Source organism: Lynx rufus, unplaced genomic scaffold (assembly GCF_022079265.1).
Source record: "Lynx rufus isolate CCGP_SWC_20201006 ecotype Redwood Valley unplaced genomic scaffold, mLynRuf1.p SCAF_7, whole genome shotgun sequence".
Classification (NCBI taxonomy): domain Eukaryota; kingdom Metazoa; phylum Chordata; class Mammalia; order Carnivora; family Felidae; genus Lynx; species Lynx rufus.
This window is the reverse complement of record NW_025814889.1, coordinates 135464502-135529084: the sequence shown is the minus strand read 5'-3', so window position 1 is coordinate 135529084 and position 64583 is coordinate 135464502. Positions and strand designations below refer to the sequence as shown.

Below are 64583 nucleotides of genomic sequence, written 5' to 3'. Positions count from 1 at the left end.
GATTCTGGGTCTCCCAATCTTCTCTGCCCCTCCCTCCTTCTCAAAAATAAGTAAACATTGGGGTGCCTGGGTGGCGCAGTCGGTTAAGCGTCCGACTTCAGCCAGGTCACGATCTTGCGGTCCGTGAGTTCGAGCCCCGCGTCGGGCTCTGGGCTGATGGCTCAGAGCCTGGAGCCTGTTTCTGATTCTGTGTCTCCCTCTCTCTCTGCCCCTCCCCCGTTCATGCTCTGTCTCTCTCTGTCCCAAAAATAAATAAACGTTGAAAAAAAAAATTAAAAAAAAAAATAAGTAAACATTTTTAAAAATAAAAAAATACAAAGGATTTCTTTAAAAATGTTCAAGTAACCCACCGGAAGGCAGAAAAAAAATAAAATGGGAGATTACATAGATCACTAAGATCACTAAGTACCGTGTATCACATGTAAATGGTCTAAATATATCTATTGAAAGGTTGGCGAAGTGGATGAAAGAACATGACCTAACTATATGCTTCCGCAAGAGACTCACTTCAAATAGGACGATATAAGGTTGAAAGTAAAAGGATTGAAAAGTATATATCATACAAGTAGTCCCCCAAAAGCAATTATATAAGCATCAGATATATTAGACTTCAGAGCAAAGAAAGTTACCAGAGACGGGAACATTATATGGTGAGAAAAAGAGTCAACCCACCAAGAAGATATAATCTGAAATATGTATTTACCAAATAACAGAGCTGCAAAACGTGTGATGCTAATTTGGTAGTATTGAAAAAATAGCAAGTCCACACTTGAAGACTTGAACACCCCTTGCGACAACAGAACAACTAGACAGAATCAGCAAGGATGTAGAACTTAACACCATCAACCAACAGGATCCAATCAATAAAGACTATTCCACCCAATAGCAGAAGACACACTCTTTTCAAATACCATGGGGTATATACCAAGGTAGACCATATCCTGGCCCATAAAACAAATCTCAACAGATGGAGAAGAATTGAGATCATACAGTGTGTTCTTTGGTCACAATGGAACCCATAATCCCTGGGTTAAAAATTGAAAGTGTTTCCTCTAAGACCAGAGACAAGACAAGGGTGTCTGCTTTTACCCCTTCTTTTTTGTGGTTGTTTTGGGGTGTTTTTTTTTTGTTTGTTTGTTTGCTTGTTTATTTGTTTTGGGTTTTTTTTTTTGCTTTTACCAGTTCAGTTTAACACTGCACTAGAGGTTCTAGCCAGGGAGTTTGGGGGTCGGTGGGGGGGGGGGAGGAGTGGGGGAGTTCCAGAGGAAAGCGTGCAGATTGGAAAGACAAAAGTAAAATGATCTCTCTTGGTAGATGACGTGGTCTTTATTTTTTTTTTTTAATGTTTATTTATTTTTGAGACAGAGAGAGACAGAGCATGAAGGGGGGAGGGGCAGAGAGAGAAGGAGACACAGAATCGGAAGCAGGCTCCAGGCTCTGAGCCATCAGCCCAGAGCCTGACGCGGGGCTCGAACTCACGGACCGCAAGATCGTGACCTGAGCTGAAGTCGGCCGCTTAACCGACTGCGCCACCCAGGCGCCCCGATGACGTGGTCTTTATACAGAAAATGCTAAGGAATCCATTGAAAGACTACTACAACTAACAAACGTAGCAATGTTGCAGAATACGAGATCAATCAATATACTTACAATGAAAAATCTTAAAATCACATTAAGGGGCACTTGGGTGGCTCAGTCGGTTAAGGGTCTGACTCTTGATTTTGGCTCAGGTCATGATCTCACAATTCGTAGGATCAAACCCTGCATTGGGCTCTGCCCTGACAGCATGGAGCCTGCTTGGGATTCTCTCTCTTTCTCTGTGCCCCTCCCCTGTGCACGCACACACACTCTCTCTCTCTCTCAAAATAAATAAACTTAAAATTTTTAAATGAGTGAGTAAATAATCTTATTAACATGGGGTGGGAGTGTCTGGGTGGCTCCGTTGGTTAAGCATCCAACTCTTGATTTCAGCTCAGGTCATGATCTCAGAGTCTTGAGATCAAGCTCCTCATTGGGCTCTTCACTGAGTGTGGCACCTGCTTAAGATTCTCTCTCTCCCTTTCCCTCGACCCTTCCCCCACCTAAGCACAAGCTCTCTCTCTCTCTCTCTCTCAGATAAATAAATAAATAAATAAAATCACACAGAGATACCATTTTAAAAAATCATATTAAGAAAAATAATTCCACTTAGCATTGAATCAAACAATAAAATAGGATAAATTTAACAAAATAAGCGTAAAACATATTCTGAAAACTCCAAGGCATTGTTGAAAGAATTTAGAGGGATTCTGAGTAGCTAAAACAGTCTTGAAAAAGAGGAGAGTTGAAGAACTCACACTTCCTGATTTCAAAATTTAACTATAAAGCTACAGTAATCAAGACACTATGATACTAGCATAAGGATAGACATACAGACCAATGGAATAGAATGGAGAGTCAAAATTAAAGCCTCATATATCTGTCCATTAAATTTTCAACAAGGGTGCCAGACAATTCAGTCAGGGAAAGAACAGTCTTTTTAACAAATGGTGAAGACAACGGATACTCTCAAAAAAAAGTTTAACTTCATCGAAGTTAAAATCTTTCATGCTGTAAGGAATACCTTTAAGAAAGTGAAAAGATAACCCACAGAATAGGAGAGAATCTTTGCAATTCATATATTTTATGAGGTAATTGCATCCAGGAGAGATAAAGAACTCTTACAATGCAACAATGGAAGTACAAATAACCCAATAAAACATGAGCAAAGACTTTGAGTAGACATTTCTCAAAGTAAAAAAAGATATACAAATGGCCAATGAACACGTGAAAAGGTGCTTAACATCATTAATCATTTGGGAAATTCAAGTCAAAACCCAATGAGAGGGGTGCCTGGGTGGCTTGGTTAAGCATCTCACTCTTGATTTCTGCTCAGGTCAGTCAGGATCTCACATTTTGTGAGTTCGAGCCCCAAGTCAGGCTCTATGCTGACAGCGTGGAGCCTGCTTAGGATTCTCTGGCTCCCTCTCTCTCTCTGTGCCTCCCCTGCTCGCTCTTTCTCTCTCTCTCTCTCTCTCTCTCTCTCTCTCTCAAAAATAAACATTAAAAAAAAAAAACACCAATAAGATGTCACTCTACATCCCCTAGAATGGCTATGATCAAAATATAGGCATAACAAATAATAGTGAGGATGTGGAGAATCTGGAAACCTCATGCTCCGCTGGTGAGATTTTAAAATGATGCAGCCTTTGGAAAACAGTCTGGAAGTTCCTCAAAAAGTTAAACATAGAGTTACCATACGATCAAGAAATTCTACTCCTAGATATATATCCGAGAGAAATTAAAATATGTCTGCACGAAGTTGTATAGAACATTTCACAGCAACATTATTCACAATAGTCAAAAGTAGAAAAAACCAAATGTCCGTAGACAGATGGATAAGCAAAATATGATCTATACGTACAATGAAATATTATTCAGCCTTAAAAAGGAAGGAAATTCTGAGACATGCCACTACGTGGATTAATCAAGAAAACATGCTAAGTGAAATAAGCCAGACACAAAAGGACACATATTGTATGATTCCATTTATATGAGGTACCTAGCTAGAATAGTCGAGTTCATAGAAACAGAAAGTAGAGGGGCGCCTGGGTGGCTCAGTCGGTGAAGCGTCCGACTTCCGCTCAGGTCGTGATCTCACGGTCCGTGAGTTCGAGCCCCACGTCGGGCTCTGTGCTGACAGCTCAGAGCCTGGAGCCTGTTTCAGATTCTGTGTCTCCCTCTCTCTCTGGCCCTCCCCCGTTCATGCTCTGTCTCTCTCTGTCTCAAAAATAAATAAACATTAACTTAAAAAAAAAACAACCCAGAAAATAGAGGGGGTGGTTACCAGGGGCTGGGGGAAGGAGGACACAGGTAGAGTTTCAGTTTGGGAGGATCAAAAATTCTGGAGATGGATATTGAACACGGTTTGCACAATAATGAGAACGTATTTAATGCCACTGAATTGTACGCTTAAAAAATGGTTAGTTAAAACGGTCAACTTCAATGGGGCCTCCTTTGCCATTTCTGGAATGGATGGATGGTGGCGTTCCATCCTCATCCGGACCTTTACTCGCACGTTTACGTGCTGACTTTACTCAGAGCAAACAAAGGTTGCGCCCTCAAGGTACTACTAGGGCGGGAAGGCGGGCCTGGAGCCAAGGGGGCGGGCCCGCACGCGGCGCCGTCGTCATGGAAACGGTCGGGGTGGAGCGCCAAACTGCAACTCCCAGCGGCCCCCGCAGCTTCCGGTTGGCAAGATGGTGGCGCGCAGGAGGAAGCGTGGGGCGCAGGGCTCCGAGCACGGGATTCCGAGCCCGCCCGGGTATTCAGGTGAGGAGCTGCGGGTCCGGGGATGGCCAGGCTTCTCCGGGAGTTGGCTCGGGAGGCGGCGGTGGCAAGGGGACCCGGGAGCGGCCGCGCTGTTGGGTGTGAGTCCCGGAGGCCCCGAGGTCCGCGAGCTCGATGCTGCGCCCTGCTTGCGTCTGGCGGCGTTCTCCAGGGATGAGCCCATTTGGGGCAACGCTTCCCTTAGGTAAACAAACCCATGTCTGTCCACACTCTTCCCCAGGACAAACCCGTGTCCGTCTTCACACCTCCACCTCCCCCGCCCCGCAGGTGAGCCCAGCCACTTCCTATCATCTCTTTGCGATTCCTAGTCTGGCCCCTGTCAGCCCTCACCTGGCTGTGCCCTCCTAATCGGTTCTCATGCTTCTGTTCTTGCCCCTGCGTACCGTTCGCCCAGGTGCCAGAATGTTCTTTCTAAAGTCAGACAGAAGTAGTATTTTGCCTCACAGGCTTACTTGTGTTTCCATACCCACAGAACTCACTCCAGTGGTTTTACGAGTCGGCACCTAAAACAAAATCCAGACTTCTTACCGTTGATTTGTGTGGACCCCCCACCCCCACGTTCTGGCTCGGCTGACCTAAAGCTTGTTCTGTTCCTCTGAGACAACAAAGTCTTTACATCCTCAGGGTTTGTGCACCTGCTGTGCCCTCCTCTGCCTCACACAGCTGTGCCTTCTGGCTTTAATGTCAGTTCCTCAAGGAGGCCGTTCTGATGGCCTGTCTAAAGGCCTCTGCCACCCGACCACCCTGCACTGTTTTCCCCTTTCTTTCATATTTGATAGAATCTTGTTATGTGCTTTCTTGTTGATTGCCATCTCCCGCTCCCATGGGAGCTTCCTGAGCACAGGTACTGTGCTCTGAAGGAGGTGGTGAGAAGAACAGAACACAGTCCCTAGCATTACAGGAATGTCAGCGATTATCCAAATGATCACACAGATGGAGGCTTAGAGACCATGAGAGGTGTTGGCAGGGCACAGAGCAGGTGGTTCTAACTTGGCATGAAAGGCTCTCCATGGAAGTTAAAGCCTGAAGGATAGGGGATGCCAGGGTGGCTCAGTTGGTTAAGTGTCTGACTTCAGCTCAGGTCATGATCTCACAGTTTGTAAGTTAGAACCCCGCATTGGGATCTCTGCTGTCAACACAGAGCGTGCTTCAGATCCTCTGTTTCCTTCTCTCTCTGTCTCTCCCCCATTCGTTCTCTCTCTCTCTCTCTCTCTCTCTCTCTCTCTCTTTCTCTTTCTTTCTCTCTCTCAAAGTAAATAAACGTAAGGGGTGCCTGGGTGGCTCAGTTGGTTAAGCATCTGACTTTGGTTCAGGTCATGATCTCACGGTCTGTGAGTTAGAGCCCCGTGTCGGGCTGTCAAGCTCAGAGCTGGGAGCCTGCTTCAGATTCTGTGTCTCCTTCTCTCTCTGCCCCTCCCCCGCTCGTGCTTTCTCTCTTAAGAATAAATAAACATTTTGAGGGCGCCTGGGTGCTTGGTCAGTTAAGCGTCCGACTTCGGCTCAGGTCATGATCTCACGGTCCATGAGTTCGAGCCCCGCGTCGGGCTCTGTGCTGACCGCTCAGAGCCTGGAGCCTGTTTCAGATTCTGTGTCTCCCTCTCTCTCTGCCCCTCCCCTGTTCATGCTCTGTCTCTTTCTGTCTCAAAAATAAATAAACGTTAAAAAAAATAAAAAAAAGAATAAACATTTTTTTAAATCTTAAAAATAAGTAAACTTAAAAGAAAACCTGAAGCACGGGTGGAGGGAGGAGAGTTGATGTTTCAGGTAAAGGGAAATGTGTGAGCACAGGTGAAGTCTGGGCTTCCTTGAGGAATAGGGAGAAGGTGGAGTGGCGGGCCCACACAGTGGTTGGGGAAAGAGGGGATGGAAAGAGGTGAAAGGTGGTCAGGATCTGGCAAGGGCTCCAGCCATTGTCGGGATTTTAGTATTGACCCCCAAGAGCAGCGGGGTTTGAACTCCCCTCTCATTTCGCTCCCCACCTGTAATAATTGCCCGTTTACATTCTCTCCCCCACCAGCTTGGGAGCCCCTCCTGGGCAGGTTCTCTGTTCGTTCACTCTCCTAGCTTGCACAATTCCTGCACAGGCCTTGCCTAGGGGAAGGGCTCAGTGATGGAATGGATAGACAGAACTAGAAAGGGACAGCCTGAACTTGATTTTCACGCCATCCACCCCTGCCTCCATTTCCCGTCCAGCCATCCCGATCAAGTTCTCGGAAAAGCAGCAGGCTTCTCACTACCTCTATGTGAGAGAGCACAGAGTTCGCGAAGGCACCAAGTCTTCCTGGCCTCAGAAGCGGACCCTTTTTGTCCTCAATGTGCCCCCATACTGCACAGAGGTGAGTGGGTGCCTGGGAGGGAACCTGTAGGGCTGGCCAGGAGTCCCAGGCAGGGCTGGGCTCCCACTGGCCTTCACCAAGTCCTTAGTGGTGAGTTGGAAGCATCTAACTGAAGCCCCAAGGGAGAATCTAGAGGTCTGCCTCTGTCTCTTGATAGGGAGTGGCTTTAAAAAAAAATTTTTTTTTTTTTTTGGGGGCGCCTGGGTGGCGCAGTCGGTTAAGCGTCCGACTTCAGCCAGGTCACGATCTCGCGGTCCGTGGGTTCGAGCCCCGCGTCGGGCTCTGGGCTGATGGCTCAGAGCCTGGAGCCTGTTTCCGATTCTGTGTCTCCCTCTCTCTCTGCCCCTCCCCCGTTCATGCTCTGTCTCTCTCTGTCCCAAAAATAAAAAAATAAAAAAAAAAAAAAAAAAAAAAAAAACGTTGAAAAAAATTTTTTTTTAAGGAATCCCTACACCCAACATGGGTCTTAAAAACTTACCACCCTGAGATCAAGAGTCACACACTCTGGACCGAGCCAGCCAGGTGCCCCGGAAATGGCTTTTTAAAGCTGTGTTTTATGGGGCACCTGAGTGGCTCAGTAGGTTGAGCTTCTGACTCTGAGTTTTGGCTCAGGTCTCATGATCTCGTGGTGCATGGGTTCAAGCCCCACATCAGGCTCCACGCTGGCAGTGTGGAGCCTGCTTGTGATTCTCTCTCCCTCCCTCCCTCCCTCTGTCCCTCACCCCCCAAATAAATAAATAAACTTAAAAAAAAAATAAAAACTAAAGTTCTGAGGAGCTCAAAGCTTCTTATTATTACCCAGAATTGTTTGAATTACATGTTTTTCCCTGATTATAAAAGTGATACATCTCCATAAGAAAAAATACAAGAAGATAAAAGTACTTCTCAATCTATCCAGACATTAACTTTCTTTCACAAAAAGCAGTGAAGTTTTGCCTTCCATAACTTTATAGAAGAGAAACTAAGGGAATTGCTGGATTTTAGATGAATTGGGATTCAAAAAAGAAATACTGATTTCTAAAAGATTGTTCTAGAGAAAGAAGCAGAGGAGAGGGCGTCATTTTTTACCTTTTCCTGAACCGTATTGTGTATACAGAGAAGGGCCTGGGCCCTAGCGCACAGCTCGCTCCATTTCACAGACGGAACACCCCGTGTACTCAGCACCCAGAAACCGAACATGACCTGAGCCCAAGAAATCCCTTCATGCCCCTCCCCGCCCCCCACGAGGGTCACCACCAGCCTGAGTCCAGCAACTACAACATTGATTTAACTTCAGTTTTAAATGGCTGCTGCGGGGAGGAAAAGTGAGCTGGTTGTCTCCTAAAATCAGAATGTTCCGCATAACCCCCAAAACGTCCTCACCTATTCTTGTAATAGAACCTGGTCCTACTTTGGGGATCACTCACCCAGAGAAATTGATAGGGAAGGACTGATCTTTCAGCGAGATGGCCTTTCAAAGTGAGGAAGCCCTTTCAGGGACAAACCAAACCCGTCCTGGGCATGTGCTTCCAGCAAAGCCCCAAAAGGCTTATACCTGGATTCTGTCTCGCACTCTGCCTCCTCCCTCCCACGTCCCCTGGCCAGCAGTGCTGTGGTTTTCTGCTCAGAGTTTTGAACATGAAAATTCACAAGATTGACGTCTTGGGCCACGGGAGGCAGGATTGGGACGGTGCCGAGGAGGATATGGTTTGCCCGGGCCTGTGTGTGCGCCCCCCTCGTTGGGCAGACATGGACTCTGAGACCCCGCCCCCAGTGGTGCTGCCCTGGGCAGAGGGGGTTCCAGAAGGCCCTGCTGCCTCTCATGCCGAGCTTCCCCCCTCCCCAACCCCCTGCCCCCGCTTCGGCAGGAGTGCCTGGCCCGCCTCCTCTCTCCCTGCGGCCCCGTCCAGTCTGTGGAGTTACAGGAGAAGCCGGACCTTGCTGACCGCTCAGAGGAACCAAAGTCCAAGTTTTTTCACCCCACGCCCGTTCGGGTAGGCATTCAAGTTCTGCGGTCTGCTCGCATGGGGCGCGAGGTGGGGCTGGGACAGCGTCCGCGGTGTGCGTGGGGCGGTGGTGGCAGGGTGACAGCAGGGCGGCTGAGCGGTCCCCGTGGTCCTAGGCCAGTCCTCGCTTGTGTGGTTGAGGATGCCTGTTGGGCAGACGGCGCCCTGCTCCTTTCCCTGCATCTGCCACATCCCTTAGCTTCTTGCCTAGCTCTTCCCAGCATCCTGGGGGAAAGCCTCTCTGAGCTCCCGAAGTCCGCCGAAGTCCATTCCTCCCTAGGCCCCATGGCCTGGTCTCGTTTCCCCTTGAGGAAACGTGAGGCACCTGCTCCGGGCATAGCGCGTGTGAACTGGTGTCCGCCCGTGGTGCTTGGTGAGCTCGCTTTTCACCGAGTCCCTCCCATAACTGGGAGGAAGGTCCCGAGTGTCTCACCTCGCCTGGGTCGCTTCTAGCACCAGTGGGAAGATCAGGAGCGTGGCTGTCCCTCCCCAGGATTACAGATCACTTTCTGGTCATCTTCGTGGCAGAACAGCCCAGCACACATCCCCTGGTCCAGCAGCAAGTCAAGCTGAGGGCAGGTGGCATCCCTGGTGCTGGGTGACTGGGAGGACGGGAAGGGCCCTGGCATTCTGACCTCTCTCCTTCTTCCCCCAGGGGTTCCAGGTAGCCTACGTGGTGTTCCAGAAGCCAGGTGGGGTGTCGGCTGCCTTAGCCCTGAAGGGCCCTTTGCTGGTCTCGACAGACACTCACCCTGTGAAGAGCGGCGTTCACAGTCAGTACCGCGGCGATGTCGGGCACCTCCGTCCTGGGCCCTGGGTTGGTGGGGAGGTGCTGTGGGGGCCGTGCCTGCTGCGTGTGCCTGGGAGGCCTGGGCCTGGCACTCAGGGTGGCCGGAGGTGAGGGCCCAGCTCGCCGCCACTAGACTCTTCTTAGCACCTGAAGCTTGGGCCACACGTCGCCATCCTCGTGGCCTGTGGAAGAAGATCCTGACTGGGGGGCGCCCGGGTGGCTCAGCGGGTTAAGCGTCCGGCTCTTGATCTCGGCTCAGGTCTTGATCTCAGTGTTGTGAGTTCAAGCCCCATGCTGGGTATGAAGCCCACTTAAAAAAAAAAAAAAAAAAAGATCCTGACTGGCTGGCCCTGAGGGATCGGGCTGAGGAGGCCCCATCCCTCACTCCTTTCTCCCTCAGAGTGGGTCAGCAACTACACAGACTCGGTGCCGGACCCTGAGGCCTTGAGGGTCGAAGTGGACACGTTCATGGAGGCGTATGACAAGAGGATAGCTGAGGTGGGGCTTCGGGAGGGGCGGCTGCGTGGCCACAGGGAAGGAGGTGTCATGGGTGTTGTGCGCGGCTCCCGAGGAGGAGGTGCGGTGGCAGCCTGTCCCGGTTACTCCTCTTTTCCCTTCTGAGTCCTGGGTCACCTAGCTGGGTGACCTCTAGTCTCCAAGTGGTGTGTGGAAAACAGTCTGAGGCAGGAGGCAGCGTTGGCACCCCTGTGCTCCCCCGTCCCCCCGTACTTAGCTACTGGGAGGGAGAGGGCGCAGCACGTGCTGATGTGTGCCCGGGGAGGTTCCGGGCGCAGGAGGGAGACAGCCACGAGAGGAGGGCGGGTCCCAGGCGCCTGCCCATCACGGGGTCTGTTCCTTGCAGGAGGAGGCCAAGGCCAAGGAGGAGGAAGGGATTCCGGACGAGGAGGGCTGGGTGAAGGTGACGCGCCGGGGCCGGCGGCCGGTGCTACCCCGGACGGAGGCGGCGAGCCTGCGGGTGCTGGAGAGGGAGAGACGGAAGCGCGCCCGCAAAGAGCTGCTCAACTTTTACGCCTGGCAGCACCGAGAGACCAAGATGGAGCGTAAGGAGCGCCCCAGGCCCCTGTGCTTCAGCCCCGCTTCCCTCGGGGCCCGGCCCGGCCCGTGGCCACTGCTGCCAGCCGCGGCCGGAACTCAGAGATCTGGAGGGCGGCCAGACCTGGGTGCGGGGTGGGGGTGTCCTTGGGCACAGACTTCCCGATAGGCTCTGGAGTCGGGGGTCCCAGCCTGCGGCATCCCCCGTGGTGGTTCCCTCGTGGTCCCCAGCGGCAGCTGTGGGGGCCCTTGGGTTGCTTAGAGGCTGCAGAGCCCTGAGCAGTTGGTGCCGGAACCTGTCAGCCTCCAGCAAGGGGCCACGTGGCAGAGGGTGGATCTCAAGTGCTCACTGGGTGCAGAGAGGGCCGCTGCTGGACGTGATTTGGGGGCGGCGGGGGGGGGGGGGTCTCAAGTGAGCACCGTGCGTGTGTGTGAGTGAGAGAGAGAGAAAGAGTGTGCATGGGTGCCATGTGTGGGCCGGGGGGGGGGGCCCACAAGGAGAGTGTTGGGGTGAGCGATCGCCTGTGGTTGACTCATGGCCATGATGATGCTGAGCTCGCTGCCGCGGCCCCCGATTCCCCTGCTTGCGGGGCAGCTGCCCGGGGGCCCGGGGAGAGGGTGCTGGCCCTGGCCCCGGCCTCGGCAGGGGGACGAGCTCTGCAGCAGGTGGTAACCTGCCACCCGGCACACCATGCCCTCCCCGGCCTCACTGCTGCTCCCCACTGTGTCCTGCAGCCCCGCTCCTGCCCTTTTGTCTAGATTCACCGACGGCGGGCCTCTGCCAGCCCCCGCTCCGGGCTCCTTGGCTGCTCACCTGGTGACAGACCTGCCATCTGGGTTCCGTGGCACTCTCAGGGCGGAGTCCCTTTACTTCCCGACCTCGTCCCCAGTCTGACTGCTGCAGCGGGGAGGGTTTGGGAGAGGTGCCCCGGGGGCTCCTGACACCCCCAAAGCCACCTGCCTTCACCTTGGGTCTGTGGGGTAGGGGCGGGAAGGGAGCAGGTGCCTTGCTTTCTCCGTGCTTTTTCTTTTCACTGAGGAGGTTCCTCTGAAACCTCAGGTGTGCTGCCCTGTCTTCAGCTTCCACCCTCTGACTGGGCCTGCATGCTAGTCAGTCTCCATGCAAGGTCCCAACCGTTTCTCAGAGCAGAGGCCAGCAGGCTTGGGGGCCACGCGGCACAGCCCCACCCCCACCCCCCCACGGGCCACACTGACCGATACGGCCCCATTTCCCCTTGTGCTTCTCGCCCTAGATCTAGCCCAGCTGCGCAAGAAGTTTGAGGAGGACAAGCAGAGGATTGAACTGATGCGGGCCCAGCGCAAATTCCGACCCTACTGAGCTGAGTTGGCCCACGGGCCCCACCGAGCAGAACGGTGAACGGTGACGGTGCGCGGTTGGTGAGGACGCAGAGGTCTGGAACGCTCGTCCCAGGCTGCCCAGGCCGAGGGGCTACCGTGTCAGCCAGCCCCTGAGGCCGGAGTCCCCACGGGTGGGGTGAACGACAGCTCCTCCCTGGGCCCTGGTGCTTCTGCAGTCTCGGGACCCCATGCTGGCGGGGCCCGCCCGGTGTGAGGGCTTGTCAGGACGCCACCAGCCTGGGGAGCGCTTGCTCCCTTCTCATCTCTGTTCCCGGCTGTTCCTGGACTCTCCTCTCAGGCTAAGTGTCTGCTGTGTTCTCCCCTTCCCCCATTGGAAGGGCCCCCGCTGGCAGCGAAACGGCCTTGGAAACAGTGCGAATACAGAACATTTTATTTTTCATCCAGTTGGGCAGAACCTGGCCCTTCCTTCCTCCATCCGCTACCCACTCACTGCCGATTATCAGCCACAAAACGGACAACCCTCCAGGTCCAAACAGTGTCTCCCCCTTGAAGTCTCAGATACCAAAAGTCAGAATCTTGGCCCCATCCCTCCAAACCCTGCCCCAGGTTTCTCTGCCTCAGCCCCTGCTGGTCTCCAAGACCCGCGAGGCCTGTCCCCACCGCACCTGGCCTGGCAGTGGGGATTGGGAGCAGGGAGTCTGGGGGGTGAGTGGGGGGAGCGGGGCAAAGCCCCAGGCCCAGGCTACAGCTGGTTCGGGGTACTGCTCTTCAAAAAGGAGCCGATGATCCCGGCCACACGCTGGGGTTGGTTCATGTGGACGTAGTGATTGCCCGGGACTTCTGTGTACTGGAACCACTGGAGAGGGAGGGATGCGTGGTGAGGTGAGGCCTGGATGCGGGGGCTCCGTGGGCCCCTCTTCCCAGGGCCTGCTGCCTCCCCGTGTCTCAGGAGGGTCCCTCACAGTGACCCTCGGGGCAGTGACTGACCTGCAGCCCCAGGGGCACCCTCTGGTTAAGTCAGGGCTCAGAGCCAGCAAGAAAGGCCTGTTTGGGGGGGTAAGTGTCCAAACCCTGGGCTTCTGGACCGTTCTGAGCGGTGAGGTTGTAGAGCGAGGCTGGGGAGGGACCCGGGGTGCTGTTCATTCTGCCACTTTAAGGTTGGCTTGAAAAATGAGCAGCCTTTCAAACTTGATCCTCCTTGGGAGGCAGGAAGGCACTGCCCGCTGACCAGCCGGCCACTCCGGTGACGATGCTGAGATGTTAGCAGAGGCCCCCGGGGTCAGGTGTTTATGGTGGGTGATGGTCGGAAAGTGTCAGGTGCTCCCAGGGACAAAGCATGAGTCTCAGCTCCCCAACTGGGAGACCCACCCTCACCTGCAGCCATCACCCACTGATGTAACTGGTCACCTGCTCACCCTAGAAATTGTGGGATGGCCTCTGGCCCAGTTGGGCTCGGCCTACAGGATATGTGAGGACAATAAAACTGGGAAATTCTGCCAATTAAATGTGTTTCCTGTGCCGAGTCACATGTGTCTCCAGGGACTGGCCACAGTGGGGATTGAGGCCTGGTAGTTCCTGGCAGTCACCCATTAGACCTGGGGCCAGACCAGAGCCTGGGTGAGGACCCTGCTGACCCCCAGCCTGGCTGAGCCCCGCACACCTACCTCCTTTAGGACAGATTTCAGTATGTCCTTCACCAAATTTAGGGCCTCCTTGTCAGCGTCGTTCTGTCTTCTCACGTTATAAAACCCTTGCATTGCTCTGGAAAGCCAAAGAAAAATCAGGGCTCACCTTAGGGCCACCTTGCGGTGCCTCACCCCTGCCCTGGGTTCCAGGCCGAGAGGAGACAGGCCCGGGCTTGCCTCCGAGTTTCCCACAGAGCCCAGGTGTAAATCGGGGTCGAGGCACTGGGCACCTGCGGGCACTCGGGGCTCACTGGCCAACGTGAGCCAAGTGCTGTGGGTTCAACTCCGTCGGGTTGCAGGACCTGCCTGTGGCCACAGCCTCTGAATGGCAGGGCCAGGAGGTGATGACAGGCTCTTAAGTCGATGCTTTCTCTCCCGACATCTTTACTGAGAGAACTTCACCCATTTAACATGTACCATTCCATGTTTGTTAGTATATTTGAGTTGTACAACCATCACTACGGTCAGTTTTAGGACGTTGTTATTGTCTCAAAACAAACATCCCAAACCTGTAGTTTTCTTTCTTTCTCTCTCTCTCTCTCTCTCTCTCTCACACACACACACACACACACACACACACACACACACACAGTGCCCAGTCTGTCTTCTGCAACCACCGATCAACCCTCTCTAGACCTTCCTCTCTGGACTTGCATGTGAAGCAAATCCTACGTGGGTACGTGGGTTTGTGTGGCTGGCTTCCACTTTACATAATGTTCCCAAGGCTCGCCCGTGTGGCCCGTACAAGTCCGTTCCCCTTTGTGGCTAAAACATAGCCCACTGTATGCAGGTACCGTACTTGGCTCATCTGCTCGCCGGCTGACCGACGTCTCTACCTCTGGGCCGTTGGGAACAACACTGCTCCGAGCCATCACGTGCGAGCTGTCGTGTGGTCCTGTGTGGGGCACACAGATGCCCAGGGAGTGCGGTTGCTGGGTCCTGTGGTAACACTGGCTTGAGAAATTGCCAGACTGCTTTCCAAGTGGCTGCTCCGTGTTACAGCCCCCCAGCACGAGGGTCCTGGTGTCTCACGTCCTTGCCGACACCGGTTATCTTTTAGTCTGGCTGTCCTAATGAGGACGTGCTGCGTATTTCCCTGTGGTGTGGATTTGCCTCCTAAACCCCCGTGCTCAGCACCAGAGACACACGTGTCCCCAGAAGTCGGGGTTCCTGCCTCGGGCGTGCCACAGTCTAGGCTGGCCGCCGCAGAGCGGAAAGTGGCATCCAAGCCACACGGAAGGCTGTTCACTGTGGGGCTGCTTCCGGCCGGGCGCCGGCAGTGGGGAGGAAGGCAGGTGAGCAGCCCAGATCTGGGGCCATAAGGGGTCTGGTGTGGCTGGAGAATTTGGTAGAGCGAGCATCCCACTGTCAGGCCCGCTGGCCCCTGCCTCGCAGACCCCTGTTGAGAGGTGCCTTCGAATCCGCCCCACCCGCTGCCCGAGCCCTCCCCTTGCTTTGCCTTCCACTGCTTGGGGCAGTGGGAGCAGCCACCCATGAAAAATGACAGCCAGGTCTCGCTGGTAGAACTGGGAACCTCCCCCTAGAGCCGCGGAGATTCCTGACAGTCGAGCCTCTCGGGCACATGGCTCCAACTTACTTGATGAGCAGGACGTGGGCCTGCAGCTTCCTGATGAAATGCACAAGCAGGTCCCTGCTGACGAAATCGATGCTGTGCTCTGGCTGCAGAGACAAAACCACAGTGAGTCCTCCCACGGGTTAGCGGGTGCTGCTGTGGGTGCGAAGCCCATCTCTCTTGGGGGCAGCGGGGGCCTCGTGGGGCCACCATGGCCATCTGCCCCAGTACCCAAACGCATCACCTCAACAGAGGCCTCTCTAAACCCCACGGGTCAGACTGGTTTTCCCCCTAAATCTGTTCTCCCTCTTTCTGGGCTCACCGCTGCCCAGCCAGACGTGTCCAAATCCCTTTACCTCCTGGTGTGCTTGTGCGACTAAATGCAGAGAAGTGACCCGGGCTGCTTCTGGGCCTAGATTTGAGGACTAGGTGTGGCCCCTCGCCCCGAAACCCCTTTCCCCATCCACAGGCCGCCCTGTAGTGCTGCCCGGCCAGGCAGCGGCCCGCGTGCCCGCACCAGCCATTTCCACGAGAAAGAAATCTGCTTAAGCCACAGGTCAGAATGAATATACCTCGATGTCCCCACCGCCCCTGCAGGCCTCCATCATAGCCCGGACCACCCTGTCTTATGACCATCGAAGGCGTCAGATCTGTGCTGTCCCACAAGGGACACATACGTGGCTAGGAGTGCTCGAAATGGGCCTAGTCCAAGCTGAGATGCGCTGTAGGTGGAAACTGGACAGAGGATTTCAAAGACAGCATGAAAAAAGGCCCAATATCTGAAATGTTTATATTGACTACATCTCGGATACATGGAGTTAAAAAATGCGAAAGTTGGTCTCACCTGTTTCTTTTTACTCTAATGTGGCTACTCCGAGACGTGAAATTACGTGAGGCTCACGTTATGCTTGTACCGGACTGTGCTGCCCCAGCCCCAGAACTCGAGATGTGCCATAGGAGGAGCTCGATACAGGGGTGCTGAGCGGATGAATTCCACAAAGCTCCCACGAGGACTGACTGCGTCAAGTGCCCGACACTCCTCCACCCCCTTGACGGGTGTGAAATCCTCATGAGAGCACACATGTGCACACAAGCACGCCTCCCTGGTCACAGCCACGAGAGCACACTGCCCTTGTTCTGCGCCGACCTCCCAGCTAGTTCCCCTCCTCGGGCGAAAATGACCTTGGGTGCTCTTCAGAAACAGGCGTTCCCAGATGAACGGTCTACAAGGACCCGGTCATGCTGCACCCTCTCCTCCAGGCAGAGCGCCCAGCTCAAGGAAAAGCACCAAGGTGGCTCCTGCCCACAGAGGGGCTCCCCGGGACCCGTGCTGATGGGCATATGAAAACGGTGCTTTGGTGGAGGATCACACGGGCTAAAGATGCATGAGAGCAAACAGGAGATGGCACCAGGACTCGGCTCAGGTGTCTGCCCCCAGCCCCCATCCTCTTCGCCTTGCTTCCATAGGCTTCTCTGGCCGAACTGGGGCTCTCCGGCTTGTGGGCTCAGGCCCTCGACTCAATTCTATGTTGGTCCCCAAGGCAGAGACTGAGGGATATTCCCTCCACACACGTCTCCAGGTGTGAAAGCGCAACACAAGGCTGGGGTTTTGCAGTGGTTTCTTCCAAGGCCAAGATAGGAGGATATTTCTCCAAGAAAGTCTTTAAGAGCAAAGGCTATTGGGTGTGCTTTTTTTTTTTTTTTTTTTTTTGGTTGTCTCTGCGTCTACATCCCCCTCCTCTTACCTTCTTTCCCTAGCCCACTTTCACTTCCCAATGTATATTTTTCTTTTGTAAAAATTTTTTTGACTTTTTTTGTTTGTTTTTGAGAGCGAGTACGTGAGCTGGAGAGGGGCAGAGAGAGGGAGACGGATCCAAAGCAGGCTCCAGGCTCTGAGCAAATCCGTGAACCGTGAGACCGTGACCTAAGCTGAAATCAAGTCGCCCAACCAGCTGAGCCACCAAGGCACCCCACGTTTTCTCTTGTAGTTCAAGTGTAACTTACGGCAAAGTCCCCAGATCTATGTGTCGGTTCATGATGGCCCTTCACAATAAATGCTCCATGTGACCCAGATGGAAGCCTGGAACATCACCGGCACCCAGCAGGTTCCCCCCCGGAGTATTCTCCAAGGACGTCCCTATTCGGACCTCTAGCCCCAGAGATCAATTTGCCTCTGCTTGAGCTTCGGGTAAATGGAATCACACAGAGTGCTCTCTTCTTCCTGGCTTCTTTTGCTCTGTGAGTGTGTTGGTTTTCTCATTCCTGTGTGGTGCTCCGGCGTCTGAATATATAACAACTTATGCATTCTGTCGTTCAAAGACATGTAGGTGAGTTCCAGCTTGGGACTGTTTCGAATGAAGCTGTTAGGAGCATCCTCACACGTGTCTTTTGTGCGCACGGCACGTATTTTTTGCTAGGTTTACACCTAGGAGGGGAATTGCGGGCTCACAGGATTTGCCTATATTTTGCTTTAGCAGTTCTGCAACAATTTTCCAAATGGTTGCATCAATTTGTATTTCCTCCTGCAGTGTAGGTGAATTCTGGTTGCTCCATGCCCCGAGGAAGACTTGGTGTTGTCAGGGGGCGCCTGGGTGGCTCAGTCCGTGTCTGACTCTTGATTTCAGCTCAGGTCATGATCTCACGGTCAGTGAGTTCAAGCCCCACACCGGACTCTCCGCTGACAGTGCAGAGCCTGCTTGGGATTCTCTCTCTCTCTCTCTCTGCCCCTCCACTGCTCGCTCTCTCTCAAAAACTAAACTTAAAAAAAAAAAAAAAAGACTTAGTGATGTCAGGCCTTTTGATTTTGGCTATTCCAGTGACGTAGAGGTGTCTCATTGGTCTTTTGATTTGCATTGCCCTAATTAACGATGATGAGCACCTTTCATGTGTTGATTGGCCACTTGGATAGCCTTTTTCTTGAAGTGCCTGTTAAAATCTTTTGCCTGTTTTTAAAAATGAGGTTGTTAGTTTTTACCTTATTGATTTGTCAGAGCTCTTTATATATTCTGTGTATGAGTCCTCTAGTAGACCTATGCATTTAAATATCTTCTTTTAGTCTGTGGCTTGACTTTTCACTCTCTTAAGTTGTCTTTTGATGAACAGAAAGTATTGTTATTATTTTTTTCTTTTTGAGGGAGAAAGAGAGTGTGCATGAGCACAAGTGGGGGGAAGGAGCAGAGGGAGGGAGAGAGAATCTCCACTCAGCATGGAGCCAAATGCATGGCTCAGTCCCACAACCCTGGGATCATGACCTGAGCCAAAGTCAAGAGTCAGACACTCAACCCACTGAGCCACCCAGGTGCCCCCATGATGAACAGAAATTCTAAATTTTAATAAAGACCTGTTTGTCAATATTTTTATTGATTCACATGTGTATGTTGTTTTATTTAAAATATATTGTCTATGTCAAGGTCATGAAGGTATTCCCTGTTTTCTTTAGAACGCTTACTGTTTTAGCTCTCATGTTATGATCTGTGATCCATCTGGAATTATTTTTGTGTGTAGTGTGAGGCAATGATCTAGGATCGTACTTTTTCATATGGATAACCCGTTGCCTGAAAGCCACTAAATTGAGGTGGTGCCTTTATTATGAATAAGTGATACCCATTCATCATTTTAACAGTAACTAAATTCCCAAAGTATTCTACAAACTCAGTATTATCCCAATATAATCTTTTTTTAAGTAAGCTTTATGCCCAACATGGGGTTTGAACTCACGACCTCAAGATCAAGAGCTGCATGTTCTACCAACTGAGCCAGCCACGTGCCCCATCCCAATATAATTTTTAGCAGAAGATGACCGTTCCAAACTTCATTTGGGAGTGAAAATATGCAATAAAAGCCAAGGAAATGTGTAAAAGAAGAACAAGGAGAGAGCACTGGTTCTACTAACTATCAAAACAATTAGAAGGAAATAGGAATTAAAATAGAATGGTATTTCTCAGATGGTGACAAGATCAATGGAACAAAAAATGGAATTCTAAAATGAAATTTTAGAATTTGTATCTTTTGTAATTCAGTTTATGTTCCAAACGTAAACTTCAAATCGGTGGGCACTCTTCCCATTTTGGGCACTGTGACTGACCATGACCCCGCTGCAGAACAGCTGTGTGCTCCTAGGAGGGGGAAGGGGTGTTTTCAAATGCCACAAAAAGTAACCAACCCAACCCGCACCGTGGAGCAATGTAGAGTTGGGGCCCTGCCCTGCTGCCTAGAGGGTCGCCTGGCTCAGGTCAGGGGTCCAGCCAGGATCACTCTTTCTGGAGGGAAGCTTTCCAACAGGGGCCTCCAGGACCCCACTGGTTAGAATCTGGCAATTAGCTCCCAGCCTGAGGACCGGCACACAGAAGACAAAACACGGTGAGTGAGTCTTAGTGGTTAGGAGGACCCCCAATAACTGGTAATGGGCCAACTGGCTATTCATCTGGGGGGAAAATGAAAATGGATCCCTACCTCACACCATATTGAGAACAGATCCCAGTTGGATCAAAACCAAAAGTCAAACATTCTCATCCCTTTGGCTAATGCCCTGGTCCTGGCCTCATGTCCACATCTGGGCCTGGGTGATGACTCTCAGTGGTCTCCCTGAGACCACCTGAGGCCAGAGGTTCCCACCTCTAATGACAGCATCTCACATGTGCAAAACAAGTTACTCTCTTAAACAATCTCATTAAGAGCACCGTCTGTGAGCACCTAAAGCAATGTGCTAGAGCACTCAACACGCAGGCCTTAACTAGTCTACACAGCAACCCCACAAAGGTGGGCATAGGGGCTGGTACCTCCTAGCTTTTCATTAACCAGCTGCATGGATGAATAAACGAATGAATGCACTTCCTTTTTGCACACAAGACAGGTTCGGAGGGGGTAAGTGGCTTGCCCAAGGTCACACAGCCTCTGTGGTGGAGTTTCTGCAAATGCCCCTGTCGCACAGCTCCAGGCTGGCTGCTGGCTTCCAGGCCTCGTGTTATGCAGCCCCTCTCTCCCCTTCTGGTCTTCACACCCTCCATCAGGAACCCCATCTCAACACATGCGCTAAGCCTATTCTAAGCCCCTATCTACACGGTAAGCAGGTACCTGGAAAGTCTTCCCCTTCTTACCCAGGTCGATCCCACCACTCTGGACCTGGCTCACGTCCCACTTCCTCCAGGAAACTCCTCTGACCGCCCCCTCCGCCCCCCCCCCCCCCAGTGTGCCTTTCCTGAACTCCCGCTGCCCTTCCAGTTAATCCACATCCACGGAAGCATTTGCAACCACTTATGTGAAAGCCTAAACGAACAGCAAAAACAAAGAGCCCTAAAATAGGTCGGCGTCTACGTTCATAGTCACGAAAACACAGATGGGGCTACAAAGTCTGCCCTCAACGTGGCCAACGGTGGGCCTTGACATTCGCGTTTTGCTCTGTGGGCACCTGTGTGTCAGTAATGGTTTTTCAGTCGTTCGTGGGTGTGCAGCCCCCACCGACGGTGCTGCTTGACCGCAGGCAAGTCGTCAGGCTGCCTTCGTGTCCTCGCCTGCGGGGGCCGACAGGTCCCTCCTCTGGGGCTGCAGTGAGGACTACCCGGGCACACGTGCAAGGCGCCTGGAAGGACCAGGAGCGGCCGCTGCACCGTGGCCACCTCCCGCCTGCGTCCCTCCACGTCTCCCAGGTGCAGGGCAAACCCCGGTGCGGCCCCGACTCGTGCCGGCCCCCCCGGGGATCCCTCTCCACCTCAGCCCTTGCCACAAAGAGACCAACGATTCGAAAGAGGCTGTGCACCACCTCACACCCGCCAGGACGGCTGAAAATTTTTTGAAAAGGAAAGTAACGCGTGCTGGTGGGGTGGCGCAGAAATTGGAACCCTTGCCCGTGGCTGGTGGGGACGAAGACGGTCGCCGCTGCGCAAAACAGTTTGGCGGTTTTTCAAAAAGGTGAAACACGGGATCGTCATGGGACCCAGCAATTCCACTCCTAGGTGTAGATCCAAAAAAAATTGAAAGATGGGGCGCCTGGGTGGCGCAGTCGGTTAAGCGTCCGACTTCAGCCAGGTCACGATCTCGCGGTCCGTGAGTTCGAGCCCCGCGTCAGGCTCTGGGCTGATGGCTCGGAGCCTGGAGCCTGTTTCCGATTCTGTGTCTCCCTCTCTCTCTGCCCCTCCCCCGTTCATGCTCTGTCTCTCTCTGTCCCAAAAATAAATAAACGTTGAAAAAAAAATTAAAAAAAAAAAATTGAAAGCAAGGGCTCGAACCGATATTCATAAGCCGTGTTCACAGCAGCATGGTTCATAGTCACCGAAAGGGGGACACAAGTGTCGATCGACGGATGCGTGGATCGCTCCAAACGGAATATTACTCAGTCACGGGAGGGATGAAATTCCATCACCTGCCACAACACGGATGAGCTTTGGAAACAGTAAGAGAAATAAGCCGGACACAGGAGGCCACGTTTTGCATGATTCCACTTAGATGAGGTCCCTAGACCAGCCAAGTTCAGACGGAGAAAACAGAACGGTGGCCACCAGGGACGGGGGGAGGGTGGAGAACCGGTGTTCGGTGGGGACAGAGTTTTTCTGGGGGCAACGATGGTCGTATGACATTGTGAATGTATTTAGTGCCACTGAACTGGACACTTACGAGTGATTTTAAAACGGTGACTATTGTGCCACGCATGTTGGACGGCGATAACAAAAGAGAAAGAGAGACGGCCGCACTCACCAAAGAGATCCTCCGGTCTCTGCTCAGCACCAGACCTGGAACGGAAGCACAAAGACGGGGGCCTCAGTGCTGCCTGTCCGGGTGAGGGACTCGGCGCGGCTTCCCTGGGGACCCGGGGCCCTTCCAGCCGGGGTGCACTTCCTCAGCCTGCACTCGTGTCCTCTTGGGACCGAGCCAGGGCAGCAGAGCTTGGCCACAGCCACCCGGACACGGGCCAGTGTGGCCCACCCGGGCACGTCCCTCGGGCCACCCCAGAGAGCGGTGCAGGACGGTGATGGATGGTGGCTGTCATCTCTGAGAACCTTAAGGTGATCGCGTGATCTTTAAACCCCAGGAAGTACCCAGTGGCTAAGCATCAGTGCCATCAAGTGTCAAAGAGAAAAGAAGGTTGGCAGGGTTGGGAGACCCGTGGTCCCACCTGCTGGCCAAGCCTCGGTTCTCTGCCGCAGCCTGACGGTGGACTGGAAGGATACGAGCACGCTTAAAAAGCGGGTTATCCTGGGGGGTGAGCTGAGCCACAAGGATGGGAAAGGGGTAAGACACGGCGAGACACGCAGAGCTGTTTACGGTACATTGTGTTTCAAACTACGTCATGTAGCACCTGTTCGAAAAAGTAATATTCACGTAAAAAGCAAAACCAAAATGGCGACTAGGTTGGCATCCGTGCCCAGCCCTTTGTTGTTTTTTTTTTTTAAATTTTTTTTTTAACGTTTATTTATTTTTGAGACAGAGAGAGACAAAGCATGAACGGGGGAGGGTCAGAGAGAGGGAGACACAGAATCTGAAACAGGCTCCAGGCTCTGAGCTGTCAGCACAGAGCCCGACGCAGGGCTCGAACTCACGGACCGCGAGATCATGGGCCGAAGTCGGCCGCTTAACCGACTGAGCCACCCAGGCGCCCCTGTGCCCAGCCCTTTGTACACCCCATCAGCTCTGGAGGAAGGGGTACTTGGGCAGGACGCAGGGGTGGGGGGTCCACCAGGGGAAGGGCGTGAGGTCTCCCTGCTGGAAAACTGATGTTTGAATACAAAATGGCTTTCCGAGAAACAATTATGGGAACATTAAGGAGAGCTCTTTTCCATAATTATTAGGTTTCCCCCTCTAATTAGAGATTATGGAACTTTTAGACATAGTTTTAAATATAGACGATTAACTGTTGTTAGAGGTTCTTAGGCATTTGGAACTCAAAATACTTGGGAGGACCGTGTAATCATCTCGGCCTAATGAAACCAAGGCTGAGGCCTCTGGGTGACCTTCGGCTCTGGCCGTGACCTCCCTGCACTGACAATCAGCCCCCGCTGCCCGTGCAGGACCACAGGCAACCCCGGGGGCCCCCACCTGGGCTCGCTGCCTCCTCCTTCCTCCAGGCCTGGGCTCCAGCTGCTCAGAGGATGTGAAACAACTTTGAAAGGGGGTTACCTTAAGGGTGGGGTGACCCCCAAGGTACCTGGGGGTTCCTACCGAGCTGTTTTCTCTGCCCTGGGCCGCGGCTTCTCTCCTCTTTGGCCACATCCTCCTCCTATTCCAAGACTCGCTTCCACTGGGCACATCCTAAACAGGCCCCAGCAGGCCCACAGCCTGGCTGCTTTTCTGTTGCTCCCCCCCGCCCCCCACGAGACAGTGAGACTTTCGAAGGCCAGAAATGTGTTTCTCAGACCAGCAGGCCAGCACAGATATCCCTTAGAGGAGTTCCACGAACAGATCCAAGAGCAAGCAGCCCTAGCTTTCTTGGAAGGCTGCTTGGTCCTCTTCTCAGACTCAGGTCCCACGACATCAGGGCCAGCAGCTGCTCAGCGGGGCTTTGCACTGACTTAACTCCCTTAACAACCTGTTTCATTGGTTAGGAACTGAGAGGGATGAGGCCAGTGTGAGCCCCGGAAAGAGGAGAGACTGGGCTCGGCCTGCCCAGAGCCTGCTGGGGCCTCTCGGGCTAGCCGGGCCAGCGACTCGTGAGCCGACACCTCCTCCAAGACTGTTGGAATCCCTAACAAGTCGCGGGAAACATACAATTCATAAGAAAATACTTTCGAATGCAGAAGATATGATCAGAACCCTAGACCGCCTCCCACCCGTCTCCTGCCACAGCCAATAAAGACTGTGCTGTTGTGATATAATAGGAAGTAGATATTTTAGTCTGCAGGCCCGGCTCCTGGCCAGAGCTCCTAAAGCCTGTGTAATCTAAGTAATAAAGGTGCTAGGAGCATCTTTTGTTCTAATATCTGGCCTTTGAGGCCAGGTCCTGACACAGAGCTTCAGAATCCCTTGCAATTTCCTAGGTGATAGGAGCATCTTTGGTCCTAATGAGGGGGCTCTTGGTGGGCTCTAGATAGCCTCAGGGTCAACCTGTGATTAGAAGCCTGAAATTTTACGTCTACCTCCCCATCCTCTGGGAAGGGGAGAGGGGCCAGAAACTGTGATGATGGATCATGTCTACACGGCGAAGCCTCCATTAAAAAAATCCCTCAACTAGGGGGTTCAGGGAGCTTCCCAGGCTGGTGAACACATTGGTGCTGGGAGGACGGTGCACCCAGGGGACGCGTGGACGCTCCGCACCCCTCCCTCACACGCTGCCTTCTGGATCTCTCCCGTCTGGCTGTTCCTCAGGTGTATCCTTTATAATGAACTGTATCCTAGGGAGTAAATGGGTTTCCCAAGTTCTGTAAGCCTCTGAAACTGAGGAGTGGGTGGAAGGAACCCCAGATTTTTTTGTTTGTTTTTAAAAAAAATTTTTTTTAAATTTACATCCAAATTAGTTAGCATATGGCGCAACAATGATTTCAGGAGTAGATTCCTTAGTGCCCCTTCCCCATTTAGCCCCTCCCCCCTCCCACAACCCCTCCAGTAACCCTCAGTTTGTTTTCCATATGTATGAGTCTCTTACGTTTTGTCCCCCTCCCTGTTTTTATATTATTTTTGTTTCCCTTCCCTTACGTTCATCTGTTTTGTCTCTTAAAGTCCTCATAGGAGTGAAGTCATATGATTTTTGTCTTTCTCTGACTGACTAATTTCGCTTAGCATAAGCCCTAAGACTAAGAAACCGGAAACCAGGAAGCTGTTTGGGTCGATCAGGGAAGCCTCCAACTTTTGGGGAAAAACCAGCGCTAACAGAAGCACCCTGGGCTTCATTTGGTTTGTTGTTGCAGGTTCTGGTAACTTGGCACAAACCTGGCCGTGATCTAATTGGAAATGACTAATTCCTAGACCCATAAACTATAGGGCTGTCTTACAATTAGATTTGTTTTAGTAAAAGGGGGATAGTTGGAAATTGGGTCTTTATTTTATTTTAATTTATTTTTTTTTATGTTTATTTATTTTTGAGAGAGAGACAGAGTGAGAGCAGGGGAGGGGCAGAGAGAGAGGGAGACCCGGAATCCGAAGCGGGCTCCAGGCTCTGAGCTGTCAGCACAGAGCCTGACGCGAGGCTCGAACCCATGAACCGCGAGATCGTGACCTGAACCGAAGTCGGACGCTTAACCGACTGAGCCCCCCCCGCCGGTGCGCCTTCTTTTTTTTCCACTCCCAACGTGGGGTGGCACTCACGACCCTGAGATCAAGAGTCACATGCTCTACTGACTGAGCCTGCCAGGCACCCTGTCCGCTTGTCCATTTTGAAAAACCTCTTTTGAGTCACGCTGCCTCAAACCCCAGCCTCGGACACCAGCACCCGCCACACGGGCCAGCACAGCATGGCTGGAACATTCCCCAACGTTCAGTCCGAAGACACCTGACGACTCTCAGCTGCCTGAGCTGGCGTGAGTCACTTGGCCTTTCCAAGCCTCAGTTTCTCCGGCTCTGGAGGGGGTGAGTATAGGGCAGCAGGGGGGTTCCGTGAGATACTGTTTGCTGAGCACTTAGCGTGATGCCAGGTCCGGAGCAAGCGGCCCTGGAGCTTAGCTATCGCTCCTCAATAAGAACAGTGCCAGTAAGCGACGGTCTCGGAGGGTGACAGTCCCTACCTGTGGCCACCTGGGTGGTTCCTCTCTGCAGGAGGAGCCGTGCGCATTCCTCACCCACGTGACTGTTGTTCTTCAGGAACCTGGGGAAGACAGAGGGACGCTCAACGTCTTGGGGCAGGGGAGGTCAGATGGAAAGGAGAGGAGGGCCGCCCCACGGAGGACACAGGCACGTGTCGGTGGGGATGTCCGCATCAGCAGGGTGCGTATGTGAGTGTGCGTAGGTGTGTGTATTTTCACCCCTTTAGACCACAAATATTTATAGATCCCTGACTACCAGCGACACTTCCAGCGCCGGAGGGACAAAGGCAACCCGCCAGCGGCCACCGCCACAGATCTTCAGTTGCCTACAGGGCAACTGGACCTGGCAGAGTCAGAGTCCCAGCGGAAGAGGCAGCCAGCCGAGGCCGGAAGGAGGAGTGGGGAAGTTAGCAAGGTGCCTGCAGAGAGGACCAGGGAGGAATTACAGGGCGAAGAAGCGGGGCAGAGGACGTGTGGAGAGGGGTCCTGGTACACGAAGGGCGTGGCTATAGAGCGGGGAGGATAAGAGGCAGATCAAGTCCCGGCTGGGGTGTCTGCAGAGAGCCAGGCAGCCTGGTGCCCAGGGGGAGCACAGAGAGAAACAGGCTTGCTGTGCATCTGCGAGGAGACAGATGCCCCCTCTGTGCCCCAGAGATGTCCTCCCTTGGTATCCCATAGCTCCTCCAGCTCCGCCACAGCCCCGTCTCACCGGATTGCACTCACCCCTGCAGCATCTCCTCCGGGCTGAGCACTCGCTGGGGCTTCTGGGAGGCCTCTATCTGTAGCACGTGCTCTATCATTCTTCGCTTATAGGTCAGCAAGTTCTCCGATTCCTGGGGGGGTTGCAGGTTCTGCTGGGTGGGCAGGACTCCGGGCTGCAGACAAAGGGGCCAGCTCCTCCCCCGCCCCCCATGCGCCCCCTTTAGCCGGGAGTCCTTCTGACCCAGTGAGGGGGTGGGGCACAGGATCAGCCGCTGCTAGTTAGTCTGTGATCAGGGCAAGTTGTCTGCCTCGGTCACAGCCAGGCCAGCCCCGCCTGGGGTCGGACAGCCGCAGGGATCAGGTTGGAGGAGGATGGAAGAGAAAGGAAACCTCGGTCAACTGCCAGAGCTTTGCAAAGGTGCAGCGGTAGGCCCGGAAGTCAAGCACCACCCAGGGTCGGCAAGTTCATCTGGTTTAATTAATGCTCTCACTCCAAATGGTGGAGAGGCGACTGCCGAGCGGGGCACTTGGGGCTTCCAGCCCCCCCTTCGAGTGTAGCCATTCCCAACCCAGCTCCCTCTGAGAACAGCCCAGCCCTGCCCACGGTCGGCTCCGTGAGCAGCAGTGGGAAGTGACGCTCCCATCCAACCCCCTGAGAACGCAGGACAAAGAGGACCAGATACCCAGACCCCCGGGAGGAAAATCCTGGGGCACCGTGTTTGGTAACTCAGATAAGGAAGGAAGAGCAGCCCAAGTCTCACTGGATCCTCACGTTAACCCACAGGCCATCTACTCATGAAACCAGCACCTACTGAGCGCTTACTGTATGCTGGGATTGGGCATGTGGTAATAAAAAGACAGCGTGGTTCATGCCCTTTTGGCATCTGTGGCCATTTTACAGATAAGAAACTGGAATTGGTGACAAAGCTGTGTCCTCACCGAGAGACTGAGCCCTCGGGAAGCAGGATGACCGAATGTGGGGGGGGGGGCAGACACCTCTGAGGTCATCTAGCCCAACCATCTCATTTTGGTCCGGATAGGCCCAGTCGCTTGCCCAGGGTCACCCAGCAGGTCAATGGCAGAGCCAGGACCCAGATGCAGGGACGGCACTGTTTGTTGTCACTGGTGGCGGTGGCGAGATGCAGGGATCGGCACTTTCCCATTGGTCTGCACTCAGGGCTGCCGTGTGCGGTTGTCCAGTGTGTGCACAGCGCAAAAGCATGCAACTGAGCGTGAGTGCGGGTGGCCTCGCCAAGCTGTGTGCCCCCAGAGCTTCCTCAATCCACCGTTCCTACCCTCTCCGTCCCCTGCCACTTCGTGACTGACCTGGCATTCTGTAGCCATGCCACATACAGGGTTTCCAAGGACCACAAAGACCCCTGCAACCCCTTTCTCTGCCCACTCCTTGGGGGTATAGGCTGCACAACCCTGTCCAATGCGGGGATCCTCTCTGATCCCCCCTTGCCTACCCTCTGCCACCTTCTCCCACCTCCCTGGTACCCACCAAAGAGACAGCGCTGAGGACACTACCGGGGGGCCTGGGTCTCCCCCATGACAGTACGCATGAAAGCCTTTGTTCTTACTTTATAGTCCAGGGCACACGGCAACGTGTCCAGCAAGATAAGTTTATCCACCGTCTCGGGGAAGGTACAGGAATACTTGATGGGACCCAAAAAGGAAACAATGAGTAGGAGAGGAAGAAGGCAATGAGACTCCAGCTTTTCCCTGGGGACACTGGTATTTCCAGTGTCTTTCTTCCCTTCAGGGTAGCCTCCTCTCCCCTCCCCCCAAGGTCCACACTCAGACCAAGGTCCACCTCCTGCTAGATTGCAGGGCTCCCTGGGGATGAAGAATGTGGAAACTCTGAACTCCATCAGGAATCTCCAGTTTCACCAACCTCCCCACAAGAATGATTACTGCCAGTGACAGAGCAAACTGACACTAGGTCATAAAATGCTGGCTTCAAATTTGTGACAGGAGGACACACTTCCTTTCCTGGCGCCTTCCCCTTCTTTCTCCCGCTCTCCCCCCGCAACCACCACCCGCCCCCCGCCCCCCGCCACCTGTCAGAGCGCCCAAGGTGGCCAGAGGTGGTCACTGCAAAGCCATCTACTCACCATTCCGCCCACAATACCGCCTGGGGAGGGGGCAAAAGAAGAGTGGGCTGGTATCCTCCCAGCTCTTGAAGTCCTACGAAAACTTCCTCCCAAGGGCTGCCCCACCCCAGGCTAGGGGCCTGGCTCCTCTCTCCCCCTGGGGCTCTTCATTCACTGTCAAACTTGGGGTTCCCTCCCTGGGGCCATATGGCCCCTCCGTCAGACCTAACCACTCAAAAGGCCACATTTCTCTTGTCACGTTGGAAGACAGCCACCTCTGGGGCCGTATGTCCCTTGGGGGAGTTGCCTCAGGCCAAAGGGCAGAGCGCCCATAGTGCCCGCACACCCCTTCCCCTCTCCTTGCAGTGCCCAGAAGTGCAGGGTACTGGTGTACCGATTTTCTCCCTCCCTCGCAGCCCCCCAGCCCAGTCAGCCCCCCGCCCGCCCAAGTGTAACGTGTACTCACCAAAACTGTGGCCCATGATGGAAAAACGATTCCATTTCAAAGCTGAAAACATACGGAGCCAGCTTTGGATGGGCCCAGCCTCCCGCAAACCTCTGTCCTGCAGTCCCTGAGGTCACGACATCCGTCCCCAGCATCTGGGGTGCCCCACTCAGGAAACTAGCTCAGAGGGACCCCAGCTTCCCTGCGGGAGCAGAACCCACAGGAGGAATAGAGCTCTTCTTTGGCCCGTCCTCTCCAGCTCTCCGAGTCACCCATGAATTCGTGGCAGGACTAGGGCCAGACCCCAGGTCACTCCCAGGCCGGGATCGCTACCTGGTTACCACACCCCACTCCAGAGAGGACAGGGGATGTCCCCAGTGCACCCCTACACACACACACACACACACACACACACACACACACACAAACACACACTCGGCCTCTTATTTACCTGCTACAACTCTCTGGACCTCAATCACAAAGTTTTGCTGGTAATACGGGAGACCTGGGCTGTAATGCGATGAGAGCCCATGTCCCCCGAAATCCATGGCAACGTAATGAAAGTCTGAGACGAGAGACAGGGGTTAAGAGAAGGCACCTAGGTCAGACGTCTCCCCCCACCTCTCACCTGCAGTCTATGCCCTGCTGCCCCTCGCTTCCCTTCAGCCCTACCTTTTGGGAGAAGAGGGATGAGTCTGTCAAAGGAGTTGGCATTGTCCAGCCAGCCGTGCAGGCAAAGAACCGGGGGGCCCTGCTGGGAGCCCCAGAGTTTGGCAGCGATGTGTCCCCAGGGCACAGCCAGCTTCATCTCTGATGTCAGACCTAGAAGACAGCCATCCACCCGCTCATCCATGAAGCCGGCACTTTCTGAGCCCCTCGTCAGTGTCCCAACGTGTCGGGGGCACCAGCACAGCCCAGGGAGGCTCAGATTCCCACACTGCCCTCTGGGGCTTACCAGGAGAGAGCGTGAGGTGGGTTGGGGCATACCCAGAGGAAGGAAAGGTAAACTGGGTCCCCTGAATGAAGAAAACCGACAGAACTTCATGGAACTGGCTGGGGAAATTGGCTAGACCCCGGCTCTGCCACCTGCTGGCTGTGGCAGGTGGGCCAGTTAGTAAAAAAAACTTCCTGAGCCCCAGGTTTCTTTTCCGTAAAGCTGGCGTCAACAGAGTACCAACAACATACTCTAAACTTTCAGAAGGGCAGATGGGATGGCCCCTCTCCTTCGCTTCCTCATAGTAAATCTGATCATGATCACATTCCCTTTGCAAACCGGTAAACCGAGGCACGGGGAGGTGCGGTTCATGCCCAAGGTCACCAGGGAGACTGAAGCAGGGCCAGGATCTGGCGCAGGCGGCACACCCCCAGGACCCCAGTCCCGACCACCCAGCCCCACGCTGTCTCTGTTCTGCTCTGGGCCGGGCTGCCTTCTCCACCGCCTGGTGCTGACCTTTACACCCTGCTAGCCCACCCGCCGGGCTGGAGACCCGTGGACTCCCCGCGCCCCCGCGCTTATTTCTTGGGCTCCCAGACCCCTGAGAGGCGACGTGTAGCCCTGTCCTGCCCCCCCCCCCCTCCCGCGGGTAGGTCCAGCCTGCTCCCACTTCCGCTCCGGGGTCGAGGGTGCCAATGGTGGAGTCGCGACACCCGGGAAAGCGGCGTGGTCAGTCGTAAGTAGCTGGGGCAGGTGGAAGGGCACGCGTGGCCTCCCCCATCCCACTCCGGCATAAGGGGCCCGGGGCGCGGCGTCTTCACCCATTACAGTCGTCCTGCGGAGCGCACGAGGCCGTCACTCCGCCACGAGGTCGCCAGCGATAGTCAGAACGGCTGAGCTTCAGACCCCGCCCCCGCGGGCCGGCCCCGGCCTGGCCCCGCCCCTCTGCCCAGGCCCCGCCCCCGACCGCCTGCAAGGGCCCTGCTGGCGCCGCCTGCCAGAGCTCCCGATCCGCCTGGCTCCTTCCAGAGGCCCTGAGAGCCCGGAGACTCACCCACCCGGCAGAGGCTGTGAGCAGAGCGGCTAGGGAGGCCTGGGGAGGTGGCCAAACCTCCTCCAAACTTTTGGGCTACACCCGGGATGATGTCGAGGAGAGTGAAGTCTCTGCTTGACACGTGGGTGCCAGACCCTGACCCTGGGCAGTCACCACGGCTGGCCTCGCTCCCGTGCGGGGCCAGGAGCGGGCGGAGGCCCAGGGAGCAGTCACAGCGAGCGGGGCTGCCAGGTGGGTCCTCCCTGGCTCGCTCCGTCGGACTAAAGGTGGAGTGATTCTTTAATGGTTAAATGTTTGCCTGGAAGGCAAGGCTGCCTCCAGCATGTTCTCACTGTGTCCTGGGGTCACCAGTAGTGCCTGGCACGAACCAGCCTTAATATTTGTTGCACAAATGGATGAATATGTAAATTGGGGACGTGGAGAACCTCCCCGGGCTTGGAAGGACAGTAACATTGAGCTTGGGAAGGATTGAGATCCCTAACTCATGAAGGGGATGTTTGGGGTACTAAATGCTATAATAAAGTCACTGAAGTCCATCCTCTGAGTCAGAGGCAAGTCCAGGACAAATGAGGGAAAGTGCCTCCTGAACATCCACCACCGTTTGCTAATTGGAAGGTCTGACCCCTCAGAGGTCACAGTCCAGCAGAGTCCCTAAATGGTCAACTATAATCCAGCACATGGGGGCTGGAGAGTGAATTCTCCCTGGGAAATGATAGGAGATCCAGGCCCTGAAGGGGGGCAGGCGGGGGTGTGCCACAAAGCAGGGAACGTTGTTGGTGGCTGGAAAATGTGGGGAAGGGGGGCACTGGGGCTCTGTGCGGCCCTAAGGAATTTGCACCTTATTGAATGGTGGGAGTCTGGGGGAGGGGCTTGGAGCTGGGAGTGATGAGTCCGTTTCTATAATGGGTACATGCACAGTGGTGCCTCAGTTCCGGAAATGCTTTGGCTTCCTTGACACGTTATGCTGGGGGTCCGAGATCGTGGGGTGACAGAAGCAACGACTACTGCCACCAACCTCCCTCCCCCACCAACAGCACCGTGGCAGCTCTGGTCTTGCTTCCTCGGGGAATCACACAGAGAAGTCACTATTCTACACAAATGTACACCTGGTCACAGGGGCCCTGGCAAAGGGTGACCTGCATTGACTCAGCCTCCGGACAGTCCCCCTTGTCCCCCGCCCCACCGCTAGACTGGACCGGGCTCCAGGCAAATGCCCTGCACGCTGGGCGCGAGGGAGCCAGTGAGTGCAGTGCACTCCTGAGGCTTCAGGACGGGGCAGACCCTCCTTTGCTGGGGCACAGATTCAGGAATGCTGCTGGTGAGTTAGGGGACTGGGTGCGGCCAGAGCACTGAAACGGTGACCGGGTGGTGGCCCAGCCTACCATGGCGGAGGGGCCGGTGAGCTGGGCATCTCAGCAGCCCGAGGGTGCAGAGGGGGCTTCAATGCCTGCCAGCGGGGATGGGCAGAAATGCCGGGTCATTGTGGTGTGCCTCGTCCTGGTGCGAGTGGCTTCAGAGTGAGCGCCATCCTCCAGGGAAGCTTGGCAGTCGGGAGCTGGTAAAAACTCTTTGCCGGCACGAAGTCCTGGCGTGCAGTCCTGGAGCCGGTAACTCAGGCTTTGACGCCCCTGCTCTACTGTCCGCAGGCTAAACTGACTGCTGGCCTGCCAGCCCGCCCTGTGCCAGTAGGCCTCACCAGGCACGGTGGCTGAAGTGTCCTTTGCGAGGTCAGCTGTTCCCTCCGCCCCTTCCCTTCATGCCCTTCCCTGACCTGTTTCCTTAGAGCCCTAAGGGGACTGATATGGGAGAGGGAGATGACTCTATATCTCTTTTAAACAAACAAACAAACAAACAAAGCAAAGCAAATAGCCTGTCCTGAGAATACCCACAGCTTCTCCTTTTTCTCTTCTTTGGTCCAGAGACAGTGGGTTTTCAGTTGATTTCATTTAGGGCTTAAAAGTCACAAAATAGAGGGGCACCTGGGTGGCTCAGTCGGTTGAGCGTCTGACTTCAGCTCAGGTCATGGTCTCACCACTTGTGGGTTCAAGCCCCGCGTCGGGCTCTGTGCTGTCAGCTCAGAGCCTGGAGCCTGCTTCGGATTCTGTGTCTCCCTCTCTCTCTGTCCCTCCCCTGCTCATGCTTTGTCTCTCTCTGTCTCAAAAATAAATTAATAAAAACATTTAAAAAATTTTTTTAAAGAGTCACAAAATAGGGTTCACTCAAACCGACGGATCTTGACTCAGTGAAACCCTCTCCCCCTGCAAACTCACCCTTCTGGAGTGATAGTCAAAATGTGGGGTGCCCGGGGGGCTCAGTCACTCAAGCGTCCAACTGTTGATTTCGGCTTGGGTCATGGTCTCACAGTTTGTGGGTTTGAGCCCCATGTGGGGCTCTGTGCTGACAGCGTGGAGCCTGCTTGGGGTTCTCTGTCTCTCCATACCTCCCCTGCTGGCTCGCTCTGTCTCTCTCAAAAGAAATAAATAAGCATCAAACCAACAACAACAACAACAACAACAACAAAAAACACAACAAAAAAACGTGCAACCACCTACCAGACTAGAGGGTTCTAGCCCCTTGTGGCCAGGGAGGTCCGCAGGGAGTCCCTGGGAGGAGCACGGAGAGACCCTGTGCCATCAGGTATGAGCACATTTCAGGAGTTCAGCAGCTGGTACAGCCACGCTGTCAGCCCAGCCACCCTGTCCTCCTGTTGCCTCGGGTTAGAAAGGGAAGCCACTTTCTCTCTCCCTCCCTTTTTTTTTTTTTTAAGATTTTATTTTTAAGTAATCTCTACACCCAGTGTGGGGCTTGAACTTACAACCCTGAGGTCAACAATGGCATGCTGAACTGACTGAGCCAGCCAGGTACCCCGCCACTCGAGGAGGATCTTAGGGTTCATCTTGTCCCCACACCGTTATGTTTGTTTTCAGGTTCATTAAAGAAACATTTCCTGAGCAGGCAGTTTGCATAAGATCACGTGCTGGGAGCTAGACTAGAGAAGCATGTCTGGTGTCGGTCAGGGTTATGTGACAGGAAGGAGAAGAGGCACTGAAGAGGAAGGGGGAGTCTGGAAGAGGAGGGTGACTGCCAGGATTCTGACCCTGGGTGACTGGTGGGTACTGGTGTGTGCCCTCAAGATGAGGACAACAGAAGAAATGGCTAGGAGGCTAAAGGTAAAATTCATTGAGCCGCAGGCTACAAAGAGGTGCTCTGGGGAGCCCCCTTCCCCAGCAGCTTGTGTCAGAGGATGTATCAGTCTTCCTCCCTTTTGTTGCTGTAGCCCCAGGAACTGTGTTGACTTCCTGCGATTACGAGTCCTGCAGTCTTTCTTAGTGTGCTCTCCCTTCCGTGCCAACGTCGCCCTGAGCCCTTATTTCATTTCCACTATTAAATTCTTCCTGTTGAAAAGCCTCTGCTCACTTACTTAGACACCGACTGATACCTTTACGTACCTGCCAGATGGGCGAAAGAGAAAAAGTCTGACGACATCAAGCACTGGGTAAGGTACAGAGCGGTTGAAACCGCCGGTGGGAGGTCTAACTTGAGGCCCCCTGAGAAACAGTTTGGCTTCAACTGTTGAAGTTGAAGGTTGACACGCTGTGACCCAGCGGTTCCACGCGTAGGTGTAGAACCTGAAGAAACCGGTGCACGTGTGCATCAGGATGATACGTGCTTGCGAAGGCCAAGAGCTGAAAGGATCTAAGTGCCGTCAACGAAGACATGGCTACGCAGATTGTAGTATATGGATTTGAGGGACTTGAATACAACAATCACAAAAGAAGGAATGCTCTACACGCCAGCATAGATGCTGTTACAAAGATAATGTTGAGCGAAAGAAGCGAAAGAGAATGACAGGGCAAAGCACTTTATAAGAAGGTCCGGTCAGTAGAGCACGAGACTCTTGATCGCGGTCGTAAATTCGAGCCCCAAGTTGGGTGGATAGTTTACTTAAAAAAAAAAAATGAATCAATTGAATCTTAAAAAAAAAAAAAAAAGAGGTTCAGAAACAGGACAAAGCTAAAAATACATCGCAGTAGGTAGGAAAAAGCCTCCAAAAGATGTGCTCGTCCTAATCCCTGGAACCTATTAATTCTTACTCTTGGGAACGTGATCAGGAAGAGACACACAGACTCCTTCTAAGATGATGGCAGTATTTCATCTTAACCCATGTGGTGGTTATTTGGGTGTTTGCCTTATTATTTTTGCAAGTCTTTATAATGTCGTAGGTGTCTTCTACACTCTTCTATATATGACATGTAATAAAAAGACAATGCTTAGTGCTCTTAAGGATGGAGATATAGAATTGGAACTGTGGGCATCCAGGCGGCAAATGATGCCATGGAGTTGAATGGAGTCTGCTGGGAGGGCGTGTCACTCGAGAAGGGAAAAGGTCCCGGAGATCCTGGGGAGCCTTGGGATTTCCTGGACAGACAAAAGGAAATTGAGGCAGCGTGGGCAGACCCGTGGCAAGAGAAGCAGCCGTGCGTGGTCCGTGGGAAACCGAAAAGAGGAGAACCTGTCGAGAAGGGAGTGGTCAACAGCGTCAAGAGCCGCAGAGAGAACAACAAAAATGGAAGACGGAACCACGTCCGTGCGAGCGCGAGGCTAAAAGGTCACCCGTTTCAGTGGCAAGATGGCGTCAGAATGCTGGCATGGAGAATTGAAAAGTGAATGGGAGGTGAGGTGGGGAGGCAATGAGGCCAGGCTGTGGTTTCCAGGGGCTCAGTCTCAAGGATGGGGCCGGGGACGTAGCCACCTGAGAGTATTTGGAAGAAACGTGCTATAAAACTTAAATCGAACAGGGTAGAAGAGGAAAGAGAAGGGTCGGAAAAAACAAAACAAAACCTTGAAATGAGGTCACATCCTCTGTACTCTATACCGTACTCTGTTGATTCTATCCCAGTTTAAACGGATTAGGGCTTATTTCAAGATTGGGTTGGAGGAGCAAAAGAGGTGCCTTTACTTCTTGTGCTCATGTGGTAATTGGGTACCTTCAAGGATCTGGCCACGGTCTGGAGTGAGTGTGAAAGCTCAGGGGAAGTTAATAAGGCTCATTCTGGCCCCTGCAGTGGAGAGGACCACACTCCGTCAAGGAAAGGCTTGTCCAAACCCGACTGGCCATTAGTAAGACAGCTGAACCGTTCTAGTTCTTCTGCACAATCTTCCCCGGGGGTCCTAGGGCCACTGTGGCACCCATGCTCACCCCAGCAGAGACATTGGCCTGGGATGGCTTTCTATTTGGAATGTCTCCTCTTCCTTACTTTTCCTTTTTAAATCATCTGAGAAGTGGGTATGGTTGGAGATGAAGTTTGGTGATGGGCTGTATGAGTTTGCCTGGAACAAAGAACCACAACCGGGGACTTAAAACGATAGAAATTTCTTGCCGGGCAGTTCTAGAGGGTGGATGTCCAAGATCAAGATGTCGGAGGGGTTGGTTCTTTCTGAAGTCTGTGAGGGAGAATCTGGCCATGCTTCTATCCCAGCTTCTGATGGTTTGTTGGCAATCTTTGGCATTTGTTGGCTTGTAGATGTATCACTCCAATCTCTGCCTTCATCTACACACAGTGTTTTCTGGGGCTTCGTGTTGTCTGTACTCCGTGTATGTCTGCCTCTGTGTTCAAATTTCCCTCTTTCAAAAAAAATTTTTTTAATGTTTATTTATTCTTTGAGAGAGAGGGACAGAGAGACAGAATGCGAGCGGGGGAGGGGCAGAGAGCAAGGGAGACACAGCATCCAAAGCAGGCTTCCAGGCTCTGAGCTGTCAGCACAGAGCCCAACGTGGGGCTCGAAGTCACAAACAGTGAGATCGTGACCTGAACCGAAGTCAGATGCTTAACCCACTGAGCCACCTAGGCAGCCCACTCTTTTTTTTTTTTTTAATGTCTTATTTGTTTTGAGAGAGAGATGCACACGTGAGCAGAGGAGGGGCAGAGAGAGAGAGAGAGAGAGAGAGAGAGAGGAGGGAGAGAGAGAGAATCCTAAGCAGGCTATGCGCTGTCAGCACTGAGCTGGATATAAGGCTCGATCTCATGAACTGTGAGATCATGACCTGAGCTGAAACCAAGAGTCAGACACTTACCTGACTGAGCCACCCAGGTGCCCCAAATTTCCCTCTTTTATAAGGGCACCTGTCATATTGGATTAATGACCTCCTTTTAACTTCATTATCTTTATAAAGACCCTGTTTCCAAATAAGGTCATGTTCACAGGTAGCGAAGGCTAGGACTCCACCATAGCTTTTTCGGGGGGACACATTTCAACCCATAAGATGGGTACATGGGGACTTGTTGTACTCATCTGTGCTACTGTATATGTTTGAAATTTTCCATAATAAAATATAGAAACAAAACAAAAATAAAATCTATATATAGTATATATACATTATTGAGATGTTTTACATTCTTCTTTTCATATTAAGTCTTCAAAATCTGGTGAGTGTTTTATACCTACTACACTTAAGACAGCTCAATTCATACTTGCCACATTTTATTTTATTTTATTTTACTTTTTATTTTAGGGGGGAGGGGGGAGATGGGCAGAGGGAGAGAGAGAGAATCTTAAGCAGGCTCGCACTCAGCACAGAGCCCAACACAGGGCTCAATCCCACGATCCTGGGATCATGACCTGAGCTAAGATCAAGAGTCAGACGCTCAACCAACTGATCCACCCAGGTGCCCCTAGACTTGCCACCTTTTAAAGCTTAAAAGCCACATGTGGCCAGCTGCTCCCAGACTGGACAGTGCTTACTCCTCTGGTTGTGGTACGCAGATAAACAGTATCTGTCTCATCTGGAAGCTTGCTGGAGATGCAGACTCGCAGACCCACTCAATCAGAATCTGCCCTTTAACAAGATGCTGAAGTGATTTGCATGCATGTTAAAATTTGGGAAGCATTGGCGACTGCTGTTGGGTTTGTCTCTGAAAGTGTACGTGCATTTTTTAGACCACACGCCTTAGTTTTGACTCTGAAAGCATGACCGCTTCCCCTGTAATGGCATCTATTTCCATCCTCAGAGAAAGGGACATTCTTTTTCTCACCAGTGTTGATCCTTCCTTGCGGTTCTTGACATGCCTTGTCTCCTGCCTCTCCTTAGACTCTGTACCATCATTTTCCCCTTCTTTCCATGGCCACCTCATCTTTCACTTCAGAGTATCTTTAACTTATTTTTTTTTAACGTTTCTTTATTTTTGAGACAGAGAGAGACAGAGCATGAACGGGGGAGGGGCAGAGAGAGAGGGAGACACAGAACCGGAAACAGGCTCCAGGCTCTGAGCCATCAGCCCAGAGCCCGACGCGGGGCTCGAACTCACGGACCGCGAGATCGTGACCTGGCTGAAGTCGGACGCTTAACCGACTGCGCCACCCAGGCGCCCCTGATCCTCATATATTTTTAAATAAAGTTTGTTTATTTTGAGGGGGGGAGGGCCAGAGAGAGATGGAGAGAATCTGAAGCCAGACTCCACGCTGTCAGCGCTGTGCCCCATGCGGAGCTCAAACCCACGACCCTGGGATCATGAGCTGAGCTGAATTCAAGAGTCGGACGCTCAACTGACTGAGCCACCCAGGCGCCCCTGATCCTCATATATTTTTTACCATTATGCGAGCTTGCTTGATTTTTCTGCTCTCTCACTGTCCATTCGTCACTCTGGCCACGGAGCTGCTATCACCTCCCCCACTAAAATGACTCACGCTAAAGTGACCAAGGACCTCATGCAAGTCTTCTTTCAATCACTTCTTCCTTGATGAACTTGGCTTCATAGAAGCCCTGGACATCACTCACCACCTGTGGACTCTCCTTAGTGGTCCCGTGATGCCTCTCCTGACTCCCCTCCCCCGCTTCCTACCCTTGCCTCTCCAGCTGGTCATTTTAAATCTGTTGCGATCTCTTCTGCTCCCTCTCTTCCTCCTGCTCCTCTGTAGTCCTTACAAGTAAACACTTGCTGGAGTTTCGTCCTCGGTCTCGCTTTCTTGCTGTGTGATCTGCCTGGGTGAACTTCGACATTTCTCTAGCTTCAGAGGGAGCAGTGTTCAACCTCACATGAGCACCTCCAGCACCGATCCCTCCCCGAGTTCCAGCCTCATATTTTTGCCAGCTGTGTGTGTGTGTGCCCACACGCGTGTGTATGTACGTTAAAATATATGTAGCACATTTATCATTTTAAATGTACAACTGAGTGGCATTAAACATTTAGAATACTGTACAACCATTATCACTATATCCAAACGTTTTCATCATCCCCAACAAAAATTCTCTCCATTAATTAATAACTCCCCAATCCTTTTCTTCCTCAAACCCTGGTAACCTTGAACCTACTTTCTGTGTCTATGAATTTGCCTATTCTAGGTATCTCATATAAGTGGAATCATATAATAGTTGACCTTCTGTGGCTGGCTTATTTCACTAAGCATGTTTTTAAGGTCCATTCGTGTTGTAGCATATATCAAAATTTCATTCCTTTTTATGGATTTTTAATATACATGTATATATTTTTAGATATATATGTATGTATATGTATATTACATATCTATGTATGTATATGTATGTGTATATGTATATACATACATATCTATGTATGTATATATATGTGTATATACACACACACACACACACAAACACACACACATTTTGTTTATCCATTCATTTGTGGATGGACACTTGGGTTGTTTTCACCTGTGGCTATTGTGAATAGTGCTGCTGTGAACATGGGTGTGGAAGTTCATCTGTTCAACTTCTTGCTTCCAGCTCTTTTGGATATACAGCTAGGAGTGCGATTGCTGGGTCACATGGTAGTTACGTGTTTAACCTTTTGAGAAAGGGCCAAACTGTTATCCACAGTGGCTACACCATTTTACGTTTCACCAGCAGGGCCCAACGGTTCCAGTTTCTCTACATCTATGACAATATTTGGTATTTCCTCTATTTTTGGTGTAGCCATCCTAGTACGTGTGAAATGGAATCTCACCGTGGTTTTAACTCGGATTTCCCTAAGGACTGATGCTGTTGAGCACCTTTTCATGGGCTTTCATGGGCCACTTGTATATCTTCTTTGGAGAAATGTCAAGTCCTTTGTCCATTTAAAAACATTCTTTTTAATGTTTATTTATTATCTTTGAGAGAGAGACGGAGTGCGAGTGGGGAAGGGGCAGAGAGACAGGGAGACACAGAATTCGAAGCAGGCTCCAGGCTCTGAGCTGTCAGCACAGAGCCCCACGCGAGGCTGGACCGTGAGATCATGACCTGAGCCTAAGTCGGATGTTTAGCCGACTGAGCCACCCAGGCGCCCCAATTTGTGCGTTTGTGAATTGGGTTGTTTGGTGTTTTGTTGTTGAGTTTTAGGAGTTAAATATTCTGGATACCAACCCCAGGTTAATGCAGTGGGTAGTCAGTAGGTTGTCTTTTCTCTTTCTTGATAATATCCTTTGATGCCCAAAAGTTCTTAATTTTAAGGAAGCTCAATTTTATTTTCAATTTTGTTGCCTGGGTTTTTGGCATCCTGTCCATGCAAATGTCACATCCAGTGTCATGATTTTTTTTTTTTCTTCTAAGTCTTCTAAGACTTTTTTAGTTTTAGCTCTTCAGTTTTGGTGTTTGAGTCCCTCAAACCCATTTTGCCAACTGCCTCCCAGATACATTTTCCCGTGTGATTTAGCAAGCACTTAAAACGTAACATGCCCATGATTAAATGTAATACTTTCCTCGTGAGCCCCAAACACCAGTGCACAGCCAATAAAGACGATGCAGGAAGATTTTCAAAAGGTGAACTGATTACATTTCAAGAAAGGCCACGTGTCCTGAGATTATGACTACCTTCCTTTTCTGGTGTTAAAATAGCCCCCCCCCCCCCCCGCAACAATGAATTAGCTATGGGAGGTCTACATGGAAAGGAATTTTTAAGGTTTTTTTGTTTTTTTGTTTTTTTTTTTTTGAAGTAGAACATAATACAGAAAAGTGCTCTTACTCCTCAGCGTACAGCTTGGTGAATGGTCACAAACTCAGCGCATCAGGAAGCGATAGGTGGATCAGAAACCAGAAAAGGAACCAGAAAAGGCCCCCATGGGGCCGCTGGTGATTCCGGCCACCATCCTCCCTTCCAGAGTTGCCACCAACCTGACATCTGACAGCATAGACTGGGTTTACCTGTTTTTCTACTTCATATAAATGGAGTCACAGAGTAGGGATTCTTTTGTGTCTGGCCTCTTTATTCTTCATTATGTTGGTGAGTTTCTGCCAATCATCCGTGCGTCTTGTGTGATATGTTACAATATGAATGTTGCACAATGTACTTATTCTACTGCTGATAAACCTAAGTGGTTTCCAATTTGGAGTTACCATATTTTACTGCTAACAACAGTCTTTTCATGTCTTCTGGTGAATACATGTATGGATTTCTGTAGGGTAAATACCAAGGGGTGGAATTGATAAGCCATAGGAGGTATGGCTTAGCACTTAAAGAGTTTTTGGTGTTCTCACTGCTGTTGCTATTGTATTGGCCTCTGCAATCCTAAATCCGAGGGCCATTACTTTCCAGCAGAGGGATTTCTGCAAAACAATAATCTTGCCACGTCATTCCTCGGCCCACAAACCTCTGGGGCTTTCCCATCACAAAGCCCAGACTGACTATCCAGTTTGGCATGAAAGAGCCTTCACAGGTGGGGCCCAGAATATTTCTCCAGTCTCTTCTCCTGCAACAACTCCTGGTGTGGCCCACCCTCCAATCCCACAGAAAGCCAGGCCTGGCGAGACCTGGCCCTGCCCCTTCGTGACACCATTCCTCCCAGTCTCATTAGCCTCCAGGCTCTACCTCAGGCACACTGAGCATGGTCTTCCTGATTACCTTGACCTCCCTCGGGTCTTTGCTCAAAAGTTACAGCTTCCCTGACCCCTATATGAAGAACAAGCCCCACCCTCACCTGCCATGACCACTCCTCCCTTCCTGGCTTTGTGCCTGTCTGTGGAACTTATTGCCACCTGATAGACCTGCATGTTTATGCAGTGTCTGTCTTCACGGTTGCATTTCCAGGCTGAAATTGCATCCGGTATCTAGCAGATGCTGAGTAAATATTTGTTGAATGAATAAAGTTGTGACTTTTCTGACAATGTCACAATGTTTCACTCTCCCAAGTCTTGCGGACGTTATGACGTCAACCTAGAAACTCCTACTCGACGCAGGAGATCCTCCTTTTCTTTTTTTGTTTACTTAAAAAAATGTATATATTTTTTACTGTTTTAAAATTTATTTGAGAGACAGAGCATGAGCAGGGGAGGGGCAGAGAGAGAGGGAGACACAGAATCCGAAGCAGGCTCCGGGCTCTGAGCTGTCAGCACAGAGCCCGAAGTGAGGCTCAAACTCATGAATGATGAGATCATGACCTGAGCCGAAGCTGGACGCTTCACCGACTGAGCCACCCAGGCGCCCCCCAAAAGAGGTGTTTAAAGAGCTGAGGAGAATGCAACAGGCTGCTCTCAAGGAGCATAGTGGGTGCTGTGCTGTGCCACCCAGAATCCTTCCAAGGCAAGGCACCATCCTCCAGCTTGCAGGGTCCAGCGTCACCTGTGACAGATCAAGTGCAGCTGAGTTCTTCCCTGAGACTTGCCCTTCACCGAAGGGAGCCGCCATGCCCTTGGAGTATGTCCTCCCCAGGGCAGTCCTCGGCCCTCACCGGTCCCTGCAGGGTTACAGAGGGCTGACCCCCTTACTTTGATTCAGGACCAACCCCCAAGGGCCATCTCAGCTGCCGAGCTCCCTATGGAACTGGCTAAGGCTCCCGTCTGCATGGCGGTCGGTTGCACTTCTTCTCCGACCCGCTCCCAAGCTGCTTCCTGAGAGCACTGCCCACTGAGCTGGCTGGCTGCACATCTCAGAGACTCCGATTCGGTTTCCCGGGGAACCCAACCAAAGACGAGAGGTGTACAGCTGAAAGGGGCTGGTGGCCTAACAACTGACGGTTGCCATGACGATGCCAGCAATTATTCCCATTGCGCCTCTCGGCTTCCCTGCCGGCCCGAGCGATGGGCCTCGCTAAATTAACGTTTACTAAATGAAAGGTCGGCGGAGGTCAGGGTTGGTGATCAGGCCGCCTCGGGCATAGGTGCGGGAGGTCAAGTTTGGCCCTGGCACCTCCTCCTTTATTGGACCCTCCCTCACGCCGCCCCGCTGCCCTGGAGCCCAGATGGGACGTGCCCCCGCCCCGCTCCGTTCATTCAACAAGCGCGGCGGGCCCACGAGGTGCGGGCTCGAGTCTCTCGTGCGCCCCCGTCTGGGTCCCTCGGGTCAGCTCCGCACACGTGCAGTAACCACCGCCAGCTGCCGCTGAACCCCGGCCCCTTGCACCTCGCGCCTGCTCCTCGTCTCGGCTGAAAGGGCCGCGCGGCCCCCACGTCGTCTGCAAAAGTCTCCAGGCTGAAGGCGGCGTAGACGCGCAGAGGCCCTTCAGGTGGGCTCCAGAAAAAAAATGCCAACCAAGGCCCTCGGGTAGCAACTGAGGAAGCAGGGGTGAGTATTTTCACCCCTCCCGCAGCCCCCGGGCGGGCGGGGGCGGGGGGAACGCTTCCCACCTGCTGAGGTCTGACTCAATTCGTTTCAATTTTCCCGCCACCCTTCGCCACCCGCCCCTGGCCCTTTGGACGGTTTGGGGACGCTGATTTCCCTCCAAGTGAGCTAGGGGCGCAGGGAAGCGTGGCGAGAGCGTGCGAGCGGGTACGCGCCCCTCGGGGGCGGGCCGGACGAGAACGCGCGGGCGGGTGCGCGCCCCGGGTGGGGCTCGGGTGGGCGTGGCTAGTGCCGAGCGCGGTGGCGGGCACGCGCCTCGGTGAGGGGAGGGCGTGGCGGGAGGAGAGCAGGCGGGCGGGTACGCGCCCCAGGGGTCGGTGGGGGGGCGGTGGTGGTGGCGGAATGGGAGCGCGCAGGCAGGCACGCGCCCCGGGGGAAGGAGGGGTGGAGGTCGGGCGGGGGGTGGGTGTAGGGGTGTGGCGAGAGCGCGCGGTGGGCACGCGCTCCGGGGCGCCGCGGCGGGGCTGTCACTGAGGGGAGCTGGGTGTGTGTGTGTGTGTGTGGACGCGTCCTCACTGCGCCGCCTCCTCCCCGGTCTTCCTCCTTCTAGAACTCCTTCGGGAGCGGGGCCCATCTCCGTGCTGGTCGAGATTTGTGCCACCCTTTTCTGGCGAAAGAGAGCCTCCTGAAACGGGGACCGCGGGGCGGTGTGTGCTGGTGGCTTGTTGCCCTGGGGGATGGGAAGTAGGTAGAGGAAGATCCCGCCGCTGCCGACTCCGAATTCAGCCCTATTAAGCGGCTCGGGACGGGCAGGCGGTTCCCGGGTGCGAGGGTGGAGGCGGGAACGCGAGCCGAAAGGGGAAAGACGCGGCGGCAAAGGGCCGCTGCACAGTCCGCGACGGCCGGGGGCACAGCGGGACCCCAGGCTCGCGGGACCGCGCAGATCTCGGGCGGCGGAGACCTGAGGCGCCGGCGATGACCCCCTTCCGGGAGGACCCGCAGCAACTCCTGCTGGTCCCCCGCCTGACTGCAGACCCTGCCGGTCCTGGGATCTCTGATTTTTCCGGAACTATGTCCAAGTGGGACACATGGTTGATAATTACGCTTCATCAAAGTCATGTAAGACAGAAAGGGGCTTCCGAATGTAACCCATTTAGTGGTAAGACCCACCTTACCGGCGTCATTTAGAAGAGCATACTTATTGGTTGGTCGATAAAGGGCTAGATAGAAACAGATTTCTATTTCCTTGGTCTCATCCATCCAGTTTACCGTTATGGAAAGTACCAGGTAGATAGGAAAGGAGAGTGCATCGCTTGTCTTGTCCTTAGTATTTGATTATATAACATTTAATAAGAAAATAGGAAAACTGTAAGAAACTGCCTTCTGAACATCTGAAGTTGTAACCCTAGTCCCTGGCTCAGCGCCCTGTTTGTTTTCTTGTCCCAGTTTGCAGGTATTTCGTTTGTCTCTGTCCATTTTGCCACTTGCCTGTCAGCTCTCTGGGGGCAGTCAGCAACCCCTAACATTCTCCAGCTCGGTGCCATGCCTGGTGCAGAGCCGGGTCTGAGCAAACGGGGCGTTGGAGGCACGAGCCCTCTCAGAGGCTGTGTGCAAGGTACACCCAGTTTTCCTGGCTCTCTGCACCCCGTGTCCCCTCTCCCCTGGATCACCTCCAATTCCCAGAGGGAATGAGTTCTCCAGACCACATGGAATCTACATTATGCCATCTTCTGAACTGGACTTAGATTCGGCCCTGTGTTTTTTGTCAAGCCACCACGTGTAAGAGACAAACCTGACCTCGGCTGGGCTCTGCCGTCGACCATCTGGGTCACACTGGACAGAGCACAACGCCGTCCTTCGTGGCGGGGCATAATAATCCTTCCCTCGTTAGGAATTATTAGGTGTGTGAAGATTGAGATCATAATAGCCAACATCTACTGAGCACTTGCTACGTCCAGCAGGGTTTGTACAACTCTGTGTGTGTTCAATCATTAAATCAATACGAGAATGCCAATAAGGTGCCTGGCTCAGGGTCCAGCATAGAATAAATGGTAAAAAACAGGTTTTTAAAAAATTATTCAACGAGAAAGATTATAGATGGAAAACTTGATAATGCCACATTAGCCGATTGGTGGTAGCACTTTTTTACACAGTCAAAGCACTTCTGGTTTACTACAATTCCTATGTAGCTGCAAATTGATGTATAATGTTCAAAATGCATTTTTAATGGCTTTTGAAGCTTCTTGGTGTGATATATTTTAAGACTATGTTGTTTTTATGGTAAGCTGTATACCTTTCATGTGAATATTTATGTTGTGGCATAATTTATAATGCATAGGTATTTTCTAAATCAAGCTAAATACCTAAAAGCTACTGTAGGATTAAACCAAATAATTTAATTTTTACTAATTTATTTTAATATGCAATAATTTTCTAACATGTATACAGTATTTAGTGGTTTTGATATAGTTCGTGCTTTCTATGTAGCAGCTGTTATTATTATTATTACCGTTATTAGCTTGACCTCTGAAGTAAACAAACTAAAAATATTCAGGAGATATACAACTTATTTAAAAATATCCTTGGGGCGCCTGGATGGCTCAGTCGGTTAAGGGTCCGACTTCAGCTCAGGTCATGATCTCACGGTCCGTGAGTTCGAGCCCTGCGTCGGGCTCTGTGCTGACAGCTCAGAGCCTGGAGCCTGCTTCAGATTCTGTGTCTCCCTCTCTCTCTGACCCTCCCCCGTTCATACTCTCTCTGTCTCAAAAATAAATAAACATTAAAAAAAATTTAAAAATATCCTTGAATTAGTTAGGGCCAGTAAGTAAATTGTGAAACATGAAATAGGAAACACTAGCTTGACTGGCATTCCATATAAGACAGGACTGGGGCGTCTGGGTGGCTCAAACAACCAACTTCGGCTCAGGTCACCATCTCGCGGTTCGTGGGTTCGAGCCTCACATCAGGCTCTGTGCCGACGGCTGAGCCTGGAGCCTGCTTCCGATCCTGTCTCCCTCTATCTGCCCCTTGTCCGCTCGCACTCTGTCTCTTTCTGTCTCTCAAAAATAAATGTTAAACAAACAAACAAACAAACAAACAACCCCAGTACCAAAAGAGGTGCATCTAACTGCTCTATGAAGGCGGTAATATTCATTTGTACAATTGGGAAGAGGTTTACTGCATCTGTGGTTTCATACCCCGGATGCAGGCCCTCCTGGAGAAAGTTGGCATGTTTCATCTCGGTATGGCTTTTTGTGTGTTTAAGCACGCTTTGAAATGAGTAGTCAGAAACGCTTCAAAATATTTGTTCCTCTTAAGAATGCAGGGTGAGGGGCGCCTGGGTGGCGCAGTCGGTTAAGCGTCCGACTTCAGCCAGGTCACGATCTCGCGGTCCGTGAGTTCGAGCCCTGCGTCAGGCTCTGGGCTGATGGCTCAGAGCCTGGAGCCTGTTTCCGATTCTGTGTCTCCCTCTCTCTCTGCCCCTCCCCCGTTCATGCTCTGTCTCTCTCTGTCCCAAAAATAAATAAACGTTGAAAAAAAAAAAAAAAAAAGAACGCAGGGTGAGGCTTGCAGGGTTGTAAACTTTGCGAAGGCAAGAAGTCTCACATCTGTGAAATAAAGGTTAGTTTATTTTGGAGGCCGGAGTGAGCCGGTTTTATGGCTGCTTTACTTCTGTTAATCAACAAATTTCATAATTAAAGATAAATCTACGACAAAGGAAGCATGTTTACTTAAATGCCAAATGTATCCCGTTTCCAGGAATTTGGGTTTTTGTTTAACTTGCTTTTGTTAGAGAAATTACTGAAATCTTCAACAGGCAGCCTGTGAGGGACACCTTTGTGAGGTTTGTCCGGCCCTCCCCCCTTCTTCATCTCCCTCCACCTCCTCTAGTCCTCTCCCCCCCTCCCTCCTTTCTGTCTTCCCCCACCCTCCTTCCCCTTTACATATTTTTTTTTGTTTCATTTTCTTTGTGTAGAAACATACCTACAGAAGCTTAAGCAATGGATTTAAAAATTTTTTTATTTTAGAGAGAAAGAGAGGGGCGCCTGGGTGGCGCAGTCGGTTAAGCGTCCGACTTCAGCTCAGGTCACGATCTCGCGGTCCGGGAGTTCGAGCCCCGCGTCGGGCTCTGGGCTGATGGCTCAGGGCCTGGAGCCTGTTTCCGATTCTGTGTCTCCCTCTCTCTCTGCCCCTCCCCCGTTCATGCTCTGTCTCTCTCTGTCCCAAAAATAAATAAATGTTGAAAAAAAAATTTAGAGAGAAAGAGAGCAGGAGCAGGGCAGAGGGGCAGAGGGAGAGGGAGAATCTTAGGTAGGCTTCACGCTCAGCAGGGCGGAGCTGGATGCGGGGCTCAATCCCACGACCCTGGGCTCATGACCTGAGGCGAGATCAAGAGTCAGACTCAGACGCTCAACCGACTGAGCCACCCAGGCGCCCCACAACGGATGTTCTTTATTTGGTTTAAAATGACTGTGCACTCCATACTTTACTTTCTTCAAACATAACAAATTTGTTACCAAGTGACTGTGGATGCTGTCCCCATGTCCTTATGACATGGCCTGGCTCAGCCACTCACTAGCTCTGTGATCTTGAGCAAGGTACCCCGCCTTTCTGTGCCTTAGATTCTCATCTGCACAATGGGTTTGATAGAGTTAGCAGTCTGCGGGAGCCATGAGGACGGAATGGGTTAATCTGGTGGTTCCTTGCAGTCAATAAATATTACCTCCGATTACTGCAGTATTTGTGCTGTGACTTTGGAAAGCATGGCTGAGCATGCTTTAACACTGACAAGCATGAAGGGGGCACTTGGGGACGTGTGGCCTCCCCCACGCTGTCCCCAGCCACCGTGCCCCACCTTGCAGTTTTCAGTCCACAGCCACAGTGCGCCTCATCAAAGATAAAGCCAGACGTTAGTTAATATGGTAAAAACAGGTTTTATTCAGTAACCACTGCATGGGCAAGTTCAAGGGTGACGGCGACATTTTAAAGGGAGAATGAGGGAGCCAGGAGAGGGAGAGAGTCAGACATGAAAAATTACAAAGTGAGAGGTTGCTCAACGCCAAGGCCATTAGGCTGGCTGACTGGTGATTAGCCTCCCACAGAGACTGGGAGACAGGGGACCTATCCCTCCTGATGATTACATTTCAACGGAATGGCCTTCAGTCCTTGAGAGTGACACTCCTGGGGTGTGGGAGGTACATATTGTCTCCGAGGGACAGAGGAAGGACTTACGATTGTAAACTTTTTCAAGTAACTGCTCTCCGGGGGTTCGAGGGGTTCGGAGGTCTGTCTTCAGGTGCCTGTTGCAGGTGGAAGGCCTGAACTTTCTCAGGCAGGCATTTGAAGGGGGCTGAGGTCCTCACTGCCAAGGGCAGCCTTGGGCAGCTCGGAACCCTGCCTGTGTTTGTTCAAGTCTTTTAGTGTGCGGTGGGTGAAAGAGACTGTGCTGAAGGTTACCGTTCTTGCAGGCCAAGGTCAAAGCCTGGCGGAGAAGAGGGGTCAGCAGAGCCCGACCAGAGTCACGTTCTGCGGCAACCAGTAAAGCCACCGCGGTCCTTTTCGTGGCCGCCGGTCCCCTGTTGATGGACACGTGGGTATGGCGTGTTGAAGCTTTTATAGACCTCAGCTATTTTCAAGAAAACAAACATTCGACGGACAAGGAGTTTCCAAAAATGATGAACGCAGCATGTAAAGAAACGGGATAATAATCAATTTGAGGCTGCGTTCTCTTTAAGGCCCCGGAACTATCTAGGACTCACCTTAGAAACACGTGAACTGGTTATTACCTCACGCTCTGTGCCCTTCTGCTTGGGTCTAAATCCTGGCACTGACACTGACGACCTGTGTGGTTGTGACAAGTTACCCTGACCCTTGTTACCTGACGCCGGGTCGCCTCTTGGTGGATGACAGTCAAAAGATACCACCGAGCCAAAGAATAAGAAAAGGGAGAGTTTTACTCACAACTGTGGAGAACCCTGGGGATATTTCCCAAAGCAGTGTCTCCCCCCACAACAAACTGGGGACATTTTATTTTATTTTATTTATTTATTTATTTATTTATTTATTTATTTATTTATTTATTTTTTCAACGTTTATTTATTTGGGACAGAGAGAGAGCATGAACGGGGGAGGGGCAGAGAGAGAGGGAGACACAGAATCGGAAACAGGCTCCAGGCTCTGAGCCATCAGCCCAGAGCCCGACGCGGGGCTCGAACTCCCGGACCGCGAGATCGTGACCTGAGCTGAAGTCGGACGCTTAACCGACTGAGCCACCCAGGCGCCCCAAACTGGGGACATTTTAAGTTGAGGATGCAAACATATTCCTGAAGGGGCCTGTGCAACGGGGACTACAGCAAAGAACGCGGGTAAAAGTCATCTAAGGTGACGGAGTCCAGGTCAGAAGTCCCCAGGGTTGGCAAGGGTCAGCATCGCCAATTCTCTGGCTCTACTTAGTCCTTAGTCCAGCATCTGAGTGCTCAGAGGGGTTTAGATCCTGCAAAGGTAGCTCAAGTCTTCGCTTTATGATTATTTAAAAAAATTTTTCTTTTAATGTTTGTTTATTTTTGAGAGAGAGACACAGAGTGTGAGCAGGGGAGGGCCAGAGAGAGGGAGACACAGAATCCGAAGCAGGCTCCAGGCTCCGAGCTGTCAGCACAGAGCCCGACGCAGGGCTCAAACTCAAGAACTGCGAGATCAAGACCTGAGTCGAAGTCGGACGCTTAACTGACTGAGCCCCCCAGGCGCCCCAAATTATTATTTTTTTAAGTAATCTCTAGGGCGGTTGGGTGGTTCAGTCAGTTAAGCATCTGACTTCGGCTCAGGTCATGATCCCACGGCTTGTGAATTCGAGCCCACATCCCCTCCTCAGTTCCCTCTCTCTCCTTCTCTCTTTCTGTCTCAAAAATAAACATTAAAAAAAAAAAATTAAATAATCTCTGTACCCAGTGTGGGGCTCAAACTCACGACCCCGAGATCAAGTCTTGGCACACTCCACCAACTGAGCCAGCCAGGCACCCCCAGTCTTCACTTCTGAATATGATTAGGTTATCCCTGGCCTGAAAGAATGTTCTTACATTCTTTCACAAGATGGCCAGGGTCCTACAATGACTTTTCTTTTCTTTTTTAATTTTTTAAATGTTTATTTATTTTTGAGAGAGAGACACACAGAGTGCGATCAGGGGAGGGGCAGAGAGAGAGGGAAATACAGAATTCGAAGCTGGCTCCAGGCTCTGAGCTGTCAGCACAGAGCCCGATGTGGGGCTCGAACTCGTGAGCCGTGGGATCATGACCTGAACCAAAGTCAGACACTTAAGACCATCCAGGTGCCTCTACGATGACTTTTCTTATGTCAAGAAAGCTATGGCTTATCTTTTTCCCTGGGGACCCGTAACTCTTTCTACCTATACCCTCTTTTTTTTTTTTTTTCATTTGATTTAATATTGATTTCTAAGTTCAGGTAACATACTTGGACACATAAAAATATTAAAGTGTAAAATATTTTCTGTTTATATCTGACTTTGACCTCCAACAATGAATCAAAATTGAATTAAGTATCAGAAGAAAAAAAGGTAGATTTGTAAATTTACTCCTTGTAAATTTTTTCTTCTGATTTTTCTACATTAGAAACATCACTAAACTTTACATTCACTGGATATAGTAATTCACTGCATATAAACATTTAATACGATCTCAATCCAGTTATAGTTAAAAATCGCTCATAAAGATTCAAACAGATCCCAAAATTAGAGAACTACAAAACCATAAACCAAATTATCCACTTTACTTACTGAAGTGCTATCAACCTTTTTTTTTTTTGGATCATTATTTTATTTTATTATTTACATTCAGGGCTCCTGGGTGGCTCAGTCGGTTGAGCGTCCGACTTTGGCTCAGGTCATCATCTCTAGGTTCCCGAGTTTGAGCCCCACATCGGGCTCTGTGCTGACAGCTCAGAGCCTGGAGCCTGTTTTGGATTCTGTGTCTCCCTCTCTCTGCCCCTTCCCCACTCACGCTCTGTCTCTCTCTCTCTCTCAAAGATAAATAAAAATATTTAAAAGAATAAATAAATGAATGAATTCAAGTTAGTTAACATACAGTGTAGTCTTGGCTTCAAGAGTAGAACCCAGTGATTCATCTCTTATATAGGACACCCTGTGCTCATCCTGAAAAGTGCCCTCCTTAATGCCTGTCACCCATTTAACCCATCCCCCCACCCACCGCCCCCTGAGCAACCCTCAACTTGCTCTCTGTATTTAAGAGTCTCTTATGGTTCGTCTTCCTCCCCGTTTTTTATATTATTTTTGCTTCCCTTCCTTTATGTTCATCTGTTTTGTATCTTAAATTCCACTTATGAGTGAAGTCATATGATATTTGTCTCTCTCTAACTGACCTAGAGAGTGGCTGCACCAGTTTGCATTCCCACCAGCCGGGCAAGAGAGATCTCTTTCTCCGCATCCTCGCCAACACCTGTTGTTGCCCGAGTTGTGCATGTTAGCCATTCTGACAGGTGTGAGGTGATATCTCACGGTGGTTTTGATTTGTATTTCCCTGATGATGAGTGATGTGGAGCATTTTTTTCATGTGTCAGTTGGTCATCTGGATGTCTTCTTTGGGGAAGTGTCTATTCATGTCTTTTGCCCATTTCTTCACTGGATTATCTGTTTTTTGGGTGTTGGGTTTGATAAGTTCTTTATAGATTTTTGGATACTAACCCTTTATCTGATATTTTATTTGCAAATATCTTCTCCCACTCCATCGGTTGCTGATTGTCTCCTTCTCTGTGCAGAAGGTTTTTATTTTGATGAGGTCCCAGTAGTTCATTTTTGCTTTTATTTCCCTTGCCTCTGGAGGCATGTTGAGTAAGATGTTGCTGCCACCAAGATCAAAGAGGTTTTTGCCTGCTTTCTCCTCGAGGATTTTGATGGCTTCCTGTCTTACATGTAGGTCTTTCATCCATTTTGAGTTTGTTTTTGTGGATGGTGTAAGAAAGCGGTCCAGATTCATTCTTCTGCATGTCGCTGTCCAGTTTTCCCAGCACCACTTGCTGAAGAGACTGTCTTTTTTCCATTGGATATTCTTTCCTGCTTTGTCAAAGATTAGTTGGCCATATACTTATGCTCTCTCTGTGTCTAGATGTCCACATCTGTAAAAGGGATAGTGATGTCATAAGGCTGTTGTGAAAATTAAGTTAGTTGATCCATGTCAAGCCCTTAATAATTGTTAACCAGTTTAATCCAAAGTTTTCTTACCTCTCACACCCAGGCCTGGAGGAGTGTCAGGTAGGTTCAAGGATGGATGTGTTGCACTTTTTTTTTTTTTAACGTTTGTATATTTTGGGGAGGGAGAGCACACACAAGCGGGGTAGGGACAGAGAGAGAGGGAGACAGAGGATCTGAATTGGGCTCTGCGCTGAGAGCAGTGAGCCTGATACGGGGCTTGAACTCACTAACCGTGATCATGACCTGAGCAGAAGTTGGACGCTTCGCCGACTGAGCCACCAGGGCGCGCCTGCAGCATCACACTTTCATAACTTCGGTCTGGAATATCTTTCCCCTTTGCATGTCGGTTTCATCTTTCACCAACATTCGCTGGTGATTTCCAACGTACCCGTTCCCTAAACTGCTCGAGAATCCCACTGACTTGCCATTAGCACGCAGGAATATTTTCGTTATCAAATGTCGTGCTCTACGTATTACAGTTTGGGGGTTCCTGTCTATTCTCGGCTACTCATCTTTTTGACCCCTTAACCCGAGTGTACCTTTGAGCATTTGCTGAGGGTCTAGGCCTGTGTGGGACACACAGACCGGGTAAGATGAAGTTTCCTTGTGCACAGTACACAGTCCCACTGTGGCTAGTGGATCGCAGAACTCCATCAAGTGTCAAAAGGTAAAGGCAGAGCACAGGTAATGGCTTTGGTCCTAATACGTGCCCTGAAAATCTGGAGGAGTCCGAATCTTCCAGGAAGGAGGAGTGGTTTTGAGGTAGGTGGGCAAGGATGCTTGGAGCTTATAGGTGGTCTTGGCAGGAGACAGGTGTCCTGGGAGAGTGAGGAGCCACATTTGCCTGTGGGAGAGAATTCCTGTTTGGGGTCGGAGGGGTAAGGTGGAACCAAATTACGTGGAACTTTAGAAACTAAACACCTCTTTGGAAATGACAAGAGATGGGGTACCTGGGGGGCTCAGTGGGTTGGGCATCCATCTTCTGCTCAGGTCATGATCTCACGGTCTGTGGGTTTGAGCCCCACGTCGGACTCTGTGCTGACAGCTCAGAGCCTGGAGCCCACTTCGGATTCTGTGTCTTCCTCTCTCTGCCCGCTCCGCTCACTCGCTCTGTCTCTTTCAAAAATAAATATTAAAAAAAAAAAAATGACCAGAGAGGAAATAGCCCCTGTGTATCTTAAGCAAAGTCCTGGATAATTACAGCCTCCTACCACAAGCGCCTGTATTAGGATAATAAATAAGATTCGTGGCACTGGGGGCCTGGGAATTTTTCATGAGAAGCAAATTTCCTTGTAAGTGTTGCTGAGGTCTCAGTTTGTGTCCTCAGCCAGGAGGAATCGTGAGTAAAATTGAGATTGTGACATGTTTTAGTCTCCTCTTCGTGAAAAAAGCACTAACCTCCCGACTCCGGTGACATCTGACATTGGCCTTTCTTTTATGGCTGAGTCTCCTCCATGAATCAGGAACCCAGTGCGTCTTCCCTTTCAATCACCCATCGCCATTACTCAGCAGCTAGGCGTTTGCCCCATAAATGTTGAAATTCTCCTCCGCGCTGGATGCAGTATTAAGGGCAACAGATAAACAGGGAATTGCAATACGTTTTTGTCTTTGTGGCCTGACGCCTAGTGGAAAACTGACCTATAAATGCATAAATAGAGAAGGCCAGGGGTAGGCAGACTTTGTGTATAAAGGTAGTAGAAGGCCAGATAGTGAACATTTTAGGCTTTGTGGTCGCCTGGTCTCTGTCACAGCTGTTCACCTCCGTCACTGTAGTGTGCAAAGCAGCCGTGGACAGTGCAAATACACCCAAGCAAATACATGGGTGTGCCTTTACTCATGGACGCTGACATTTCAGTATAACTTTCGCATAATTCCGTAGACATTTCATACAATTCTCATGGGTCACAAAATACTCTCCTTTTGATTTTTGTTCAACCATTTAGCAATATAAAAGCCAGCCCTCGCTCACAGGCCATATTAAAACCGGTTGACAGGGCTGCCCGAGTGGCTCAGTCGGTTGAGCGTCCGACTTCAGCTCAGGTCATGACCTCACGGTCTGTGAGTTCGGGCCCCACGTCGGGCTCTGTGCCGACAGCTCGGAGCCTGGAGCCTGCTTCCAATTCTGTGTCTTCCTCTCTCTCTGCCCCTCCCCCGTTCATGCTCTGTCTCTCTCTGTCTCAAAAATAAATAAACATTAAAAAAATAACTAATAAAATAATAGCAAACCAGTTGGCAGAGCAGATTTGGTCCGCGGGCCAGTGTCTGTTGACTCCTGGAAAGAACTGTAACAGACGGAGATACAACAGGCAAGGAACACAGGCAGAGGTTCACGGTTCCCGCGGGACCGAGTTAGGCGCAGAGGATGCTTCCAGGAGGAGGCGAATTGTACTCAGGTTTTGAGAGTTAAGTCGTTGTTTGCACGAGGCCAGTTAAGGGGGTAGGGAGATGAGGGCAAGCCACAGGACAGCCGGGTTGCAGGCTACTGGAGCAAAGGCACAGAGTCTCAGGCCTGAAGGGCATGGCGTGTTTGGAACCTGCGAGAAGTTGGTGCAGCCCCAGCAACGGCGGCAAGTGGGCAGGGAACCTGAGCCAAGTTTTGCGAAAGGCCTTTATTGCCGCGCCGGAGTGGATTTCATTCGGAGGCAACGGAAGCCTTAGAAGTTTCCCAGCAGGGAAGTGATTCAAAGCCGCTCCGGATTCTACCCAGCCCTGGAGCGGGGAGGCCAGGTTAGAGAAGCGGGCACGGGAACACTGGGTGGGCGGGTGGGCTGGCAGCATGAGAACCGGGCCGAGGGCCGTCCCCACACGAGGTTGTGGGCACTGCAGAAACGAACGAGGCTTCAGATGGAGTCCAGGGAGTGAAGCCAAAGGCTGGGAGCCAGAGACATAGCCTGCAGGGCACCGTGGGGGCCGGACGGGGCACAGAACTGTCAAGACCCAGAGCAGGAGATGGAGGGCTGGGGAGGGGGGCAGAGCTGCTCCCCAGCACCTGCAACAGCGACTGGGGTCCCAGGGCAAAAGATATAGGACCGTACCTACCTATAGCTCTGTAGAGACCCGCCTTTTGGCCTCCCCTTCCTAAGGGGACTTCCTGTCCACCATTTGGCGTGTGTCCTTCTGACTCCCTGTTCTCTGCCCATGCAAATACACATATCACGTCTTTTCAAATAAGAGTGAAAGGCATGCCTATTTTTATGCAATTTGCTTTTTAAAAAAATTTTTTTTTAACATTTATTTATTTTTGAGACAGAGAGAGACAGAGCATGAACGGGGGAGGGTCAGAGAGAGAGGGAGACACAGAATCCGAAACAGGCTCCAGGTTCTGAGGGGTCAGCACAGAGCCCGACGCGGGGCTCGAACTCACGGACCGTGAGATCATGACCTGAGCTGAAGTCGGACGCTTAACCGACTGAGCCACCCAGGCGCCCCTGCTTTTTTTTTTTTAAGTTTATTCGTTTCGAGAGAGACAGAGAGAGCAAGCGGGGGAGGGACAGAGAGAGAGAGGGAGACACAGAATCCGAAGCAGGCTCCAGGCTCTGGGCTGTCAGCACAGAGCCTGATGTGGGGCAGCCCATTGTGGGGTTCAAACCCACGAACCACGAGATCATGACCTGAGCCAAGGTCGGATGTTTAACTGACTGAGCCCCCCCGCCCCCCGGCGCCCCTGTTTTAACCATTTTAAACGGACACTTTGGTGGCACCGTGTGCGTTCCCGCTTTTGGGCAACCGCCACCACCATCCATCTCCAGAACGTTTCACCCTCCCAAACTGAATCTCTGTCCCCAGTTACACACCAGCTCCCCGTGCTCCTGCCCCTCCTTTGCTCGCAGTCTTGTCCAAATAATAGAGCCGGCCCCCGGCTTCCTGGACCCGTTTTCCCTTCCCCTTCGGTAGTGTCCCCTTCGGACGTTTTGCATGCCGTCCACACGACGCCTGGTGCAGGTATTCAAGACGCAGAGGACACACTCTGCCCTCAGGTAGCTTAGTTTTAGCCAGACGGAAACACACGATAAAATGAGATTTACGTGAAACTGTGTGTTCGTTCAGAAAATACTTGTTGACTGCCCTCCCCTCGCTTAGGCGCACACACATGGGCGCTCTCCCTCTCAAAATAAACAAAAACAAAACTTTTTTTTTTTAACGTTTATTTATTTTTGAGACAGAGAGAGACAGAGCATGAACGGGGGAGGGGCAGAGAGAGGGAGACACAGAATCCGAAACAGGCTCCAGGCTCTGAGCGGTCAGCACAGAGCCTGACGCGGGGCTCGAACCCACGGACCGCGAGATCATGACCTGAGCCGAAGTCGGCCGCTCAACCAACTGAGCCACCCAGGCGCCCCAAAAACAAAACATTTTAAAGAAAGAAAATATTCGTTGAGTGTCGTTTTTTTTTCATTGATTGTAAAATGCCCGTTTTTTTTTTTTTCCGCAGTTTAGCGTCTCTTAAATTGGGATGCATGTCACTGTCAATGGGTATCATAGTTCAATCGTCAGAGTTTTCTCTTTCTTAGTGGTACATAAATTAATGGTGCATTTTACAATCAAAGGCATCTTAGATGTGATGGAACACAGCGTGCGTCAGGTTCTGTCCAAAGTGCTGGAATCCAGCGGGCGAACAGGAACAGACCAAAGGGAGCCGGGAGGGTGGGGGCCATGGGTGAAATAGTTGAAGGGAAGGAAGAGCGCACTTTTCATGATGTGCTCAGAGCAACGTATAGAACTGTTGTTCAATCCCATCGTGGGGGCGCCTGGGTGGCTCCGTCGGTTAAGCGTCCAACTCTTGACTTCGGCCCAGGTCGTGCTCTCTCGGCTCTTGAGTACGAGCCCCCAGCTGGGCTCTGCGCTGACAGCGCGGATCCTGCTTGGGATTCTCTCTCTCTCCCTCTCTTTCTGCCCCTCCCCTGCTCGCTCGCTTTCTCTCAAAAGAAGTAAATTAAAAATAAAAAAAAGAATTGTTCAGTCACGTGATATTGTACCCCTGAAACTAATATAATGCTGTCTGTTAATTATACTTCACCAAAAATTAAAGATGAAATTAAAAAAAAAAAAAGAAAAATATAAGATTTATAGATTTCAGGTTTGGGGCAGTCTGGGATATCTTAGAGGTAAAGGAGGATTCATGGGGTCATATCAAAAGGATACAGCTTGAGAGGTGCTTATGTATTGAACTTGAGAAATTTTGAACCTATGATTATTATAAATAATAGGTGAAATTAATGGTGGAAAGAAAAACAAGGGAGAGAAAAGCGGGGAAAAGCATTTACCACCACCGGGGGTGATCAGCAAACCATCTCCGTATTCCAAAACTTGGTAGTTCAATGGAGAGAGTTAAACATCTGCTCTGACTTTTCAGAAGCAAGCAAAAGCCTTCTTACAGGGGTGCCCGGGTGGCTCAGTCAACTGAATGTTCCGACTCTTGATTTCAGCTCAGGTCATGAGATCGAGCCCTGTGTTGGACTCCAACACTGAGTGTGGAGCCTGCTTGGGATTCTCTCTCCCTCCCTCCCTCTCTCTCTCTCTCTCTCTCTTTCTCCCTCACTCTCTCTCTCTAAAGTAAAATTAAATTAAATTACATTACATTAAAAAGTCTTACAGAAGCATACGAGCTGATTAAAAAAAACTGCCACCAACAACATAGAAAAGGACGGTGGATCATACGTAGCAGGCACTCACCAATCTTTGTTCCTTCCTTCTTTTTTTTTTTTTTTAAATTTTTTTTTTCAATGTTTATTTATTTTTGACAGAGAGAGACAGAGCATGAACGGGGGAGGGGCAGAGAGAGAGGGAGACACAGAATCGGAAACAGGCTCCAGGCTCTGAGCCATCAGCCCAGAGCCTGACGCGGGGCTCGAACTCACGGACCGCGAGATCGTGACCTGGCTGAAGTCGGACGCTTAACCGACTGCGCCACCCAGGCGCCCCTGTTCCTTCCTTCTTTTAAAACACTGCAAGGGGCGCCTGGGTGGCTCAGTCAGTTAAACATCCAACTTCGGCTCAGGTCATGATCTCGCGGTTGGTGAGTTCCAACCCCGCGTCGGGCTCTGGGCTGACAGCTCGGAGCCTGGAGCCTGCTTGGGATTCTGTGTGTGTGTCTCTCTCTCTGCCCCTCCCCTGCTCACGCTCTGTCTCTCTCTCCTTCAAAAATAGATGCACGTTAAAAATAAATCAAAAATTAAAAACTAGCAGGTATGGCCTGGCTGGCTCAATCAATACAGCATACGTGACTTTTGATCTCGGGTTGTGAGTTCAAGCCCCATATTGGGCATAGAGCTTACTTTTTTTTAAAAAAGAAAAAACCGGCTACTATGTACCTAAAGCCTCGGTAGGACTTTGTAGGCGGCTGTTCCCCTCTCCGCTGATGACTCAGCGTGCTGTCACCCTCAGAGAGCTCGGAGAGCTGTAGGGTGAGATGCTCGTGGCCTTTGCTGAAAAGTGGCAATGTCTTTCACTCAGTCCCCATTTCACAACGTACACAGCATTTCTACCTTCTTAACTTCACAAAGATTTACGGAGTGAGGGATGTTCTCACTGGATCACGGCATCCCTTTGAGACAGGCCAGGAAAGTGGCATCACCATCTGATGGGGAGGAAGGACCTCTCCAGCGTCACCCCTCAAATGCAGGGCAGGCCCAGGTCTTCGGACTTTTGCGGGGAGACGCCGCTCGCCCCGCTCTCGTGAAGAAGTGTCTCCTGGGTCTGAGCAGTAAATACCCAGGAATCGTGGCTTTGCGTCCCTTTAAGCGAGGCTCGTTCTAAGATGCCTTCCAAGCTTCACGGTAAGTGGAAGCACAGTTCAAGGATGGAGACCACTCTCTCTAAAAGAGGCCATGGAGGCTTCCAGAGGTAATCCCCTTTGAAGCAGAAGATCTTTTCAATATGCGCCAGGCGGTAGCACTGATGCTCTGATAATCTGATTTGGGGCCTCGAGGTGGAGTTTAAGAGCCACTGTTCTTGCCCTTTCTTTGTTGCTCTTTTTACTGGTCTGGTAAATGTGTTCTCTTTTCTCTTTATGCTTTTGTTCCTTCCCCAGGCTTTCCCCATCGTTTCTGACTCTCTCCAAGTTGATCTGTTTCTCGTTTTTAATCAAGGAGAACCACAAGAAATAAGAGATGTAGGCCCAGAGCCAGGGAGCCTGGCTGGAGCCGTCAGAGGCTGCCCGGGCAGGTCCACAAATCTCCCGGCTTCACTCCAGTGCCCAAGAAAGCGGGTCAGGCGTTCCGCGGCAACGCTTTCCTACACACCTCACGGGTGTTTTCAGCATCAGATCAGATCATGGCTGTAAACTATTAAATGCTCCAAGAATGCAAGTTTATCTTAAAATAGATTAAAGTACATTATATTCATCTTCCCTGATCTGATGTCAAAAATTTACCAACCTTCGGGGCGTCCGACTTCGGCTCAGGTCATGATCTCGCGGTTCATGAGTTCGAGCCCCATGTCAGGCTCTGTGCTGACGGCTCAGAGCCCGGAGCCTGCTTTGGATTCTGTGTCTCCCTCTCTCTCTGCCTCTTCCCCATTCACACTCTGTCTCTCTCTCTATCAAAAATAAATAAACACTAAAAAAAATTTTTTTTTAATTTCACCAACTTTTTAGTTATTTGGAGAGGCCAGCGTAATTCTCAACTGCATAAATTGGACAGATAATCCCGGCAGCCAAGCCAATCTAAGATGCTACGTAGTTTTACTCTTCCTAAATACTGATAAGAATAGGATCAAGGGAAGGAGGCCCAGCAAAGAGCTGAAAGCTTCACCTCCTCCATTACAGCTTGTACCAAATTTATACGTGATAAGTGGATTTTCCTCAAAGTCCTAATTACCTGGTTTCTGGCCTTCTCCTTCTCTGGATGAAATGAACAAACATTTCTGCAGGAAGCAGAAATTGATTTTTTACTTCACCTCTTCCCTCCGCTTTCTCAGGGCTTGGTTTGCCACTACGCCCGACAGCCCCCACCTTTCTATCTCTGGTAGGAACTTCTCCCCCGAACGGCCTTGCGCACTCCGGTGCCTTCCCAGCATCCCTGCTTGCACGTGCGTCTCGCGCTGTCCCCATCCCCGCGCCTCCTCTTGCCCGCAGGCCCGCTCACCTCCCAGCCTCCCCCACTCGGTCGGCTGCGCCTCTCCTCAGGCCCAGACCCCACAGTCATCCAAGTTTCCTTCTTCTCTTTTACCCCAGAGCCACGAGACACATTGGCTCTGAGTCACAATCAAGGCAGTCGGATCGGTCCGTCTGATCCCCGCCATCTCGGTGCTGCCAGACATCACCCTCATCTCCCCTCTGAAACACTGCCGTGGTGCCTCAACCTGTCAACCTCCTTCTCCTTTGTCTCCTAGGATCTGTTCTCAACACAGCAGCTGGAGTGATGCCCTGTTCAAAACCTTGCAGCAGCCCCTCCTTTCCTTCCGTAATGCCAGTGTTCTCTCTCTCTCTCTCTCTCTCTCTCTCTCTCTTTTAGGTTTATTTATTTATTTTGAGAGAGAGAGAGAGCCCCAAGCAGGCTCTGCAGTGTCAGCGCAGAGCCTGATGCAGGGATCAAACTCACGACCCTCAAGATCGTGACCCGAGCCAAAGTTGGATGCTTACCCGACCGAGCCTCCCAGGTGATACCAGTGTTCTTAAACAATGGTTTCTCGAGTGGCTCTTGAGGCCCCAGTGCCTCCCTGAGCTCCTCTGCTGACCTTGATCTTGTTCCTTGGTCTCCAGTCACACTGGTCTCTGGGAACGTGCCCGGCTTATTCTGCCCTTACACTGAAGACCCCTCGAAGGGAAGCGTGTCCTTCCTAGTCACCCAAGTGACCAGCTCCACCGCCTCCTTCGAGGATTTGCCTGAAGGTCACCTCCTCAACCTGGTCTACCCTGACTACCTGACTGAAAATTGCTCTGCGCCCCGACATCTGGATCCCCGTCATTCCCCCTTGAGCTTTTCTTTCTTCTTCGTATGATCACTTTGTATCATCGCTGCAGATCCGACTTTAAGGACTTTTCATGTCTATTCTTCGCTGTTTGTCTCCCTCTGCTGGAACGGAAGCCCTGCAAGGGGAGGGGTCTGTTTCATTCCCAGTGTTTTCTAAGCACCCGGCACCTAGTAGGCCCTTAATGAGTTGAGTGAACAAATGAATGAGGCTCCCAGCCAATCAGCTCGGGCTCCCCCATCTGCTTTCAGCACCAGCTCCTTACTGGGGTCAAGCCTTGGGTTTCAGACAGATATATCCTCAGACTTCCAGGTTTTTATTGGGGTGGAGTTTGGTGGGATAGAAGGAGACAGGATTTTGCACAGGACATTTGGTCTTGAAGAACACGGTGATTTCCTTTTCCAAACTTTTTGGTTATTGGAATCGGGGAATTGAGAATGCCAAAGCTTGGGGGCCGGGGATGGGGGGTGGGGAGGGGTGCCTGCGCGGCTCAGTCGGTTAAGTCCGTTAACCCTTGATTTCAGCTCAGGTCATGATCTCACGGTTCGGTTCGTGACGCCCTGAAAATAAATACACTTTAAAAAAATTTTTTTCTAAAACTTTGGATAAGGAGAGATGCCGCTGGGGTGGGGGAGGGGAGCAGGATATACTCTTAATCAGGATCCCGTGCACTTTAGACAATCTGTGGCCTGTGCGAAGTTCAATGTGTGTGCTTTTGCAGAGTGTTCCGGAGCCCTCACTAAAGTCAGAGGACCCGTCACCCACGGAAGGTAAGGAGCCCGGGTCAGGACAGACCCAAACGTGCCTACTGAGTGCCGCTGACCACCTGCCGCCTTGGCACCCAGGAGCGTTGCTGTTGGCGCTTTCTGCCGCGCAGAAACTTTATTGAAACGGCTCAGTAACTTTATTGACAGCTATTTTGTGAGGGCGCAGCATGGATACGCATTCAGGACCAAGAGCTCGACTGCCCGGGTTTAGATCCTAGTGCAGTGGGGCCTGTGCTGTGGCTCTGAGCGAGTGACCTCACCTCTGGGAGCCTCAGTTCCTTCATCGTAGTGTGGGGGTGAGTCACGTGCACAAGTTAATTCACGTGAGGATTCAGGCTGTCCCATGGCACACGCGGGAAGGGCGAACATGTACATTAGGGGCCTCCTTTACCGATAACACGATACTTGGGGCAAAATGTCCTGTAGAAAGGGTTTGTGTTTCAACTCGAAAGGTGATTGGATATTGCATGATAGCACCGAGTGCGAAGGGCCCACTCAGAATGCACAGGCCTCAGTTCTGGAAACTTGACAATGAATCCATACCGTTACAGAGAACTGTACTGTGCCAGTGTCTAACCCCAGAACTTTGCACTTCAGTGAGTATATGACTTGGAAAATTTGGTTCCTGGGAGGCTGTTAAAAACTAGGTAGAAAAATGGGGCGCCTGGGTCACTCAGTCAAGTGTCTGACTTCGGCTCAAGTCATGATCTCGCGGTTCATGGGTTCGAGCCCCGCATCGGGCTCTGTGCTGATGGCTCAGAGCCTGCAGCCTGATTCACGTTCTGTCTCCCTCTCTCTCTCTGTCCCTTCCCTGTTCATACTCTGTCTCTATCTCTCAAATATAAATGAACATTAAAAACCTTTTTTTAAAAAGGAGTCAGACACTCAACCAACTGAGCCACCCAGGCGCCCCACTGGATATTGTTATATTTAAAAATCGTTTTTTGTTTTTTTTTTTTCTTTTCAACGTTTTATTTTATTTTTGGGACAGAGAGAGACAGAGTATGAATGGGGGAGGGGCAGAGAGAGAGGGAGACACAGAATCAGAAACAGGCTCCGAGCCATCAGCCCAGAGCCCGACGCGGGGCTCGAACTCACGGACCGCGAGATCGTGACCTGGCTGAAGTCGGACGCTTAACCGACTGCGCCACCCAGGCGCCCCTAAAAATCGTTTTTAAAGTTTTTTCATTTACTTTGAGAGAGACAGAGACAGTGCAAGTGGGGGAGGGGCGGGGAGGGAGGGAGAAAGAGAATCCCATGCAGGCTCCCGGCTGCCAGTGCAGAGCCCGACACGGGGCTAGAACCCACGAACCCATGAGATCGTGACCTGAGTCGAAACTAAGAGTCTGGCACTTAACCGACTGAGCCACCCAGGCACCCCTATTGCTATATTTTTAAATCGTGGCTGTTACACATACGATTTTAGAAAGAAGGCTGAAGGCATGTGTTTGATCCTAACAGATTATCCCGGGCCCTTCCTGCCATCCCCGTTGAGGGTTTATGGCTCTGCATTCAGCATAATTAATTCCTTTTCTCCTTTATAGCTTTTGAAAGGGCGAGACGGGGATTTTGTGAGCGCTGGTATATTTTTCTAATACATACCTGCAAAATTAGACACAGACCAGAAACAGCGGGGAATCAACTTTTATGTAGGACTCGATCAGTGGTTGGTACACCCCGTTTTCCTATTAAAGACGGCTCCTCATGTGCCTTTCTCAGCCCGAGCAGATGTGCACTTCACCATGCTCGTGGCAAGCTGAGATTGGGCTCCCGTGTCCGTCCCAGAGGAAACCTTTGGTGTCCGCAGAAGCACACGCGTAGCTCTAGGGTTTCTCACCTCCCACTATCCCTCTCTCCTTTGCTCCTAGCGAAGTCAGCCCCAAGTAGGAGATTGCAAAATACGTTAACGGGTAGATAGAAGAGAGGAAGGGTGAATTGCTTTAAAAGTCTGGCAAGTGTTCTCTTTAATGGCAGTGCTTTACAGTAGATGCCTGTTCCTTTTTCCTCACGATACCACAACTGCCACATCAGAGTAATTTGTCTGTGCTTTCCAGGGTCACTGATTCATTTAGCAAAAGTGCTTTGAGTCCGTGTGGAACAGGCTTGCTCCTGTGGAGAAGGCCCATAGCATGAGGCTGACCTTAAGCAGAAAAGTAAGGTAATTTTGAACAGTCTTCCCCAAGTGAGGCTTGGGG

The 64583-nt window shown here is 51.5% G+C and overlaps 2 protein-coding genes across 3 annotated transcripts; one reads left to right on the top strand and one right to left on the bottom strand.

The window, feature by feature from the left end:
* The first annotated feature begins 3980 nt into the window (after positions 1–3980).
* RRP7A (ribosomal RNA processing 7 homolog A) lies at positions 3981–13352 on the top strand. 2 transcript variants are annotated; one of them, XM_047066554.1, is made up of 8 exons: positions 3981–4350; positions 4589–4635; positions 6562–6704; positions 8552–8677; positions 9345–9462; positions 9880–9977; positions 10342–10540; positions 11786–13352. In XM_047066554.1, exons 1-8 carry the CDS (start codon positions 4058–4060, stop codon positions 11869–11871), a joined length of 1110 nt encoding a protein of 369 aa, XP_046922510.1. In that variant the 5' UTR covers positions 3981–4057; the 3' UTR covers positions 11872–13352. The 2 variants fall into 2 exon arrangements, with proteins under 2 accessions (XP_046922510.1, XP_046922511.1); XM_047066555.1 differs by lacking the exon at positions 4589–4635 and having other exon boundaries at positions 4255–4350.
* SERHL2 (serine hydrolase like 2) lies at positions 12595–29870 on the bottom strand. The gene is made up of 11 exons (XM_047066413.1): positions 29690–29870; positions 29469–29582; positions 29039–29080; positions 28594–28613; positions 28060–28134; positions 26498–26607; positions 25757–25836; positions 21801–21835; positions 15135–15217; positions 13517–13613; positions 12595–12708 (listed from the first exon to the last, which is right to left on the bottom strand). The coding sequence occupies exons 1-11, from the start codon at positions 29868–29870 to the stop codon at positions 12595–12597; spliced, it is 951 nt and encodes a 316-aa protein (XP_046922369.1).
* Between the last annotated feature and the right edge of the window lie 34713 nt (positions 29871–64583).

Coding starts and splice junctions, on each gene's coding strand:
- SERHL2 (XM_047066413.1), bottom strand. CDS start 29,870: ATGGATGAGCGGGTGGATGGCTGTCTTCTAGGTCTGACATCAGAGATG. Junction 28,614..29,038: donor CATCATGGGCCACAGTTTTG/GTGAGTACACGT, acceptor CCCCCTCCCCAG/GCGGTATTGTGGGCGGAATG. Junction 13,614..15,134: donor GCCCACGTCCTGCTCATCAA/GTAAGTTGGAGC, acceptor TTGGCTTTCCAG/AGCAATGCAAGGGTTTTATA.
- RRP7A (XM_047066554.1), top strand. CDS start 4,058: ATGGTGGCGTTCCATCCTCATCCGGACCTTTACTCGCACGTTTACGTG. Junction 9,463..9,879: donor TGTGAAGAGCGGCGTTCACA/GTCAGTACCGCG, acceptor TTTCTCCCTCAG/AGTGGGTCAGCAACTACACA. Junction 10,541..11,785: donor CCGAGAGACCAAGATGGAGC/GTAAGGAGCGCC, acceptor TTCTCGCCCTAG/ATCTAGCCCAGCTGCGCAAG.